This window comes from Lotus japonicus, chromosome 2 (assembly GCF_012489685.1).
Source record: "Lotus japonicus ecotype B-129 chromosome 2, LjGifu_v1.2".
NCBI classification, from domain to species: domain Eukaryota; kingdom Viridiplantae; phylum Streptophyta; class Magnoliopsida; order Fabales; family Fabaceae; genus Lotus; species Lotus japonicus.
Genome location: NC_080042.1, coordinates 5643569 through 5714773, shown reverse-complemented (window position 1 = coordinate 5714773; position 71205 = coordinate 5643569). Strand labels below are relative to the sequence as shown.

General features: G+C 38.0%; 6 protein-coding genes and 2 long non-coding RNA genes across 14 annotated transcripts; 2 read left to right on the top strand and 6 right to left on the bottom strand.

Annotated features, from left to right (window-relative positions):
• Positions 1-199: 199 nt before the first annotated feature.
• LOC130737456 (B3 domain-containing transcription factor VRN1-like) lies at positions 200-6129 on the bottom strand. Of its 5 annotated transcripts, XM_057589219.1 has the most exons (7): positions 5971-6129; positions 5199-5664; positions 4964-5112; positions 4608-4863; positions 4449-4526; positions 1505-1660; positions 200-608 (listed from the first exon to the last, which is right to left on the bottom strand). In XM_057589219.1, exons 1-7 carry the CDS (start codon positions 6055-6057, stop codon positions 571-573), a joined length of 1230 nt encoding a protein of 409 aa, XP_057445202.1. In that variant the 5' UTR covers positions 6058-6129; the 3' UTR covers positions 200-570. The 5 variants fall into 5 exon arrangements, with proteins under 5 accessions (XP_057445202.1, XP_057445204.1, XP_057445203.1 ...); XM_057589221.1 differs by lacking the exon at positions 1505-1660 and having other exon boundaries at positions 4484-4526; XM_057589220.1 differs by lacking the exon at positions 4449-4526.
• Positions 6130-8037: 1908 nt separating this feature from the next.
• Positions 8038-9105, top strand: LOC130737457 (uncharacterized). The gene is made up of 3 exons (XR_009018704.1): positions 8038-8216; positions 8302-8415; positions 9092-9105. It is a non-coding gene; the product is annotated as an uncharacterized LOC130737457 (long non-coding RNA).
• A 287-nt stretch (positions 9106-9392) lies between these two features.
• On the bottom strand, positions 9393-13168 carry LOC130737458 (uncharacterized). The gene is made up of 7 exons (XR_009018705.1): positions 12649-13168; positions 12080-12164; positions 11725-11787; positions 11540-11629; positions 11197-11343; positions 10988-11099; positions 9393-9901 (listed from the first exon to the last, which is right to left on the bottom strand). It is a non-coding gene; the product is annotated as an uncharacterized LOC130737458 (long non-coding RNA).
• An 11951-nt stretch (positions 13169-25119) lies between these two features.
• Positions 25120-25479, top strand: LOC130735963 (uncharacterized mitochondrial protein AtMg00860-like). Its single transcript, XM_057587829.1, has one exon. It carries the CDS (start codon positions 25120-25122, stop codon positions 25477-25479), a length of 360 nt encoding a protein of 119 aa, XP_057443812.1.
• A 3622-nt stretch (positions 25480-29101) lies between these two features.
• Positions 29102-29986, bottom strand: LOC130735962 (uncharacterized mitochondrial protein AtMg00810-like). Its single transcript, XM_057587828.1, has one exon. It carries the CDS (start codon positions 29984-29986, stop codon positions 29102-29104), a length of 885 nt encoding a protein of 294 aa, XP_057443811.1.
• Positions 29987-34722: 4736 nt separating this feature from the next.
• LOC130737455 (B3 domain-containing transcription factor VRN1-like) lies at positions 34723-39531 on the bottom strand. Of its 3 annotated transcripts, none has more exons than XM_057589216.1 (9): positions 39192-39531; positions 38999-39105; positions 38009-38265; positions 37327-37677; positions 36190-36631; positions 35991-36115; positions 35651-35879; positions 35328-35431; positions 34723-35239 (listed from the first exon to the last, which is right to left on the bottom strand). In XM_057589216.1, the coding sequence occupies exons 3-9, from the start codon at positions 38090-38092 to the stop codon at positions 34988-34990; spliced, it is 1587 nt and encodes a 528-aa protein (XP_057445199.1). In that variant the 5' UTR covers positions 38093-38265; positions 38999-39105; positions 39192-39531; the 3' UTR covers positions 34723-34987. The 3 variants fall into 3 exon arrangements, with proteins under 3 accessions (XP_057445199.1, XP_057445200.1, XP_057445201.1); XM_057589217.1 differs by having other exon boundaries at positions 38999-39073; XM_057589218.1 differs by having other exon boundaries at positions 38020-38265; positions 39192-39530.
• A 15975-nt stretch (positions 39532-55506) lies between these two features.
• On the bottom strand, positions 55507-57867 carry LOC130735960 (B3 domain-containing protein REM8-like). The gene is made up of 6 exons (XM_057587827.1): positions 57784-57867; positions 57096-57207; positions 56733-56841; positions 56318-56630; positions 55824-55902; positions 55507-55718 (listed from the first exon to the last, which is right to left on the bottom strand). Exons 1-6 carry the CDS (start codon positions 57865-57867, stop codon positions 55507-55509), a joined length of 909 nt encoding a protein of 302 aa, XP_057443810.1.
• A 367-nt stretch (positions 57868-58234) lies between these two features.
• LOC130735959 (uncharacterized mitochondrial protein AtMg00810-like) lies at positions 58235-59362 on the bottom strand. Its single transcript, XM_057587826.1, has one exon. The coding sequence runs from the start codon at positions 59360-59362 to the stop codon at positions 58235-58237; it is 1128 nt and encodes a 375-aa protein (XP_057443809.1).
• Between the last annotated feature and the right edge of the window lie 11843 nt (positions 59363-71205).

Sequence of the window (71205 nt, the reverse complement as noted above, 5' to 3'; positions counted from 1 at the left end):
TCAAGGTTATAGAAAAATAAACAAGAGATGGGGCAGAGTGCAGGCAGAACAGAATCGAAAATTTCATTCTACAAAGCAGAAAAATTTCATTCTACCAATTGTTTACAATTTACACCAAAGAAGCTTGTATTTGAGTAAGAATTTATCAAGGTTATAGAAAAATAAACAAGAGATGGGGCAGAGTGCAGGCAGAACAGAATCGAAAATTTCATTCTACAAAGCAGAAAAATTTCATTCATACAGGACTATATAACTGAGTATTTATCAATGTAGACATAATACAGCAAAGGTTAGTTTAATGTTTTTGTCCATTGTATTTAGAAGCAGTGGTACATTTTGTATGGTACTAACAGCTTCAAATATCAGTGACCTCTGAAAATGTGAACATCAAGCACCGGATCTTCCTTATTGATGAGCTCAAACACACAAGCATCTCCAACTACCAATTTACTTTTTCCAGCAAATTCGACCCAACCTTTGGACAACTTGCCTGAACCTTTTTTTGGATAACAGATCAACTTCACAGGCCACAATTTCTTTTCGTACTGTAACATTATGGTCTGCTGCATGTCATTGAAGTACTCTCTGATGAAGGGATTTGGTACACGCTGCATCAAATCATATTTTTTATCACCACAAGATCAGAGCCTAACAGCTAATCATAGTAGATAACAATAACTTTCAGGTTTGCTGCTAGCATGGTACAAAATTAAATTTCTATAAAGATATATGTAATTTTTTATGGGAATTAGGAGACTGATGAGTATTAAGGTGTCTTTGGATGATGGATATCCGTTTGTAGTGATGCAAACATACATTAGCACCAGTGGTAGAACTAGAAGTTTTATGAAGCCTAGGCAAATTTTATGATTAAGTCCCTAAACTGTCTTTCCTTATAAATTTGTCTTTTCTCTATTTTTTTTTGGGTCAAAAAAACCTACCTAGTCCAAAGAAATTTTCATTTTTTTTTCTTTGAGCCAGGGCATTGGACCTACCAAGCCCTGTGGTAGGTCCGCCCTTGATTAGCACCCAATTCAAGACAAAAAATGAAAAAAAAAACTCTTTTCATGGGATGGGATGAGATAAAAGTCTTAGGCTACGTTTGTTTTTCTGTTTGACCCATTAAATGTGCTTTTGGTTTGCATGTAACAGTGTGCCATCATGTTTGGGTAATTTGAACCCACTTTCACCTTAACCCACTTTTGCCTCAAACCCCACATTCAGCCAACTTGACACAACCCTCACTTCTACTTTCAGTTGGTACCTGGTACCGTTGAGGCATTAATTGAACACAACTCTCACTATATTATTTTATCCAAACATAAATCACATTACACTCAACTTACTTTGGCTCAAATTCTTTTTTGCAAACCTACATTCACTCAAACTCTATTTTGCAAATTGAAATCCAAACACACACTTAATATTGCATTCAACCAGTATCCAAACACAAACACAAAATACGACACACCTAGCTATTTGATTAGCTGCTTGATAAACTTACCGGTCGGTCTGTAATCCCACTCCATATCTGGCGCTAAATTGACTATGAAAAAAGGGTTGTTTGAGTTGAATTTGTTAGCTTCTTCCAGAGCAGCATTTGTCAAGGGGCGGAGGCGGGGGCTAATTAGCTTTGAAGCTCTTTTAGTTGTCTCCCCACCTGTGGTATATATGTTAATTAGCTTAAGGATGCATTATGTACAATTTTGAAAAATCTATAGTTGCATTTTCAGTTGAATGAACTTAACCATGAGTAATGTTACTCACACACCTCTCTTTTGAGGTGTGTGAGGTGGAATGATGAGAGAGATAGGAAGAAAAGAAAAAGTAAGGGAGAGAAAGTATGAGATGTGATAGATGGTAAATTGATGAGTACTTGGAGTCAGTTAGTTAGTTAAGGGTTAGCCCATAGAGTTAGTTAGTTAGTTAAGGCTTAGTCTATAAATAAGGGAGTGTGAAGAGGGTTTAGTATCTTTGGGGATCATTTGGGAATTGGGAATTAGGAGAGTGATGAGTCACTCGAATACTCATCTGTTTCTTGTACATTTTTCTGTTGAATAATATCAGGGTTTCATCAATTGGTATCAGAGCTCCGATCTTGGAGCTGTGGTAGCCAGAAAAGAGCAGAATGGAGAAGAAGATTCCAGAGTTTGATGGAAGAGAGGCTTATGGATGGCTCATCATGGTGGAGCAACACTGTGAAGACAAGGGAGTATCCGAAGAGGAGAAATTCTCAGAGGCAGAGAAGGCTTTGACAGGTGAAGCTTTCATGTGGTGGTTTTGCTGGAGAAGACGCAATCAGAAGGCAACATGGTGGGAATTTGTGGAGGCTCTGTTGAGGAAATTCGAACCAGAATTGGAACCGTACATGCCAGAACCAGTCCAAGATTCAGAGGAGGAAGAAACAACTGATTCGGTGGAAGCTAAACCCTGATGAAACCCTGATATTATTCAACAGAAAAATGTACAAGAAACAGATGAGTATTCGAGAGACTCATCACTCTCCTAATTCCCAATTCCCAAATGATCCCCAAAGATACTAAACCCTCTTCACACTCCCTTATTTATAGACTAAGCCTTAACTAACTAACTAACTCTATGGGCTAACCCTTAACTAACTAACTGACTCCAAGTACTCATCAATACTCCCCCCTAAACATCCACCTTGTCCTCAAGGTGGGGTAAAAAAACAAGCTCCTTGAAACAAAAACATAGAAAAGTAAACAGAGCAAAAAACATGCAAAATTGGGCCAAAGTTGCATTCATAGGCCCACTCGCATTCCTTGGCCAGGTTGTTATTTTTTTTTTTTTGTGTCACTTCCTGTCAGGCTCAAACTCTTTCAATGAATGGATTGGGCTTGGCCCATTCGGATTGGAGAGGGGTTCAACTGGAGCCTTCTCACTCGGGCCCACTTCCCTCACGTGCCAAGCTTGAACCTCGCAAGGAGTCAGCGGCAGATACCCAAACCCGTATCTTCCCCACTTCAGTTTTCTTTCTTCCATCGCCGTAACTGCAAGGTCCGGTGGCTTCGCCGGCGGCCGTAAGGCGGGTTCCGGCGTGCACATGAGCGAGCTTCCCTTCCTTTTCGCCACGCGAACTCCGAACTCGAAGCTACAGCCTCTCCACCCCGCTGTCTCAACCGAATCTGGAGGCTTGGCTGGAGGACGCATGGCCAGGGAGTCGGATCTGCAAGGATCGCCGGAAATGAAGCGTGAACCACCACCGCTGCGGTCTGGCGATTCAGTCTCCAGTCGATTGGAAACCATCGACGAGCATGAAACCGAGGTCTGTTTGGAGACCCCCGTCCAACCAAGGAACGTTTTCGGTGGTCGATTGGCGGTTACTGGCGTGCGAAGACATGAATCCGGCGGTTTCCGCGGCGGCCGTCTCTCCCAATCGAACCCTAAATCACTGATTTGGGGCAAAATGATTGGTTGCACCTTCTTCCTCCCATGAACGTTGCAAATCTGCAATTTCTCCATTGAAGAACCTTCCTGTAACCGCTTGATTTTGATTTCCCCTTCGGCGTCGATCTTCTCCCCTTTCGCCGTCAACAAGCAACCACTGGAACCGACCACGACGTCGGATTTACACCGTGACGCCACCACTGTTCGCTCCGCCGCCGCTGCAAAATCCGAGTCTTCTTGCGACGCTTCCGTTTCAGAATTCTCCTGCGAATGTGGCATGATCTCTGATTTCGCCAACCCTGAATTGGCCTCAGGTTTAGCTTCCACCGAATCAGTTGTTTCTTCCTCCTCTGAATCTTGGACTGGTTCTGGCATGTACGGTTCCAATTCTGGTTCGAATTTCCTCAACAGAGCCTCCACAAATTCCCACCATGTTGCCTTCTGATTGCGTCTTCTCCAGCAAAACCACCACATGAAAGCTTCACCTGTCAAAGCCTTCTCTGCCTCTGAGAATTTCTCCTCTTCGGATACTCCCTTGTCTTCACAGTGTTGCTCCACCATGATGAGCCATCCATAAGCCTCTCTTCCATCAAACTCTGGAATCTTCTTCTCCATTCTGCTCTTTTCTAGCTACCACAGCTCCAAGATCGGAGCTCTGATACCAATTGATGAAACCCTGATATTATTCAACAGAAAAATGTACAAGAAACAGATGAGTATTCGAGAGACTCATCACTCTCCTAATTCCCAATTCCCAAATGATCCCCAAAGATACTAAACCCTCTTCACACTCCCTTATTTATAGACTAAGCCTTAACTAACTAACTAACTCTATGGGCTAACCCTTAACTAACTAACTGACTCCAAGTACTCATCATAAGAGGAGAGAGATAGAAACAAAAAGAGGTGGAAATGAAGTGTTTTAAAAATGAGGTGTGTATATATCATTACTCCTTAACCATTTCATAGGGACGAGTAATAAGATAATAATTAACTACCACTTGCTCAGTGGCAAAACAACATTGATATTTAAGATTTACATTTGGTGGTAAGAACATTTTGAATTTCAGTATACCGGAATCTCCCATAGTTGATACGATTGACTCTATCTCCTTGAACTGATTCCAAGGAAGAAAATTAGAACCAATACTATGCAGATCAAATGGAATAAAACTCAAACAAAAACAAACTTGGATTACCTGGTGATTGAGACGGCGAATGCAGTTTTTCCGCAAGTGGAAAGATCAATACTTTCAATGAATGGGGTACACTCTTGTTTAGCTCAAAAAGACATACATCTCCCACCTTCAAATTATTAACTGATGCGAATTTCTTCCACCCAGCATTGAATTTACCGAGGTTAAAACTAACAGACCAAGTTCTCCCATCCAAGACTTGCAGGAGGACATCCGTTGCATTCTTCAAATATTTTTTTGCAAATAATGATGAGATATGCTGGATTTTTTTTATACAAGTCAGAAAACCTAACAAGTTATACTTCTGCACTATACAAAGCTATCTTAATGGATAAAAATTAGGTTGAACAAAATCTCACCAAGGAATATCCATCAACATAGGCAGGTTTCATGACAGTCATGAAGGAGGGAATTTTAGATTGGAAAGTTCTGGCTCTGTTCAAAGCTTCAGTGATTTTGGAAGTTAAGTCCTCCCTTTCAAGGCATTCAGTATTTCCACTGACATCATCTGAAATGTTGAACAGAATGGTTATTTTACAAAAATATGGCCTCACAATCTCAAAATGATCTATGAAATGAAAAGGATAATCCAACCTTCAATTTTGACTTGTTTAGGCAAGTTGTGCAATTCAGGCCTTTCTCCAACATCTTCACTTGTACTGGTTCTCAATTTCTTGCGTGGTTTAGGACACGACATTGGTGATTTCAGTTTAGTCTTCTTGCAAGGAGGTATCTTATCCAATATCTCAACAGAGTCATCATCAATCTGATCAGGGTTGTGCTCTTCATCTTGATTCTCATGTGAAGGATATCTTATTTCAAGGGTGCTCTTATCAAATATATGTACCCCAAAATGAGAAGAATCCTTGTATTCAAACAACACCATGTGTCCGTGATCGAGGGAGTAATATTTCGCAAAATCTTTCCAACCATTTTGAAACCAAACATCCCCATCAGTTTTACTATGACATATTTGCCATTCAGTTCCATCTGGAGGCTTGAGAAACATTGGGTTTGACATATCACCACCATATCTCTTAGTGAAATTGTTTGGAATCCTCTGCACCAAACTTTCCATGAGCATGCATATTGCATAGCAAAATTCACCAGCACAACAGAAACATGTTTTTAATTTATTAACCAATGATGCTAATGATTTCCTAGTTTCTAATCTGTAGTGTGTGGCATCAGTTTCTAACTACTAAAAAATACAAAATAATTTAGAAATTCTAACAAGGCAAGCAGTTCTAGTCCATCACATTTTAATTAGGTGTAGTAGATCAACATTTTTAAGTAAAATGACCAAAGAAAAAAAAGAAAAAGAGTCAGAAAGAACTAAAGAGGAGATGAAGAAAAGAATGCTTACAAGCTCTCCAGCTTCAATACTTGTCGTTGTGATGATCTTAAAGAAAAGGATTGGAGAGTGATTATTTGGCATGTTGCGAGTCGTCATGGATGCTGGAACTATAGAAAAGCTCTCTCTCCCTCTCTATGTCCCACGGTTTCAGATAGTGATGGTAACCAAGAAAGTGAGGAAGCTATTGCTTTCACTTTAATTGGTTGATTCATTGGCTACAGTGGAGGATGTTGGCATGAGCTGTCAAATTAGGCATAATTATAGATTTGTAGAATCTATAAAAAACAATATTTTTTCTTATCTTTGAATGCATAACAAATATTAAATCTGAACATAAATTTAGTTAAAAAAAAATAATAATAAGTGATGAGCATGATTTTGTATCAAAATAAACTTCTCATCTCTTTAATTATAGTAATTTAAGATAAAATCTTTTATATTGACCATAAATTCTTAATTCTTTTTAAATATTAATAATAGATGAGCATGATTTTGTATCAAAAAAAACTTCTCATCTCTTTAATTATAGTAATTTAAGATAAAATATTTTATATTGGCCATGAGTTCTTAATTTTATTTTGATATAGATAATAGATGAGCATGATTTTGTATCAAAATAAACTTCTCATCTCTTTAATTGTAGTAATTTAAGATAAAATCTTTTAAATTTGACCATGAGTTCTTAATTTTTTTTATTATGATGCTATAAATTGTGTACATATAATTTATTTAGGAAGTTTTTTTTTTTCTAGAAGGTTTTTCCACATGTCACCCTCATATGATTTTAATAAAAAATATACAAATTTTGTTTTTAATATTAAATCTGCATTAAAAAAATAAATATTTTTTCTTATCTTTGAATACATAACAAATATTAAATCTGAACATAAATTTGGTTTAGAAAAATAATAATAATAAGTGATGAGCATAATTTTGTATCAAAATAAACGTCTCATCTCTTTAATTATAGTAATTTAAGATAAAATCTTTTATATTGACCATGAGTTCTTAATTTTTTTAAATATTGATAATAAATGAGCATGATTTTGTATTAAAATAAACTTCTCATCTCTTTAATTAGAGTAAGTTAAGATAAAATCTTTTATATTAACTGTGAGTTCTTAATTTTTTTTAGATGTAGATAATAGGTGAGCATGATTTTGTATCAAAATAAACTTCTCATATTTTTTCAAATTCCCATTCCCATTTCCCATTTATCAGGTTCCAGACCAGAAGAGAACAACTTCAGTTTGGCGTGGTTCCAATTTTGCTGAAATGGCTGCATTCTTAGCTAGGAAATCACTTCAAGCTCTTCGTACCCGTCAGCTGGCTGTGGCTGGTCAAGGACTGCAGAGCTCCCAGAATTATGGCATGCGATTAAGTGCACACTCCTACGCAGGGCCGGCCCTGGGCCTGTGCAAGCAGGCCCACAGCCCAGGGCCTCCAAAAAGAGGGGCCCAAAAAAAAATTCCCAAAGGCTACGGTTTCTAAGCTGTTGCCTAAAATCTTTAGACAACAGTTTAGAAACCGTAGCTTTTTATGAGATCTGGGTTCTACCACACTAAGAGGGAACCGTTGCCTTTTCAGACTTCTGGCCACAGTTTTTTGACTGGGGCACCGCGCCCGTGGCCTTTTCTCCAAAAACTACCCCACTTTGCTAAATAATTTTTTTCCCACCCCTTTTTGCTAAATAAATATTTTTTTTACATTATTCAGAAGAAAAAAAATCTTAAGCTTTCCAAAAAAAAAAAGTAGTTGCATTTAAGATCTGTTCTGTACTTCTCTATTGAAGGTGTTCACAATTAATAAGAGAGAATTGCAGATACAAGTAACTTGATATTTGTTGGTCATATTTAAGAGCTTAATTAGCATTGGAACGTGAAGGTTTCCTTGAGAACTTCTACCTAATTCACTAGATAAGTGAATATGACGTTTTGTTTATGTTAGTCACATTTTTTAAGTTGTTGATGATATTTACAATTTAAATAGATAATGTTCTTTAAAAAAAATACTGTTAGGGGTCTATTTTTATTATTTGCCCAGGGCCTCCAAAATGTCGGGACCTGCCCTGCTCCTACGCTACCAAACATTGGTTCTCTAACTATAAAGATGACGAAGAAAGGGAGAAACTTGCAAGGGAAATTTCAAAGGATTGGAGTTCTGTGTTTGAACGTAGCATCAACACACTTTTTCTCACTGAACTAGTTCGAGGTCTAATGCTGACTCTGAAATACTTCTTTGAACAAAAAGTTACTGTAAGTGTCATCTAAAACTATTTGTCTGGCCAAGATTATTGCAGCTTTTTGTTAAATGCATGACCTCTTTAATGCAGATCATTAGATCAATTATCCATTTGAGAAAGGCCCTTTGAGCCCTCGTTTCCGCGGTGAACATGCACTCCGACGGTATCCAACAGGAGAGGAACGTTGCATTGCTTGCAAACTTTGTGAAGCTGTAAGGCTTTGAAGGTTTATCCAGTATTGTCTGTTTAATGCATACTAGCAATGACATATTTTTGCATATGACAACTGTATGTAGATGTTGCAAAATGTGGTTTCTAGTTGGTTAATGTAGACATAAATGTGCAGCCGCTGTTTTTGAATTCTAATAACACATTGCACAAGTGTAAGACACAAAGATTTGATAGGTTTACAAATCTGTGGCATATCATTCGTTGAACCAGGTATAGGAAAATGGACTTGCAACACTCACTAATAAAAAGAGATCTGTCCATTTTAGCCATCCGATATAGAACTGTCATTGCCTTAAAGGCTGTAATGGGTATATGTTGAATTCTTTTCTTTATAAAAAATACACTCAAGTGCCATGTAGCTGTAGGACAAACAAACAGCTAGCAGCCTAGTAGAGAGTAAGGGATAAACAGAGCTAGTAGGAGAATTCCTGGAATTTTGATAGCTACTCACTCTCAAAACATAGGCTGTTGGCAGTTCCTAAATTGTGAAATCTTGCCAGTGCAAAAAAGTATTACTTGATAAGCAAGTGATCCTAATTTTATATTAGATCTCTCATTTTCCAGAAATCTGAAAGTACCAGCTAACCCCAAATAAATGCTAGAATCTTAATAAGTAATAACTATTTTTAATTTGTCTAAATAATGCTCCATTATCAGATATGTCCTGCTCGGTGATGGGAAACTGAAATTGCTGAGAACCTGAGATCTGAAAGCCTTTATCGCTGATAATTCCCATTGATTTTTGCTTGTTCCGGCTTATCACTACAAAAAAAACGTTATTTAGTGGGGGCACTTAACGGGGGTTTTCAACCCCCGCGAGTTACTTAGCGGGGGTTTTGAAAAATCCCGAAGTTACACTCCCCACAAATTATTAACGGGGGTTTTTAGCAAACCCTGGTACCTGCATATGAATTTAGCGGGGGTTTTTAGCGGATGTTTTAAACCTCCCTTATCCATAAGCTTTTTTTAACGGGAGTTTTCAACCTCCCTTAATTGCAAGAGATTATTTACAGCTTTAAACCTCCCTTAAACCTTCCTTGACTACTAGAGTTTATTCTAGGGACATTTTTAACCTCATTAATTGTTGAGTTTACTTATTAACCATAAGATAAGCTAAAGAAGAAATAGGATAATAGAATAATATCATAAGCTAATTGTCTATATAAGCTTATCAAGACACTTCTAAAATTAATGAACATAATAATAACTGCAGTTTCACAGAACACATGAACAACAACAGAGCAATTCAAAACAAGGTGAAGTTTTATGGACCTCAGCCAATTATATCATGTTTCCAACCGTATATATCAGTACATGTTGACATAAAAAATATATATAAGCCACATGGTGGGAAAGATGATAAGAATATGTGAACATTTTGCTGCTGATACTTACAGGCTTACCAAGTCTGACAAAAGACTAATCTGATTGCTTATGAGACCTTTCAAACCTTGACTGCCCAGATCTCTGAAATAAAAATTGGAATAAGATAAACTCAAAACTTCAGGGGAGGAAAATAAAATAAATTAACCAGAAAATAACTGAAGACAATATGCATTTGTGGAACAGCAGCTGAACCCATAATCCACGACCTACCCAAGCTTTCCAAGGGAAATAGTGTCGATAAATTATTTAACTCTAAGTCCTTCTTAAAGATTTGATATAAATTATAATCCAAAGAGTACTTATTGTAGCCAAATGGGCTCTATGTCCTACAGACAACAGCTATATAAACTTAGGCCATTTGGATCTGATCTATATCTGCCAGGTGATTATTTGAACAATTCTAAGCAGTAAACAGAAGCATTCAGAACAAGTAAAGGATTTGTAAGTGGCCAGTGTCTTTGATTCTTCTAGGTTATAACAATCCCTAAGAGCATATAAGTATGCAGGAGCAACTATATACAGTAGAAGATCAAACCCAAGTGCTCATGACTTTTACAATCTGAAAGAAAAAGGTTAAGTATAATGCCCCAATCCAAAATAGCCAGTTATATAGATTAATGAAGGCATTGAATAGTGTAAATAATATTAATGAAGCAATCATCAAGGTACTCCCCAGGACTAGTTAGCCTCATTCAATCTTATCATATCTAAGAAGCTAATGCATTAAGACAAGGATCAGAAGCATTTTTGAACAATTCCTTGCTTTAGCCATACCAATCCAATAGTTCACAAAAATAATCAACATCATGTTTATAAAACGAAAATGGTCCAGTTTACATCATGCACTACCTAAACACACATCAGCTGACCAAATCATGAAACCATAGGTAGGTCATAATCTTACTCAAATACTACCTAAACTTATAAGCACTTAATTAAGTTGTTTATCGAAACGCACACATAGTCTTGAACAATGAAAAGCACTTACAAATGTGACATTGCGACTCATAAGCTAAAGCTATTAAAAAAATAAGCCCAGCAAAAATATTTCAAAACATTTTCTTGAAGTACTAAGTTTAAATTGTTCCATTCACTCACTTTCAAGGAAAAAGAAAAAAGCAGTCAGATATCAGCAAAAGAACAAAACTCATAGCAATGAATTATGACCTTCAAACTCGGAAAGTCTATGGACAGCTCTTTCGTGTAAATCGAGCTGTTTCTGACCCGAGTCAAGGGTGGAGGATTCTTTCACCAAATTCTCACATGCTAGGAAAAGTGCCTAAGAGAATTATCAAAATAAGTGAAAGTGAACTTGAAAAACAAAGAGAAACATAGAACTTAACCAATAGAAAGAAATCTGCATTACTTATACTGACCTGAAGATAGTGTTGAGAACGGATGTTAAGAGCTTTGGGCATATAGAAACGTGAGTTGAATGGTAAACACACACTAGGTAAAAGATTCTGAGCCTCTTCACTATTAAGTGTTTCTACTCTGCAGTTAGGGAGGCAAGTCTTGACATTCTAGTCACATAAAGACAGATTATAAGTAAGAAACCAAGTTCAATTACCAATATTTCTGGTATAACCCTGAAGGCTAGTGGTATGTAACATAAACTAATAATAAAACTGCATCCCCTAGTTGCATAACTGGTATATACCATTGTTAATAAGAAGACACAAACTAATAATAAGAAAGCATGAACTAAATTAGCTCAACCTTGTTCCATAATTCAACTCTTATGACAGAGAAAAAAAGATCTAAAGGATTGAATCCAACAAAATCAGCTCAACCTTGAATACTCTTAACCTGCATGCAAACCCCAGTGAAGAGAAACATTTGAAATCAACAGTGAAGAGAAAACAAGGATATGAAGAGAGGTGAAGAATGCAAAAACTTACAACCTCATAGGTTGATTTGGAAATGTGTCTTTCCACTACTTGTCACACCGTAGGCAAACACAGTTCCTACAATTATTATCATGTTAGCTTCCAAACTCAGTTAACTCCATCAGTCACTTTAAAACTAACCATTAAGCGGCAATAAATTAACCATGTACATGTGGTGTGACAAAGTAATCGAACTAAAACATTAAAGCATCTCAAACATCAATGGAGAAAGACTCATCAGTTAGCATCGAAATAAGAGAACGCCATGTTAAAAACCAAATAAATTTAAAGAAACTTAAATTAGAAACAAAATAAGAGAACCCTAAACCGACAAACCTTAATAATGGACTAGTTCAACACCAAAACTTACCTTAAAAACTCTGGGTAAAGGTGAGGTTGAAGAATCCTCATTTAGACCACCTCCAAGCTCTGTTTCTGGCTTCATTTGCCAATACCTAAGGTACTTACAAAATGTAACTAATTAGAAGAAAACCATAAAAAATGATGGTTATAAGTTATAACCCTGAAGGCTAGTGGTATGTAACATAAACTAATAATAAAACTGCATCCCCTAGTTGCAAAACTGGTATATACCATTGTTAATAAGAAGACACAAACTAATAATAAGAAAGCATGAACTAAATCAGCTCAAACTAGTTCTACCTTCACCACTTAAGAGGACAATCCCAATGGCCATCAGCAGAGGATGAAGAGTTTGCAGTTAAAATACACAAGAAAAATGAGGCAAACAATTTCACTCCACATATTTACGAACAATGGAAAATCTAAATCATCCAATACAATGTTATCAAACAAGAGAGGTTCCCATCAACTTCAAAGTAAGGACTCTTCCAGTATTCAAATAACTACTACAAAAAGAGGTTGCATGGGGCACAAGTAAATCAATTAGAGCAATGAAGCATGAAATTGTACACTCACACACATTTAGATCGAGAGTACCATGTCTACACTGACTGATTTTCCATCCTGAGCCAAAATCTTAGTGCAATCTTACAAAACAAAAAGTTAGAGGAATTAGCAATGAGGATGAAGAAGAAACATTATTCAAATCAAACAAATTCAGCAGTTAAATTCACAACAATCAATAGTAAGAAGAAACAATAAGAAGCAGAGTGGGCGCAGAAATAGGAATTGAAAGGGGAATTAGGGTTTGATGGAACACTCAATCGTGCTCGTATAGTGGAATCGAGAAACGGCGAGTTCCTTCGATCTGTGGGGCCTAGATCACCGCTGCGACATAGGTTTCTAGTGGGCAACGAGGCATGTTCATCGGGGAAGGGAACAGTGTGGCCGCAGCCGCCACAAACGCCGTCGCCGCAACCGTCGGAGGAAGAAGAGTGAGGGCAAAGAGAAGGGAAGAGAGAGCGAGGGTGAGAAATATTGGAGGGAAACTGGTTCGCAAGAGTGAGAAAGAGGAATGCTTCGTGGCACTGTAAGCCTTTTTTGCGGTAGTGCAATGAAAATTTTGCGGGGGTTATTAAAACCCCCTTAACTAATAAAAATTGATGACATTTGCGGGGGTTATTAAAACCCCCGCTAAATAACCCCCACTAAATAACGCTTTTTTTGTAGTGTATTGAGTACTGATAAATAAAATGATCAGCGAATGATCTTCATGTTTGTTAAAAAATTATAGTAATTTAAGATAAAATCTTTTATTGTATACATATAATTTATTTATAGTAATTTAAGACAATTTTTTTATAGATTGACCACGATGTCAATTTTTTTATAAGAGTGCTATAAATTGTGTCAAGCACATAAGTGTGCAATACACAGTGTGAGGAAGAAAAAAAATGGGTCATACCAAAAGAGGGAGAAGAGACTTAGGTATTTATCTTCTATTGAGAAATGTTTTTCAACAGATGACCGTCTATCACCCTATTTAATTTCTTATCCTATTTAATACATGATTGTATATATTTTTTTCTCTCCTAACATGAAGAAAAAAGTTTTCTTCGTTGCTCATCTATTCCCCATTCACATGCAATGACCAAATGTTTGTTCCTTATATACCTTCTTCTTGACAATTGAGATTTTTTTTTCTTCTTTTTTCTAATGCACAATGTTTTATATATTTTTTTTTAATCAATCTTCTTCAATAATGTCTTTGATTCAAATGTTTGTTATCTCTGATCTTATACCACATGCAACGGTATAGTTAGAGTTGTTTGGTTGGTTTGTTTTTTCATCAATGTTGATTTGACGATATATGATCCTGTTTTGGGTTTATTGTCTTTCGGTTCGCTCTTTTTTCACGTATGTTATTCTTTACATATATTTTAAATCATAAAATTAATATATTCACAATTACTATTGATTAAAAATCTAAAATTAAAATGAATAATTTAAATTATTTTTAAAATATATCTAAAATTACAAGAAATAATAAATAATTCGAAATATAAAAAAAAAAAATTTAAATCACTTTTAGTTTAATTACAAGTATATTAAATGCATAAAATGCATTTTGATTTCTTTTCCAAAAAAATTCAAATCAAAGAAATATTTCCTATTATAGATACCAATAAATAATAAGAAAAAATATGTCTTATAATTGAAATTTCAATACCTAAAATTAATGAATAGACTTAATCATGTTTTTTAAATTTAATTTAAATTAACAAATCCAAAACATATTTATTTTTTTAAAATAATATTTTGATTGTAAAATATTTATGATGCGCAAATAAATATTATCATATCAAATAAAAAAATATTTTATAAAATTTTATGCATCATTAGTTTTCAAAATAAAAATTTCAGCAGCATTAATTTTTTTAATTTTATTTGTTACAAACCTATACAAATCAAAATATAATTCCTATTTTTATAACCAAAAAAATAAAATTCCTATTTTAGACCCAAAAGATTATTAACAATATTTGCATATAAGGACTCCATTAAATACGTAAAGTCAATACAATTAAAATTTATATTAATGACTACTACTTACCTATTTAATTTTTGATATAAAATTTAGGGTTAATCATCAATTTGGTCCCTGTTTTTGTATGGTTAATCATCAAAATGTGAATAACAACCGATTCAAATAACATGCTACATCAAGCTTTTTCTTTGAAAAATAACTGCTTTCCCCCTCATAATTCAAATCCTTTCATTAATTAAATTAATAAGTTATAAATAGTAGTTTTTTAAACTAATTGCAAATCTTAAATTTTGAAATAGATAAATACAAATTTGACAAATCAATTATTAAATTTAATGTGACAATAAATTTCAATAATTGTTGTGAAAAATAAAATAGTTTTTGGTGTAAGACGGGTATCTTGTTCGAGCTTGAAACATCTACATCATGGTGGAGGTAACTCTCCCATGAGACCTTACTTAAGGGGATTTTTTTTGAAAGGTGCTTGAAGGGAATCAAGCATGTAACACTTGAACCAACCACCCGTTGGTGAAAAATAAAATAGTTTAAATACTTTTAATGACACTATAAATTAATAAATATGATAAAGAGAAAAAATTAAATATTTAGTTTCTCTATAAATCTACATTTAAAATACTCAGATTATATAAAGAAAAAATGAAGCATTAGTAATATAAATATGAATTTATATTAAAAAAATTAATTAAACCATTATGTTCAACACATCGATAATTCAAATTAATTTTTCCCATTAAAAATTAGAAATTATTTATAGTTTGGGCTGAGGATCCTAATGCTAAAATATATAATCGATTAATAATGAATTTTAATGTTCACTAGCGTTTTTACCCCGTGCGTTGCACGGCGAATATTGATCTCATTATTTAAGCATGATTAATGAATTAGGCTTAATAGCTCTTTTGGTCCCTCACTTATCACAATTTTTCACTTTTGGTCCCTTTAGGAAAAAATTTAGCAAAATTAGTCCCTCATATTTACACACTTTTGCAGTTTTCGTCTAAATAAGGATCATTTTTGCAAACAAATAAGCAATGTGGAGGACCAAAAGTGCTAATTTTTTTATTGGGAACCAAAAGTGCAAAACTGTGATAAGTGAGGGACCAAAAAAGCTATTAAGCCTTGAATTAAGATATGAAAAATTGAAAAATGAGCATTCAACCAAACAAAATCACAATGAGTATTACACAACTTGCAAAATTTGACAAAAACTTTATATACATTTAACCCTAAATATTTTTAAAATTATAAAAAATATACTTAAATTAGATTAAAAATTGTTCCCAATAAAAGCTAGGAGCCATAAGGGAAGGATGGGAATGAAGAGTTAGCAAAAATTATTAGTTTTAACATGAACTATTTCTTGTGTAGAATGTTTTTCCCCGTCGAACTTTTTTACCATGTAATCTAATCATAAGTATATAATACTCATTTAAGAAAAATGTTTTAAAATTTAACTGAAAATTTGGCCTCAATTACTATTATTTAGTACTCATTTTAAATTTCAAACTCAAATCTCAATTTTTTTTTACAATTTTTAAAAAAGGAAATTCATTAACTTAAATTGAATATTAACTCATTAATCAATGAGATCATTCTATAAATTATATTTATTTCTTAAAAAATTAAAAGAAACCTAATTAATTATTATGAATGAATTTACAAATGATTTAGGGTGGAAAGAAAAGCGTATTATGTGTGTCTGAGCAAAATAATTTAAAATCCGAGTGAAAAATTGGATCAAATTACTTTTATTTAGTACCCATTTTAAATTTCAAACTCAAATCGCAAAATTATTTTTTACAATTTTAAAAATAATAAATTAATTAAATAAAATTAAATATTCACTCCTTAATCTATGAGATCATTCCATAGATTTTATTATGAAAGGAAAAATCAGAATCTACTCATTAAAACGGAACTGACTCTTTTTTTCATCATTCCACTCTGAAATTTCATGTTGCCCAATTAGAATGTTTTTTTTTCTAAATTGATTATTCATTTCCTTTTTACTTAAAAAACGGATTTGCCTTATTTATACTCATAACTAACTAAATCTGATTTTGCTTAAGAAAGTTGATTATGTACTGCACTCATTAAATTCAATATTTATTTTCTTTTTTCATTAAAACTAAAGGATTAAGCGTTTACATTTTTTTTAATATCACACCATAAATTTTGACGCAAGTACTATTATTCACAACCAATTTTCAATTTCAAATTTCAAACTCAAATTTCAATATTAAATTGAATATCCACACCATAATCTATGGAATTATTCTAAATTTTGTATTTATTACATAAAAAAGTTAAAGTAACTCCATTAATTATTATTAAAGGAGAAATCAAATTTATTCACTAAAACAGAATTGACATTTTTTAATTTATTTTACCTTGAAATTAAATGTATCCCAATCAAAATGATTATTTTTAAAATTGATTATTCATTTCCTTTTCATTAAATAAACGGATTTCTCTTATTTATATTGATCACAAACTAAATCTGATTTTGCATAAGAAAGTTAATATCTACCCATTATATTTATTATTGATTTGCTTATTTTGTTAAAAAAAAGTATCAAGTGTTTTAAAATCTGACTGAAAATTAGGCTCCAATTACTATTATTTAGTACTCAATTAAAATTTCAAACTCAAATCTCAATTTTTGTTTACATTTTATAAAAAAAGAACTCCATTAACTTAAATATAATATTATGACCTAAAAAATTCTATATGACCTAAAAAATATAATATTCACACCATAATCTAAACGCAAAACAGTAAATAACTCAAAGTGCACAAATAAATAAATAAATTACAACATAAAACGACAATCTTTGCTAAGTTGGAAGAAGACGCATCAGCCTTTAATCTAGAAGTAGTTGTCATGAACGGATCTGAACTATCCTGAAATAAGAGTAAAAATTGAAATTCACAATACATAATTATCTATAGTGATAGCATGTGCATATATAATAGTATTTAATTTTATTTTAACTTACATCACTTAATACTAATTATGTAAGCCGCAACTGTTCAACACTGTCATCATCAACCAAAATCTGTGAACACCAAAAGAAAAAGAGTATAACCAAATTGTAACATGCTAAACATTAAATCAAGCAGCAAGGTCAGTAGATGAAGATTCATGCCTAAAATATAAAGATGTATATGCTTTCCTGAGTTATATGTTTCAATATACTTTGCTCAAAATAAATGTGAATCAAAAAATTCATAAGGCTTACCTCTCCTTCCTCGTATCTCTTCTTTGGTTTTTAATTGTAGAACAAAACTCAACCAAGCCACTCTGGAAAAACAAACAAAAAATTTCACCAAAATCTAACAGAAAGTAGGAAGAGGGCAAAAACCTCACATGTTGTATTCACTCTTGAAGAATCTTCCATATAAGCTCACCATCCCCAATTCCAATTCGCAATAAAAGTCCCACGGTGATGAGGCCTATGAAATTACAGAAGGAAAAGTAAAAAAGCATCACTCCAATCAAAATCATTTCAATAAATCACACACGCTGCAGATCATTTCATAATGTTCATAGAAATGTAACTATACCCTTATGATATGGCAAGAAACTGGTTGAATCAGAAGCAATACCTGAACTTTTTTTGCTTTTTCAACATTTGCTTCTCAATTTCCCAGTCATCACAATAATAGTTATTTCAAAGCTCTTAGATTATGGTTAAATAATGGAATGATAGAGGAGAAGAATTACATAAGAGAGTTTATATAGATGAAAACAATTAGGGTTTATGTTGTTTGCATGTGAAAAAAGGAAGGAGAATATTGTTCCAAAAAGAATATTCAAAATTTGAATTTATAGGTTGTCAAAATTTTAAAATTTGAATCTTGGTTTCAAAAACGCACTTTTTGAAAGGTTAGCAAAATCAGTTTTAATCACATAAAAAAAAGCAAAATACGTATAACAAAAGTGAGAAAGTTTTCGTTTTTAAGCCTTATGTATGAATAAGAATATTAAACATCTATTAATGTGATTTTGAATGATTATTCCATAGGTAGTCAATGATGGGTGATGACTTTTGTTACAGCATTAATGGAGAGTTTAAAAAAAATTAAACAACAATTAATAATATTTTGAATGACTATTCCATAAGTAGTTAATGATGGTGATGACTTTTGATTCAGCATAAATGGACAGTTAAAAAAAATTAATCAACAATTAATGAGATTTTTTATGATTATTCAATAGATTGTCAATGATGGGCCACAAAACCAAAATTAAGGAGAAATTGTCTCACCATAAATTTGTCAGAATGATTTAGAGCTTGACACTTGTCAGCTAATGAGGGAGGGTGGATAAGAGTGAACCTGGGAGTGCCAACTCATCTAAGTGGGTCTCACAAAGTTCTTCTTTTCTATAGTATATAGATTCAACAAGATAAAAAATCCATTTAAGGCATGAATATGTTTTTTGAAAGTTAAGGCATGGATATTAATTCAACAAATTAGAATCAGGTTATTAATAGGTTTTAAATAGCAATTTTTCAATTTATAGGTTATAAATATCCGTTTTTTTAACTAATTATTTTTTTTATTTTTTATTTTTATTATTTTTTTTATTTTTATTATTTTTTTTTCCTTTTGATCTACATGAGAGGATTGTTCTCATGGCTCCTTTATATATCAATACAATTACTTGTTCTCGAAAAAAAAAAAATTTGAGATTTGGTGAGTTCTGGGTGGTAATTGAATGAAGATGGAGGCGATACGTGGGATTGACCAATCTATTTTCATAACTTATGAACAATTCACTTTTATAAAAAAATTAATTATATTTATTTTTTCATCATGTTGTGTTATACTATAAATTCAAATTGTCCCCGATGGTTAGCTCAAGTGGTAAGAGCCATGAGACATAAGGGTTGGGTGATATGAAGAGTTAATGGTCCATGATTCGAACCATGAGAGAGACTAATTTACTAACATTACTAAAAGACATTTTCTTATAAAACAAACTATAAACTCAAACTAAAATATATAATTTTTAAAAAATTTCCGCATTACTTGAAAGATGAAATTAATTTAAAATTTTGAGTTTTCAATTAAAAAAATTGTGCCAACACTACTTTTATAAACATGAATGATATAATACTTGTTATTCCCTTTTTTTGTAAAAAAATTAATTTTTAGGAAGCATAATTGTTATTCCCTTTTAAGAGCAAGCTATTAATTAGCTATTATTTTCTTATTTCGTATTTTTTTCTTAATCTATTAACTGTTAATAATCTCACAAAAACTATTAAAAAATGATAAATATATTTGAAAAAAAAAATTAATTTATTTCAAAATATTACATATTTAAAATTAGTCACCACTTGGACATAATATGAAATCGAATTTTATATTTAAATTCATAATTGAAATTCAAATTGGAATAATAGAAGAATTAGATTTTGTTTAATTTCAAATTTTAGTCCTTACTAATAAATAAGCATTTATTTTAATTTTATAACTTTGGGTCCTTAATATCTAGACGGTTACAACCAACTAAATTGTCGGGTCCTTAATCCTGATTGATCTTCCTACCCTTTCTAGAATAGACTTTCGACACCTTAGGCCCAGCTGGCCCTTGTTGTGCTAATGGGCCTTGCACTGGATCACAAGTCCTAATAAAATATCATAGTCCTTGGCATCAGTGATTGCAATTTTTGTCTCTCACACCCATCATTTGGACAACTACCTTCCCTCAAGGAGCTTGTTATCAAAAGGATGAAAATGGTGAAGACAGTTGGTCCTGAGTTCTACTGCAGCAATGCAAGCTCCTCTTCATGTCGACCATTTCTAGTTTTGGAGAGTCTCGAATTTGAAGACATGTCCGAGTGGGAGGAGTGGCTGCCATTTCAAGATGTAGGTAGCAACTTTCCTCTTCCTTGTCTTAAGCGTTTGTGTTTAAGCAAGTGCTCTAAGTTAAGAGGAAACTTGCCCAATTGTCTACCTTCATTGTCAGAGGTTCATATCTCACAGTGTAAACAATTAAAGGCAGTACCATCTGATCTTCAGTGGAATACATCAATTGAAGTAGTTCATATTATAGAAGGAGGAGGCTTATTATCTTTGGTTGAAAAGTTTTCTTTTTATGAACTATCAATTGAAAAGTGTGGCAGCTTGCAGTGTTTGCCTAGGATGATCCACCGGACCTAGACCAAGATCTCCATTACGCCGTACGATATATCGATCCGAAGAACTTACTTTCAGTTGTAAGTCATCCATTCTGCCGAAAGACCAAGGAAAGAAAGAAGAATGCACCAAAATGCACATCCAGCCGAAGCCAATAGCAATCAGCACTCCGATCATGGTCTGAGAGGAAATGGTAAAAATGGTTTCGGAGAGGGAAGGTACCACTTAAGAGCCTGGTGCAAATGGCTTTCTTTTTTCATGATATACCAATCAGAATGGAGGACCCTACCTACGTACATGATTGATAGAAGAACTACTTAGGGGGTCGGTCAACTTGCTTTCATCAACCCCGGCTCGGTATCGGTAGTCTCAATCTTTCCCTGCCTGCCCTAGTATGAGTTGAGAGTATAAGAGGGAGTCTTATTCTACTCTAGGCTCACTCCACCCCCTGTGTTGTCTTATTTCAGGAGGGACTAGATTGTTAAGAAATCCCTGACTCTGTCTTTGGGCTAAAGCCTATAGTTCTCTCCTCACTAACGCATACCTTCTTTCTTTTCTATCTTTCTTCTCGCCGACTAAGGCGATGCGCTCTTAAGCCGTTTCAGGAAGGGAAGCGTTCCCCTCTCTTTCGTTGGTTAAGTGCTGGATGGGGAATGCATCGGTCAGCTATGTCCCTGGACCTCCTGGCTTCCCTGTCACGTCCTAACGTAATCAGAGAAGAACTGCCCAAGCACCACCTTGTGATCATAAAGATGAATATCCAATACAATCACAGGAAATAGTACCTGAAAAAATACTCATTGAGTCAATGTTTTCAAACTCATTGAGTCTCAATTTGGCAAAGCCATTATACAGTTTTAATATGATAATTCCAAGGAGTTGTTTTTATCTGACTTTATGCAAAACAAAGAATGATTCATTATGTTTCTTGTTTACAAAGTCCTGAGCAGAACCCATTTGTTGAAAGGAAGTACCAACCCTTGCACTTGTCAATAGATTCCTCATTCGTTCCCCCACTTAATTTGACAAAAGAAAGCTCAAACCTCTTCCACTTATAAGCCAAAGACTTAAACGCCATTTCTATAACAACTCAATTAACACACCCACCCTGCATTTTAACGATGCAAACTTCGCTCATTTAGGCAGATATAAGTATAATACTAAGGTATAAGTATAATACTCCTAAACTTTGAGTATATAAGTTCAAACACACAAACTTCTCCACCTACAAGTTTACTTTCTTTTGCAAATAGTATCCAACCTTTAGACAACTTGTATATCCAAGCTAAGATTTCTATGTTAGTGGCTGTTTTATTACTAGTGGGGCAAATAATGACTAGTGGAGTCATTTAGATGTTAGTGAGAAATAATTCTTGGGGGAATATGTAGCTTCCTCAACACTTAGGGTCATTGTTTCTTGTATTCAAGGGTTCAAGTGGATCACCAAACGTGATTCTCAGCTTAATTTCTTGGGGTGTGTATAATTCAATTGATTGTGTTAGGCACACTGACCAGGTGTCAAGCGCACAGGAGCACTTGATACATTACAAGGGAGCGGGCCTAAAGATATGGAGGGTATATTCTAGAAGGGTTAGGAAAGGGAATACTATGTAACTGCTTAACAGAATAGAGAGAGGGGTTGATTGTACTAACCACATAATATAAGGAGAGTGAATGAGAGGTAGAGAGGTATCTTGGATTATTCATAGCTGTAATGATGAGTAGGAAGCTCTAGCTTCCTATAGGAGCCTTGCTCTGGGCAGAATCTAGGATCCATTCCTTCTCTGTAAACTTTCTATTGACATAAATAAGCAATCATAGTTATTTCTATTTAAGCCAATTACCTTTTCTGCATACATTGTTAGCTTGGTACCTAACAATTTGGTCCGACCTGCCGGATCCGGAAACGGAGCCAGTGGATGCCACCCAGAAAATCCAAATAGTCGACGAACCACATAGAAGCAAAAATCGATGCGCTGGAGTCGGAGCTTGCAGAGGTGCGATCATCTCTAGCAGCAGTCACCACCGCAGTCAAGGATCTACCAACGTCGTTGGTAGCTTTGATGGAACGATCAATGGGGAAATCAGTCCACGTTGAAGAGACGAGTGTCAATCCCGACACCGGAGGTAGCTCTAGCGTACGAACGGGATCAGTGGAGCAGGTGACAAATCTGAACCAGATCTCAGGAGTGGAGCGGCGAGCTCACCAGCTGCACAGTGAGGCGCTGACGGAGTTCCGTCAATCGGTGAAGAAAGTAGAGCTCCCGATTTTTTACGGCAAGGACCCCGCGGGTTGGATATCTCGAGCTGAGATATACTTTCGAGTCCAGGAAACATCTCCAGAGGTCAAGGTGAGCTTAGCACAGTTGAGCATGGATGGACCAACAATCCATTTCTTCAATGCTCTTCTGGAAGCAGAGGAATCTGTGACATGGGAGCGGTTCCGAGAGGCGTTACTGGAGCGATACGGTGGCCACGGTGTTGGCGACGTGTATGAGCAACTCACCGAGCTGCGACAGAGGGGAACGGTGGAAGAATACATCATCGGATTCGAATATCTCACCGCTCAGATCCCTAAACTACCTGATAAGCAATTTTAGGGATATTTCCTCCATGGCTTGAAGGAGGAGCTACGAGGGAAGGTTCGCAGCCTGGCAGCGATGGGTGGAGTGAGTCGAGCAAAGTTGTTGGCGGTGACTAGGGCCGTCGAGAAGGAGGTGAAGGGTGATAGCGGGTCGGGCTATTCAAGAAGTAACCGGTTTGGGAATTCGGGTTTCAAGGCCGGGTCGGGTGGAGCGAGACGCCCGGGTGGAGCAGATTGGGTCTGGGTCAAAGATGCTAAAGACCCAGGGCCCACTAATAAGGCCGTTTCTAATGGCCCAAAGGTGGAAGCAAAAAACCAACCAGAAAGACGGGTTGGGCCTCGTGAAAGAGGGTTTTCCCACCTAACCTACCCACAACTACTTGAGCGACGGCAGAAAGGGCAGTGATTTAAATTTGGAGGGCCTTACCACCCCTTACATCAATGCCCAGACAAACAATTGAGGGTCCTCACTGTAGAAGAAGGAGATGAGGAAAACGAGAACGGAAATGTCTTAGCCATGGAAGTTGAGGAACAAGATGAAGGAGACCAAGGTGAGATGAGTATGATGAATTTCTATAATGTGGCAAACACTTCTCAGGAGCAGCAAACAATGAAGTTACATGGCACCATTCGTGGAGTGCCGGTGCTAGTTCTGGTTGACAGTGGGGCAACCCACAACTTCATCGACCTCAAACTTGTGCAACGCATGAATTGAGAGGTTGAAGATACACCACGTATGACCATTAAATTGGGGGATGGGTTTCAAACCCACGCCAGAGGTCGCTGTAGGAGCATCGAGCTGGAAATCGGGAATTACTCCCTCACTTGCACCCCTCATTTGTTTGAGCTAGGAGGTCCTGACATGGTTTTGGGGATCGAATGGCTGAAAACATTAGGGGACACTATTGCTAATTGGCAATCACATTCCATGAGTTTCTGGGATGGAGGTCGGTGGATCAAGTTGCAAGGTTTGAGCGCAAGCAGAGAATCCATGGTAGCATTGTAGCAGATTCTCCGGCGGGATAAGGGAGGAGAAACCGGGGTCCTCTGCCTCTTGGATCCGTTGAAGAATGACAAGCGTGAAGAGGACAGCCTCACTTCTGACCAACAAGCAGGTTTAACTAGGCTACTTGAGAAGTACCAAGATGTTTTCATGGCAAAGGTAGGATTGCCACCAAGCAGAGGCAGGGAGCACTGCATCAACATCAAAGAGGGTCAAGGTCCGGTTAATGTAAGGCCATACCGCTACCCACATCACCACAAAAATGAGATCGAAAAACAGGTCAAGCAAATGCTAGCGGATGGGATCATACGCCAAAGTACCTGTGCGTTTTCAAGTCCGGTGATTCTAGTAAAGAAGAAGGATCAAACATGGCGGATGTGCGTTGACTATCGAGCCCTTAACAAGGTAACGGTTCCGGACAAGTTCCTTATACCAGTCATAGAAGAACTCCTTGATGAATTACACGATGCCCAATTATTTTTAAAACTGGACCTGAAATCCGGTTATCATCAAGTACAGGTACAAGATGAAGACGTCCACAAAACCGCTTTCCGCACCCACGAAGGTCATTATGAATTCATGGTTATGCCTTTTGGGCTCATGAACGCTCCTTCAACATTTCAGAGTCTGATGAATGACATTTTCCGTCCCTTGTTGCGAAGAGGAGTTCTCATTTTCTTTGATGACATATTAGTGTAAAACTCCGATTGGGACTCTCACCTGATTCAGTTAGAAACGGTTATGCAAGTGCTTCACACACAAGGGTTGACAGCAAACAAAAAGAAGTGCAGCTTTGCGAAGCAAACGGTTGAGTACTTGGGCCATTTGATCTCTAAAAGTGGAGTGGCAGTCGATCCCAACAGGGTAGTCAGTGTGATGCAATGGCCAACTCCTACCAATGTGAAAGGAGTACGGGGATTCCTGGGCCTCACCGGGTATTACAGAAAGTTTATCCGCGACTATGGCAAATTAGCAAGACCTTTAACAGATTTAACCAAAAAAGATGCCTTCCAGTGGGGACTTGAAGCAGAACAAGCATTTGACACACTTAAGGAGAAGCTGAACACGGGGCTCTTCCAAACTTTGACAAGGAATTCTTAGTGGAGTGCGACGCATCAGGCAGTGGAATTGGAGCTATCCTTATGCAAGGCAAGAATCTGATAGCTTACTATAGTAAGGCTCTTGGGGTGCGAAATCTGGCAAAATCAGCGTATGAAAAAGAATTGATGGCAGTCGCACTTGCCATTCAACACTGGCGACCTTATCTATTGGGACAGAAGTTCTTAGTTTCTACAGATCAAAAGAGCTTTAAGGAATTGCTCCATCAAAAAATTGTCACGGGAGGTCAACAAAATTGGTCCGCCAAACTTCTGGGGTACAACTTTGATATTGTTTACAAACCAGGGAAGCTAAACAAAGGGGTTGATGCCCTATCACGTATCAATGAAGGCGGGGAATTGAGAACTCTGGCTTCCTATCCAGTGTGGGATGAGAAACTCCTAGTCGCAGAGGAAATTCGTGGAGACACTAAGCTCCAATCGATCATAGCAGCTGTCATCAACGACCCCTCTTCACATCCTGGTTTCAGCATCCGACAGGGAATCCTTTTCTACAACTCACGGTTGGTACTTTCTCAGACTTCATCTCTGATTCCCTGCATGTTACAAGAATATCATACTACGCCGCAAGGAGGGCGTTCTGGGTTTCTGCGCACTTATCGACGTGTGGCAGAGAATTTGTATTGGATTGGGATGAAGGAGCCGATTCAAGAGTTTGTGCGTCGTTGTGATACCTGCCAACGTCACAAATATTTAGCCTCTTCTCCCGCTGGCCTACTACAACTGCTGCCAATTCCAAAGAGGGTGTGGGAGGATATCTCTCTTGACTTCATCACCGGGCTCCCCAAATCTAAGGGCTTCGAAGCCATCTTAGTTGTAGTGGATCTCTTATCTAAGTATTGCCACTTCATGTCTCTGAAACATCCTTACACAACTCGTAGTATTGCTGAACTCTTCGCCAGAGAGATCATTCATTTGCACGGAATCCCTTCATCCATTGTAAGTGATCGAGACCCCATCTTTATGAGCCACTTCTAGAAGGAGATTTTTCGCTTACAAGGAACCCAACTCAAGATGAGTTCTGCTTACCATCCTGAGTCCGATGGTCAAACAGAGGTGGTAAATAGATTCCTTGAAACTTACCTCCGTTGTTTCTCTGCTGATCAACCAAAGAACTGGGCAAGTTGGTTGCATTGGGCGGAGTTTTGGTTCAATACAACCTTTCATTCCGCGTCTAATCAGACCCCTTTTGAGGTGGTTTATGGCCGGAAACCTCCAGTACTTACTCGTTGGGGCCTTGGAGAGACTCGCGTGGAAGCGGTACAAAGGGAATTGATGGATAGGGATGAAGCACTTAGGCAATTGAGGAGCCAATTGTCGCGGGCACAAGATAGAATGCGAGCTCAAGCGAATGCTAAGCGCGTGGAGAAGTCCTTTGCAATCGGTGAGTGGGTTTTTGTTAAGCTGCGAGCTCAGCGCCAACATTCTGTAGTAACCCACGTGCACCCAAAACTGGCAGCTCGCTACTATGGACCCTATCCCATCTTGGCTAGGGTGGGTGCAGTCGCTTATCGTTTGAAATTACCTGAGTCTTCGCGTGTTCACCCCGTGTTTCATGTGTCCTTGCTCAAGAGAGCAATTGGGGACTATGATGAGCAGGTTGAGCTACCTGACAATCTGGAGGGGGAACATGTTGACACTGTACAACCTCAAGATCTGTTGGCTACTCGCGTGATTGTTGATCAGGGGATATACATACCTTAACTACTGGTTCAGTGGCAAGGCAAAACTGTAGAGGAAGCAACTTGGGAGGATGTGGTGACCATTAAGAGTCAATTTCCACATTTTAACCTTGAGGACAAGGTAGCTGCTCTAGGAGGGGGTATTGTTAGGCACACTGACCAGGTGTCAAGCACACAGGAGCACTTGATACATTACAAGGGAGCGGGCCCAAAGATATGGAGGGTATATTCTAGAAGGGTTAGGAAAGGGAATACTATGTAACTGCTTAACAGAATAGAGAGACGGGTTGATTGTACTAACCACAGAATATAAGGAGAGTGAATGAGAGGTAGAGAGGTATCTTGGATTATTCATAGCTGTAATGATGAGTAGGAAGCTCTAGCTTCCTATAGGAGCCTTGCTCTGGGCAGAATCTAGGATCCATTCCTTCTCGATCTGTAAACTTTCTATTGACATCAATAAGCAATCATAGTTATTTCTATTTCAGCCAATTACCTTTTCTGCATACATTGTTAGCTTGGTACCTAACAGATTGTGAGTTCAAGGGTACTTCACCCTATTGGCTTCATATCAATGTTCGTGCCTAAACTGATATTGCATGAGAGGCAACCTTGGTTTTCAAGTTTCAAGCCACGATTAAAAGCAGCATCTGTAAATCATCATGAAACAGAAAACGTAAAACAAGGCTTTACCAGTCACTCAGCTCATTGCAGCACTGTGTCATGCTGGTTTTGGTCACTAAAAATCAAGTTCCTCATATACTAAATAGTAACACATAGCGATGATAGGTGTAAAGTTTCAGTTTCATTCTAATATTGATCAACTCCCGAATCCCAACCTAAGAGCTTAAAACATCTGATGTCTCATTATATACCAACACAACTTTCTACAGATAGTACAATATTTGACTGCAAAAAGAACATAATGATCCCACTAACAAAATGCACTTGGATACTAGTTAAGAAACATAATTATTCCCTGAAAAGTCTAACATTCATTTACTAGTAACTTCAGTACAGTCATAATAAGCAATTTGGAGTCTCAGGAATAAATATGCCTCCAACAATAATCAAAAGAGCTGGCACTGCAGCAAGGCCAAGAGATAGCCTCCATCTCCTTGATTTAATCTTCTATGTACCTAATTGATCATGGTTTCTGTGAAAATCCCAAATTTGATGATGTTTGCTGCTTGAAACATCATGTTCAGAAACAACCTTCAAAAAAATCACTAGGAGTAGTTAGTAATCTCTCAACCTTAAAGTATAACTGTATTATCTTCTAACTCATACTCAAACATACTCTATTGGACCATTGACCGTTTCCATCACATCACTACTTTTTTTCCTATAAAGTTTTATTAACTTACGTTAACACTCACAAAGTGTTGGCACTCACTTTCAAAGTCACTTTGATACTCTTGGTTTAATTTAAACAGGAAACACAGTAGGTAGCTCCTTTTATATATGAACCAAATGTTTACAATTTACACTAAAGAAGCTTGTACTTGCTAAGAATTTATCAAAGTTTGTAGAAAAATTCTACATGATTTCCAAATCGAATGCCAACACGAAGCATAATCCGACCTATGACAAGCATTCGAAGTTCGGCGACTGCCACATTCAGAGCTGATCGAATGAGAAAGCTAATACTATCAACTAGCAATGTATTAAGAAGATGCCACCAGGGGTACAATCAAACCAGCAATGCATGAAGAAGAGGTAAATGCTCTAGGACCTGGTTGATGAACTGGAAGTAATTCCTCTTTGTAAGAGAATAGTATGATTTGAATGGGTGCCATTCTCATTGATAGCAATAGGGTATAAATACAAAACTGAATATACAAAAGTCAAACTATTTCCTATTTTGCCTAGCTTAATTACAGGAATACAATCAATATAATTGCAGGAATAAATCATATTCTATCACACCCCCGCAGTCGAAGCGGGAGGTTCCCGGACGCTGAGACTGGTCCGAAAATCATCAAAAAGAACCCGGGGAAGGCCTTTGGTGAAGATATCAGCGATCTGATGGCGGGAAGGGACATGAAGAACTCGAGCCTGGCCGCGTGCGACCTTTTCCCAAACAAAGTGGATATCCATCTCAATATGTTTGGTACGCTGATGCTGCACAGGATTTCCAGAGAGATATATAGCACTAACATTATCGCAGTACACCAAAGTAGCCTGGAAAAGAGGAAAGTGAAGCTCCAGCAGGAGATTGCGGAGCCAACAAGATTCCGAAACAACATTAGCAACACCTCTGTACTCAGCCTCTGCACTGGAACAAGAGAGAGTAGGCTGACGCTTGGACGACCAAGAGATGAGGTTGTCACCAAGAAAAACACAATAACCAGAAGTGGAGCGTCTGGTGTCAGGACATCCACCCCAATCAGCATCAGTATAAGAAATAAGCTTCTCAATAGGGGTCGGATATAGGTGCAAACCAAAGTGCAAGGTTCCCTGAACATAGCGCAGAATGCGCTTTAGTGCCAACATGTGCTCAGTGCAAGGAGCATGCATGTGAAGACAAACCTGCTGAACAGCATATGAAATGTCAGGACGAGTGAAGGTGAGATACTGGAGAGCACCTGCAAGACTACGGTACATAGTGGGATCCTCATATGGAGTGCTGGAGGATGTACTGAGCTTCTGCTTGGTGTCAACCGGAGTAGCAGAAGGGTTGCACGAAGTCATGCCGGCACGTGCAATAATATCTCGAGCATAGGTGCTCTGACTGAGGAATAAGCCACCTGCATGTCTAGTCACGGCAATCCCGAGAAAATAACTCAATGGACCGAGATCCTTCATAGCAAATTCAGAGGAAAGGAGTGCCATAATGGATTTGCGAAGGTCATGGGATGAGGTGGTGAGAATGATGTCCTCAACATAAAGAGGATGTATGCCATGTCAGAGCCACGCCGGTAGATGAAAAAGGAGTGATCTGAAGTACTATGCTGGAACCCAATGGTAGAAACATAGTCGGCAAAGCGCTGGTACCAGGCACGAGGCGCCTGCTTCAGACCATAAAGAGATTTCCTCAGTCGACAAACATGATCAGGATGATGAGGATCACGGAAACCCAATGGCTGGTGCATGTAGACAGTTTCGTGCAAATCACCATGGAGGAATCCATTCTGAACATCCAACTGATGAATGGGCCAAGATTTGGAGAGAGCAATGGTGAGAACAATGCGAATAGTCGCTGGCTTCACCACGGGGCTGAATGTCTCATCACAATCCACACCTGCAATTTGAGACCTGCCATCACCTACAAGACGAGCTTTGTAACGCTCAAAACAGCCATTAGATTTCTTTTTATGCCTAAAAATCCACATGCAGCGAATGACATTAGCATCACAGGGTCGAGGAACCAAATCCCACGTATTATTCCTAATTAGAGCATTAAATTCAGACTGCATTGCGGATTTCCAATTAGGGTCGGACAAGGCAAGTTTAGGATTTTTGGGTAGAGGGGAGATGGTCGGATCATCAATGGAAACAGAAAGGTTGAAAAGCTTTCGGGGTTTGTAAATACCTTGCATGCTACGTGTGGCCATGGTCCGAGTAGGAGGAGCGGGTGGGACCGGTGGTGTAGGTGGCTGAGAGGTATCGGGATGATCCGAAGGGGGAGATATAGAGGGGGAGGTTGTAGAGGTCGAAGAACCCGTCAAAAGAGGATGCGGATGGGTCGGTGGTGTGGCTTGGGGTTCAGGAGTAGGAGGTGTAGTGGTCCACTGATGAATAAGAGAGGGATGTGGATCATCAGTGAAGCAGTCATAGGTCAAGGTGGATGAGGGAGACATGTGTTTGAAGGGAAACTGAGTTTCATCAAAAAGGACATGCCGAGAGATAATACCTTTCTGTGCGACAAATCAAAACACTTATAACCTCTGTGATTAAGGGGATACCCTAAGAAGACACACGGAGTCGAGCGCGGTTGCAGTTTGTTAATACTCATGGATGGATGCAAGGGATAACAAAGACAACCGAAGATACGAAGGTGTGTGTAGGTAGGATCACGATGATACAGAAGTTGAGTGGGAGATTGATTTGACAACGCTTTTCGGGGAAGGATATTAAGGAGATAAGTGGCCATGTGAAGTGCATGATGCCAAAAGGAGGGAGGAACATATGAATGCGCGAGAAGAGTGCGAATCATGTTGTTAATAGTGCGTATTTTGCGTTCTGCTTTGCCATTTTGAGAAGAGGTGTGAGGGCAAGAGAAACGGAAAATAAGACCATTAGCAGCACAATAGCGATGGAACAACGCATTATCATATTCACGCCCATTATCACATTGAAAAGATTTAACTTTTTGCGAAAACTGTGTTTGAATTTGATTAGTGAGAGAGGTGAACATTTCAAAAACTTGAGATTTGTTACCTAAGGGAAACGTCCACAGAAAATCAGTGTAATCATCCAGAAATAAAACATAATAACGATGGCCAGAAGAACTTAAAACAGGTGATGTCCAAAGATCACTATGTAAAATATCAAAAGGCATCAAAGTAGCATTAGTGGATGAAACAAAAGGCAACTTAACATGTTTGCCAAAAACACACGAAGCACAAATAGTTTTAGAAGTCAAATGTTCACATGCAATGAACTTATTCCTATGAAGAGACTGTAAAGCAGAAGCACTAGGATGACCAAGGCGATCGTGCCAAAAACCAGAAGCAAGACCAGCAAAATGAGTGGGATTAGTGACGGGATAGAGATCGCCGACACTATCACATCTCAGAAGAGGGATCCCCGTCTTGAAATCAGCGACCGAGAAGCCAAGAGGATCAAAGGAAACAGAAACGTTATTGTCAGTAGTGAGTTGTCGCACAGAAATCAAATTCTTAATAATATTAGGTGTGTGCAAGACATGGTTAAGGTGAAGAGATTTGTGGTGGTTTGAGGTGGGTATGGTTGTGTGACCGGAGCCCTGAATTGGAATACCCTTACCACTACCAACAATCAGTTTCTGATTTAAATGACTCAAATTAGAATAAGACGAGAGATTACCTTGTGATGCCGCTGAGTGAGACGAGGCGCCAGTATCCATGTACCAAGTGCTGTCGGGAGGAGTGAGAGTCATGGTGTGCATGGCAGCCGCAATGTTAGTGGGTGCTGGGGAAGCACTAGCAGTGTATGCCTGCGGACGAGCACCGATGATGCCTGGCTGGCGCGGAGGACCGGTGGGGCGAGTCCACTGAGAGGTGGGATAAGGACATGGCGGCATAGCCCAAGGAGGAGGAGCCCAACTCCATGGAGTCCAAGATGGAAACTGAGGTGGCTGCCAGGGTGGGTTGGGAGCTGCAGTAGAGGAGCCGGATGAGCCATTGGACCTGGATCCCCCGCGCTGATCACGTCCACTAGAGCGACCCTGATTGCCGCGATTGCGACCAAATCCAGAACGATTGTTTGAGCGACCAGTTCCAGAACGGTTGGAGCGCTGCTGAGAGGAGTCATCAGAGGCCCTCGGGGACGAAGTATGCATAGCAGTGTGAGTGGTAGTGCTCTGCATTTTCGCCAGACCAGCCTCCTCAAGAGTGAGCATGGAGCGAGCATGAGAGAATGTGGGCAAGGGGATGCTTTGACGAATCAGTGTAGCAACACCGCGAAAGGGCTCAGTCAAACCAGAAACCAACTGGAGAACCAAACGATGATTGGTGACAGGAGCACCAACATTCCTCAGCTGATTAGATAGGTGTTTGAGGCGCTGACAGTAGGCAGAAACATTGGGAAAATCATCCATGCGAGTAGAGGAGAAATCCTGCTCGAGAGCAACAGCACGGGAGTTCTGGTTATCCTCAAAAATAGCAGTCAAACGATTCCATGTTTCCATAGCAGTGGAGCCTTTCTCCATGATTGTAGCAAGCAGATCAAAGGAAATGGTGGAGTAGATCCACTTAAGGACAGTAGAGTCAAGAGTTTGCCATTGTTCATAAGCCGGATCAGTCATAGCAGGACGATCCTTCCCAGGTTGGGGAATGATGTGGTGAATAACACGGGTGGCCCTAGCATGGGTCGCAAACAATTCAGCCCACATAGCATAATGATCCTTTTCTAACTCCAGGATAAAAGGGATGCTATTTTTGATATTGTTGACAGCGAGAGCAGGGTGGAACTCCGGTTTGCTTGAGGAAGGAGTTGGGGCAGCAACCACGGATGTTGTGGGTGTCTCATGATCCGATCCGGTGGAAGACATGGCTGCAAAACTCGAAAAAACAATTAAACAAGAGTGAAAGGTGAGTGAACCGGAAGGAGATAACCGGTCTGGGTGAACCAAGGGCCGTTGTTGGACCGTGAATATGGAACCCGCGTGACTGGGCTGTCACGGGTTTGAAAAAAAATTGCAGGAGGAAAGACCCGAATGAGAGGAAGCGGGTCTGGCTTGCTTGAGCGGCTCCTGGCGATGGGAACGGCGGCCAGAGGAGGAGGCGACGGCGCTGGGGCGTGCTGGAGGCAGAGACGCACTTGTGTGAGGAGGAGAAGAGGAGTGTTGCGTCTCTTACGGTTGCTGGGCACGGAGGAGCAGCGGCTGGTCCAAACAGTGGCGAGCACAGACGGTGGCAGTGACACACGCTGGTGGAGGAGCACTAGCGTGGGAGATGGACAGCAACGTAGAGGCAGCGCAAGGAACGGCGCGGCGCGGCACGGCGCGGCACGGCGCGGCACGGCGAGGAGCGGTGCGGCGTGAGAAGGAAAGGAAGCACAGATGTGCTTGGCCGGCAGCGGTGTGACCCAAGGGAGGAAGAAGGAGGCCGGCAGGGAAAAACAGAAGCGGAAGCAGTAGGGATCAGTTAGGTCGTGATACCATGTAAGAGAATAGTATGATTTGAATGGGTGCCATTCTCATTGATAGCAATAGGGTATAAATACAAAACTGAATATACAAAAGTCAAACTATTTCCTATTTTGCCTAGCTTAATTACAGGAATACAATCAATATAATTGCAGGAATAAATCATATTCTATCACTCTTGTTAACCATTACACATGTGTTAGTGAAGTTAATTTTCTGATAAACTACTGTAAAGATTATATTTAATTACACAACATTTTTCTTGAAATATTTTAATGTCAGGTTATTCTTTTACCATAACCGCTAGGCACTAGAGATTTTATAAATAAAAACTGGCATGACCAGGTAATTTTACTGTACTAATGAGATGATAAGGGAGGAAGAAGGTAATTTTACTGTACTAATGAGATGATAAGGGAGGAAGAAGGAGGCCGGCAGGGAAAAACAGAAGCGGAAGCAGTAGGGATCAGTTAGGTCGTGATACCATGTAAGAGAATAGTATGATTTGAATGGGTGCCATTCTCATTGATAGCAATAGGGTATAAATACAAAACTGAATATACAAAAGTCAAACTATTTCCTATTTTGCCTAGCTTAATTACAGGAATACAATCAATATAATTGCAGGAATAAATCATATTATATCACTCTTGTTAACCATTACACATGTGTTAGTGAAGTTAATTTTCTGATAAACTACTGTAAAGATTATATTTAATTACACAACATTTTTCTTGAAATATTTTAATGTCAGGTTATTCTTTTACCATAACCGCTAGGCACTAGAGATTTTATAAATAAAAACTGGCATGACCAGGTAATTTTACTGTACTAATGAGATGATATTTTGGAATTGCATCTTAGAGTCAGGGAAGGGGGATTTAAACACTTCAGATTAGAAAATAAACAAGAGGTAGAATGGAAAGTTTCATTCTACAAAGCAGGATGCACTTTTTCATACAGGACTAACTTAGTATTTGGGACACACAAACATCAGTGACCAAGAGCTCCATATATCAGTGACGTTTCAAGATATGAACTTCAAGCTCTGGATTTTCCTCCTCCTTGTTGATGAGTTCAAACACACAAACATCTCCACCTACAAGTTTACTTTCTCTTGCAAATTGTATCCAACCTTTAGACAACTTGCCTGAACCATATTCTGGATAATATATAAACTCCACAGGCCACAAATTTTCTTCAATCCTTAAATTTATGGTTTGTTTCTTCTCATTCAAGTACTCTCTGATGAAGGAAACGGGTACAGGCTGAACCAAATAATGAGAGATATGAGAAATAATGTGATGCGGGAAAAAAGATAGAGAAAAAAGAGTTTTGCAGCTTAAAAATCGTTACCGGTCTGTAGCCAAGTTTAATGACCGGCTTTAAACTGACAGTGAAAGAGGGATTCTTTGGGGTGTATTTCCAAGCTTCCCTCTGTGCAGTACTTGGCTCCCCACCTGTGGTATATATGGTAACAGAACCACTCAGCTCAGGGATGCACAATTTTGAAAAATCCATATTTGCATTATTACTTGAATAAACTTTACCATTTCAAAGGGAGGAGTAATAAGACAATAATTACTGATTGCGAGGGAGAAAATCACAACCATCAATTACTATGAAGATCAAATCAAATACTACAATAAAACTTTGAGATAAAGACAAAGTTAGATTACCTTGTGCAACTGGGAAGATCAATACTTTCAATGAAAGGGGTTCCCTTTTGGTCAGCTCAAAAACACAAATATTCCCCACTTTCAAATTGTTATCTCTTGCAAATTTCTTCCACCCACTACTAAATTTGAAGAGATTATAATGAACCTTCCAAGTTCTCCCATCCAACCTCTCAAGGCGGATATCCCTTTTCTTCTTTAAATATTGTCTAGCAAATTGTGATGGGATACTCTGGATTTATAATTTTTACAAGTTAGAAAATCTAGTATTTGAGCTCAAAGAAAAAAAAAAGATAATACAAAACTATCTTAACAGATAAAAGTGAAACAATCAAAAGCTCACCAAGGAATGTCTTTCAATACTGTAACGTTGCAGCTTAACCATGAAGGTGGCACCTTTAGATTTATTCAAAGCATCATTGATTGTAGAAGTTAACTGCTCTCCTTCAAGGCATTCAGTGCTTCTTCCTACATCATTTGAAACATTGAACAAAAAGGTTATGTTATGAAAACATGGCCTAAAAATCTAAGCTTGATATTACCTTCAACTTGGACTTTTTTACACTTTCTCAATTCAGGGCTTTTTCCAACACCTTTGCTTTTACCGGTTCTCAATTTCTGGCGTGGTTGAGAAAGTGACATTGGTGGTTTTGGTTTAGTCTTCTTGGGCGGCAGTATCTCATCACCAATCTGATCAGGGTTGTGCTCTTCACCTTGATTCTCATTTGAAGGATATTCTATTTCAAGGGTGCTCTTATCAAATATGTGTACCCCAAAATCAGAAGCATCCTTGAATTCAAACAATACCAAATGCCCATGATCAAGGGAGTAATATTTCACAAACTCTTTCCAACCCTTTTGGAACCAAAAATATGAATCATGTTTGCTCCAGTGTACCTCCCAACTAATGTTATCAGGGGCCTTGAGAAATACTGGGTTTGACATGCCACCACTGTATTTCTTCATGAAACCATTTGGAAGAATCTGCATAGAACTATATGTTAGCTTGCATCATGAATAAACTCAAAAAGAAAGAAAAAAAAATCCTTAAAATTTCTTCATTTTTGCAAACAAATTATAAATGGCCCACAACAAGACAGTTATACAGTTACAAGTTTAGGAAGGAACAAACTTGGTAGAGCTAATGGCACACACAACCATGCTACATTTGTCTGTGACAGAAAGTACTCAAAATAAATTACTAGATATAAGTATCCTAATGATGGTGTCCCCATGAAACAAAAGAGCAGTTCATGAACATGAAGGCAAGGAAGTGGTTGGAATCATGGTCATCCAGAACTTTCCATACTATGGCCTGCTCATACGACACAGGTCGATTTATACTGGATACACATATTCCTGCTGGCAGATATGCAAATCCCTGCTGTATTTTCTTTTTTTAAATAATGATACTAAGGATTTCCTGCTATTTCCTATAATAAAATTAGGGTCACTTCTTATATAGTGATCACTGAGATAGATAGACTCATCGGGAAGAGCAATTATGTTGCAAAAAGACACATCAAATCAAGAAGAAAAAACTAATTTGGGATGTGTATACTCCTCAACTACTTATCATGTGCAGTGTCTGTGACATTAGTATCTATCTCACAGTAAAAATTTCAAAGAAGAAAGAAAATGCACAAAAAGAAAGAGGAGATGAAGAAAAGAATGCTTACAAGCTCTCCAGCTTCAAGACATGGTGGTGTGATGATCCTAAAGAAATGGGTTGCTGAGTTCGGAATTTGCTTGTTACTGAGTGGATGGTATTTTATTTCAAGGGTGTTCTTGTCAAATATACGCACCTCAAACTTAGAAGGACCCTTGAATTCAAATAAAACCAAGTGCCAAACCATGTGCCCTTGATCAAGGGAGTAAAGTTTCACAAATTCCTCCCAAACATTTTGTAACCAAATATCTGAATCTTGTTTACTCCAGTTTATCTTCCAGCTAATATTATCAAGAGGCTTGAGAAATACTGGATTTGACATTTCACCATTGTATTTCCTAGTGAAAGCATTTGGAAGTTTCTGCACAAAACAACTTACTATAAGCATGCATATTATTAAATCAAGAAGAGCCTCGTCCCAAAATTCAAAACCAGAAAACAACACAGTGAGCTACACCCAGAATTTCTAACACCAAATTTCATCTCCAAATCTCACAAAAACATTTTCAAGACAAAATGGTGTACTCAAACTAAACCCCAGCCTACTACTCATCCCTGCACGACTCAATCACCTCACTCTGAAATACCCTTCTCCCTTTCAGCTTCAAAAAGGATCTTTGCTCTCAACAGAGAAAATAGAAAATTGCACATAAACAAACAAAGGAAGAGGAGATGAATAAAATAATTCTTACAAGATTTCCACCTTCAATACTTGTTGTGGTGATGATCTTAAAGAATCGGATTGGAGAGTTCTTATCTTGCTTGTTGGATGCCATGGATGTTGGGACTATAGAACTAGAAGCTCTCTCTCTTTCAGTCTCAGACAAGGATTTTAACCAAGAGAATCAGATGGGTAAGACTTGAGATGGGAAAACTTCACTCTTTCAATGAAATCTTGTCTGGTTTGAACTCTTTCAATGACAGTTACTTTGCAAATGCAGCTAGCTAGCTGTGATCAGAAACATGAAAACATGAAGAGGATTTTGGATGAGACAGAATCAACTTTGTTACATTTAGTCATTCACATAATCAAGAGTCATTTTCATGTAATCAGAGAGAGGACTAATAATGTTCAGAAATGTTTGCATGAAGATGGCAAAAAGGTTGGAGTTGCATGAAAGTGGCAAAAAAAGGAGAAATTGAAAGAAAGTAACTTCAGCTCTTACTCTCACCAGTGTAATTTTTCAAACGAAGAGCACAAACTAATAAAGAGAGTAATTGCAAAAAACACTTTCATTGTCTCAAACATATATAAATTTTTTATTTTAGTAATTAACTACACATGTACTATGTATGTACAAACGCACTTACATTGTAACAAATAAATACATGTCTTTCTCTGTTACCAACAAACACAAAACTGAATCCAACATTATCACCAAACAGAAATCAATTTAAATAGTTTAAGATATTCACCTAACCATAAAAATAACATCATCCAAAAAATTCTAATTACAATATTGTAAACTAAATACTAAACAAAAACTGAAAATAACACAAATAATTAAAAAAAATTAAAAATTAGGGGATGGCTATTAGTGCATTCTTGAACTGTTCCAAAACTTGTGAAGGGAAAAAAATTGTAACTTGCATCAGGAATGATGTGGGAAAAAAAATTATCCACAAAAATATTGTTCTATTAACAAAATGTAACTTAAACTAAAAAAGATATATATACTAACCCATATCAGTTCTTTAGATGTTTCCTACCATCCCTTTCAATTCCCTCTTCTGAATGTCATATACCAGCCAATATTCTGTTCACAAGGCCCACAAAAATCTTGGTTACCTGTAGAGTGGAAAGAGCACTTGGCTGTCTCAAAAAGAGAAAATTGGAGAAGATGAAGTTGTAGAGAGGAAGAGGAGATTGGTTACCTGCAGAGTGGAGGAGGAGTAGTGCTTCTTGTTTGAGAGCCTGCTGTGATCCTCTCGAGGCTTTGCTTTTGTTCAGAGAAGGTACTAGACACGTTTGGAGAGTTTGTGTGCTCTTCTTACACGGTCTTTGCCTGCTGTGCAAATCTGGCCTTTCCCTGCTTTTTCTCTTTTAAGAAGAGTCAATATTAATATAATGAAAGCTTCCTTGTCTCTTGTTGCAGGACAGATAATAAGTCTGCATTGAACTACTATTATGAATGTTGTCAAAATGAAATTCAAGTCTCTTTCATGAATGCACGTACTGCAACAAAACAGAGTTCCATCTCTCTCAATTTCCTCTTCCATGCTCTCTTCTTTTACTTTGTCTTTCACACCTTTCTTACACATCTGCAAATTGCTCTATTTAGACCATCCACAATGGATGGTTGAATTGATTGTGTAATGTTTGTTGAAGGGGTTTAGTGGTTGTTGAAGTTGGTTGAAAGGGAAGAGAGAGAAAAAAATTGTTGAAGATTTTCAACAAAATTAAAGAGCCTGCGGTGTGCCACGAGGCGCGAGGCCAGTGGCCACCGCAGGCGTGTGTAGAACACGCGCAGACAAGGCGCGCTGCAGGAAAGAGAATTTTTTTTTCCTCCTGCCACGTGGCTTCCTCTGATTGGTTGCTCCAGATTTCGTTTTTCCTTATCTTTTGAACTCAATTATTTCATCAAAAAAAATATTTTCTGAAAAAAAAAATTATACCAAAATTCATGATTTTTTTTTCTCTATAAATAGAGACTTGGTTCGTTTGATTTGGACACAGAAAAAAAAACCAAGTTTTTTCACTCTCTTATTATCTCTCCCACCATCTTATTTATCTATCTATTAGCATTTGTATTGAAATGGATCCCAACAATCACCATTTCAACACCCAGAATTCTTCAAACAACCTATTTTACAACCAAAATCACAACAACTATGAAGATCCAAATCAAATTTCTTACCAACGTCCTCAAAATCCAAACTATTATCAAGTCCCACATCAAATCTCCAACCAACGTCCTCAAAATCCAAACTATTATCAAGTCCCACATCAAATCTCCAACCAACGTCCTTGAAATCCAAACTATTATCCAGATCCAAATCAATATTCGTACCAACCTCCTCAAAACATACAAAATTTTAACCAGTCATCAATTGTTCCAAACTCTCATCCATCTTATGGATCTGTGAGATATTCATCTCAAACACCCCAGTCTAATGGTTATATGCCAGTGGTTCCTGAAAATTTTCCGAGTGTTGATGTACCGGAATTTCCGGAATTTTCAACACAAGTCAATCTTGGTGGCGGTTCAGCTGATAATGAAGTCAATGAAATCACTCCTAAGAGCAAAAAAGCCCATTCACCCGCATGGAACACTGCACAAAATCTAGTGCTAATTAGTGGGTGGATTAATTGTGGAACAAACAGTGTTGTCGGAAGAAACCAGAAAGGAGAAACATTTTGGAGAGATATTGCTGAGTATTGTAATGAGCATTGCTCATTCGATCCTCCGCGCGATTGGGTTACCTGCCGAAACCGTTGGAATTATATGAACACAAGACTGGGTAAATGGATTGGCGCTTATGATAGCGCTAAGCGTGAGCACCGAAGCGGTTGGTCGGAGGATGATGTTATCGCAAGAGCGCAGGAATTATTCGCAAGTGGGAAGATTGGTCAATTTACTTTGATGGAAGAATGACGCGTTCTCCGTGATCAACCACGTTTTTGTAGTCAGGTAGGAGGAAATAGTGGCTCGAGAAGTAGTGGATCTAAGAGATCACACGACAGTGATGCAAGTGGCTCAAACTCTATAGGATCAATTCCTCGTCCAATGGGTAGGGAGGCAGCTAAAAAAAAGAGTAAAAAGAAAATTAGAGAAGATGCCGACGAGGAGGTGGACAAAGAGTGGGATTCTTATATCCAATTCAAGGAGAAAGAGCTTGAACGATTGGACAAGATAGCATCGGTGCAAGCAGAGACTAACGAATTGATTAAAGAGAAGACTAATGCGATGAAAGAGAAGACTAATGCTAAGAAAATTAGTATGTATCTAAAGCTAACTTCGGAAGAGCATCTCAATGACCGTAAGAAAGAGTTGTTAGAGCAGTTGTCCAAAGAGCTATTTGGAAATTAATTTCAAGCGAGTCTTTGTCTGTATTCGGTCAAACTTGTCAGTGGTGTGAAGTCTGTAGTGTTTGCTTTAATGTTTGCTTTAATAATTTTCAAGTGGTGACAGCTATGTAATGTTTGCTTTAATGTATGGGTAACTGTGTTTGAATATGTACCACTCAATTCGAATCTTGTCCTTTTCCGATAATTAACTCTGGTTGATAACTTATTTCAAATCCACCAGTGGTGTCAAGTCTGTAGTGTTTGCTTTAATAATTTGCCAGTGGTGTCAAGTCAGTAGTGTTTGGCTTTAATAATTCTCGGGTAACTGTGTTTGAATATGTACCACTCAATTCGAATCTTGTCCTTTTCCGATAATTAACTCTGGTTGATAACTTATTTTAAATCCACCAGTGGTGTCAAGTCTGTAGTGTTTGCTTTAATAATTTTCCCGTGGTGTCAAGTCAGTAGTGTTTGGCTTTAATAATTCTCGGGTAACTGTGTTTGAATATGTACCACTCAATTCGAATCTTGTCCCTTTCCGATAATTAACTCTGGTTGATAACTTATTTCAAATCCGGCACTCAACCACCATTCAATGTACCTACTTATATGGACTCATAGATCCATTGATGTACCAATATCCCAAATCTCTTCCAATCTACTTCAAATTTCACAAAAAATGGATTCATCTAATTGTCCTTTTGATCTTGCAGCATACATTCAAAATAGTCAAATTGAAGAAGCTTATGTACTCAACCGATTTAGAGAGCGTCGAAGAAAAATTCGAGAAGATACTGCACCTCGTAGTAGAAAATATCTCGGTAGAGATCATACAACGACAAACCAGAGGCTAATTGACGACTACTTTGCCAATGAGCCTACATATGATGATGCAATGTTTCGTCGTCGGTACCGGATGCAAAAACATCTTTTCCTTCGAATCGTTGATGACCTTTCAAGTAGTGATAACTACTTCACCCAACGCGTTGATGCAGCCAATAAACAAGGTATATCACCCTTAGCAAAATGTACCACAACAATGCGAATGTTAGCATATGGTGTGGCAGCAGATGCGGTCGATGAGTACATCAAAATTGGAGGTACTACAGCATTAAAGTGTTTACGTAGATTCTGTAAAGGAATCATACGATTGTATGAGCAACAGTACCTGAGAGCACCAACCCAAGAAGACCTGCAAAGAATACTACATGCTAATGACATGCGGGGGTTCCCAGGCATGATCGGGAGTATTGACTGCATGCACTGGGAGTGGAAAAATTGTCCTAAAGCATGGGAATGTCAATTTACTAGAGGGGATAAGGGAACTACAACAGTTATTCTTGAAGCAGTTGCAACTTATGACCTATGGATCTGGCATGCCTTTTTTGGATGTCCTGGAACGTTGAACGACATAAACGTTCTAGATCGGTCACCAGTGTTTGATGACGTGGAACAGGGAAAAGCTCCAGCTGTGAATTTCTTTGTGAATCAACGTCCCTATAATATGGCATACTATCTAGCCGATGGTATCTATCCTTCTTATCCAACTTTCGTCAAAACGATTAGACTTCCTCAAAGTGAACCCGATAAGTTATTTGCAAAAGTTCAGGAGGGATGTCGGAAGGACATCGAACGTGCATTTAGAGTTCTTCAAGCTCGTTTTAAAATCATCCGTGAACCAGCTCGCTTGTGGGACATAGATGACTTGAGTATCATTATGAGGTCATGCATCATATTACATAATATGATTGTCGAGGATGAACGAGATTCATATGCTCAACGTTGGACCGATTTTGAGCAATCTGGGGAAGGTGGATCTATTACACAGCAACCATACTCGATCGAGGTTTTACCCGCTTTTGCAAATCATGTGCGTGCTAGATCCGAGTTGCGTGATTCAAATGTTCATCATGAACTGCAAGCAGATCTAGTGAAGCACATTTGGGCAAAGTTTGGAATGTCTCAGGATTGAAGATGATTTGTATCGTACTAATTACGTTATTTGTGTGTTGTGTGCTTAGTTTTTCCTTGTCTTGCATTTTAAGATATTGTGTGCTTAGTTTGTTGTCTTGCATTTTATTTTAAGAAAATAAAATAAATTCTTGTATGCTTAGTTTGTTGTCTTGCATTTTAAGTTAAGAAAAAAAATATAGTCTATATTTAAAAAAAAAAATTGTTAAGTGTTTATTGTTTTAATTTAATTTAAATCAATAATTGTAATTTTATGTAATTATAAAAACAAAAATATAAAATTAAATAAAAATGTGAAATAAAAAAGTGGTGGGGTAGGGTGAGTGGTGAGTGGTGGGGTAGGGTGTTGAGAGTTAAGTAAAACCATTGGAGTGGGTAATTGTTGAGAGTTTGTTGAAATGGAGATAGAAGATGATGTGGAGTGTTGGGAAGAGAAAAAGTGGGGTAGGAAAGGGTTAAACAAAACATTTTTTGTTTAACCATTGTATATGGTCTTAGTTCGTATCACCCATCACGTGATATAGGCACCTCTTTTCTTTTTGCAGCTCGTTGACCCATTTTCACTTTTGCCATTTTTTTTTATTTTTTTTGTGTTTGTTTAAAGGAGATAATGATAATAATAATGGAAAAAGAATTATTATATACATCTATATTCACATGAACTAAAGCGAATAGAGAATGAGATGATTTTTAGTGTGACGCCCGGGGCCGACGAGGGCGGGGAGTGATCGCCGGTGCTGAGGCACGGACAAGGAGCGACTCCTGGCAGGCTTCTAGGCGGAGGGGCACATGAATGAACCGATCTCACACCCGAACAAGAGGTATTCCGAGACTGTATAGGGATGGACTATACAGTTGAGGAGGGCATAAAAGATTTGATTGGTACTACTCATGACAACAAGTTGCAACTTCTTTTCGGGAGCCCAACTGATAAGAACTCCATGGTTAAGTGTGCTTGCCTTGGAGCAATATCGTGATGGGTGACCTCCTGGGAAGTTTTCCCGGGAAGTGCGCGAGTGAGGACAAAGCGCACTGAAAAGACTCGTGTTGTTACCGTGAGACCAGTCGTCAAGTCAGGATGTTACATTTAGATTGTTTGGTTGCAAAGAAAGTGAAAATAAAGTGAAAGAAAAAATAAAGATATATGGGTAAAATGACATAAATATATGCTTATAAAAAATGACATCCATATCATTAATTAAAACTACAATATAAGAGTCCCCTTTTAACCACAATCACTCCCCTCGCACAACCAACTCTCTCCACCATTACTCCTCACCACCAACCCCATTACTCTCCACCACCAACCCCATTACTCCCTCTCCATTCCTCCCTCCCTACACCATAAATATACTTACATCTTCCATTACTCCTCACTCCACCATAAATATACTTACATCTTCCATTACTCCTCACTCCACCATCACTCTTCTTCTCCTTCCCTTGTTGCAAATGAACATTTTCCCTTGCAAACGCTGAACCAACCCAACTGCCGGCTCTCGTCCTCTCATTCCTGACACCGCTGGCCCCATCCAAGTCGCCTTTGCCCATTGCAGATCCACCACCGATGGACCCCTCCTTCCATCTCAAGAATTTGTCTTGCGCGTCCTCCAAGATGACACCGATCCTGATTTCCACTCCAATTGGATTTCAGCCCTGCAATTAGGCGGATCTGCAACTTCTCTGGGCGCAATCACTCACAATCTCAATGCTGAAAAGGTAGATCACGTCGTCGCTGTTATCAAATCCTGCACTCCCAATGGGTTCGGAGCTGCGACAGTTACCCTCAAAGTATTTTTTTCTTCCTCCTTTTGTAACCATATATCGTGTTTTCATGTTATTCACTTACATTCATCTGAGTTTGAATTTCAAGATCCTACGGGCACTGTCGGTGCTAGTATCCATCGCAAGGTCTTCACTGAAAGCGAATTTGCGAAGGACATAACTGTTGGATCTGTTCCGCTTCTCCAAAAGGTTTATCTCTAAAGACTTGATCTGTTTTGCTTCTCCAAAAGGTTTAACTCGAAAGACTTGAACATTATTCCCAATTTTTTGGACAACTTTGGTGTGCGTGGAATCTCACTTTATAGAATTCTTCGCTATTCTTGCATGTTGTTGTGTTTTATCTTGCAAACTCTACTTGTTATCCGAATATAACATTGCACAACATAGTCAAGGTATTTTCAAAGGACTGTGGACTCCATTAGGACAAGTGTTGCCTGCAAGCTCAGGGACATCACAGAAGATTGACATCGACTTCGAAGACGACTTCGCATACATCACAAAAGATTGATAATACATAGTTGTAATTGCGTATTGTGTCAGATTCTATTTTTTGGCTTATTTATGTTATTTTATAACCCTCTGGTAAGTGCATAATTGATGCACTTTATGTGTGTCTTTCTAAGCTTCATTATATACACTTTTGTGCTTAATTTTTATGACTTAGCCATGTTTTAACCATTTGTTCTTATTTGCTTTATTCATGGAAAAATGCTTAATTCTACACTTTTAGTTTCTGTGACTGTTTTGCTAGAAGAGGTTTAATCTGGATCTACAAATACTCAAATAGGGCGAATAATATATCGTTGGAAAGCTAACTCAAAGCCTACATCTTTCATGTTCAGAAAGAGTCGCAAATCAGCCTCTAACGGGGTCATTATTTCTTTGCAAAATTTTTGTCTCGAATCCTGCGATCCGGAACAGTCTACACTAAAATGATCATATCTTGGGCTACAGACATCCGAATTATGATCCGATTAAAGGACCACAAAGCTGACTTAAAGGGATACAACTCTAATGTTTACCTCAATAGAATATTCATATGTTTTGTGGGACCCACGAACACCTGAGTGTTAAGCAGCTTACTCTTTTCTGTTGGCCCGATTTTGTGATGATTTAGATAACAAAGATTGTTACTTGGAGGACAAGTCTATTTATTAGTATAAATAAGTGAGGTTTAGACTTTTGTTAGACTACCTCACCACCTAACCTCACTTCACCACCACCTCCTATCTCTCCCTCTTTTCTGGTATGAGTTTGTCACGACCCAAAATCCTAAGCCGTGACCGGCGCACAGACTATCACCTTAGCCTGGCAAGCCTATTAACCAAAACCCACTTTCCAAAATGATTTTCCAAAATTATACATGTTTACTATTATTTACAAAAAAGAATCTTTCTTGTAATATCAATATCTCCAAAATAATAAAATATATCAATTGAAGTTTATCATAACTAGAACTCCAAGAATACACAAATTCCAAATCTAGCACTAAAGTGCTAATTCTTAAATTAAAACAATAAATAATAACTCAAACTGAATTTCCCCAAGACTCCCCTATAGCTGCAGAATAGCAAAGAGCAACAAAGACACAAATATGACCACCTGCCAAATGAGGCCTATAAACGAATGAGCCGAATGATCTGAACCTGACAACAGTCTGCTACTTAGTTTCCTGAGAATCTGTGGAGGGAAAATAATGAATGGGGTAAGTCACAAAGACTTAGTGAGCAATCAACAACCGCCACGAACAGGAAGGCGAAACATTAGAGGCATGATTTTTTCGCTCTCAACTCAGTTTAGATAATCACTATCACCAACAATATTTGTTCAAACCATTTCAATGCTAAAAGTACTGAAACTCAAAAAGATCATAAATAATCATGTCAAATAGATAAGTTAAAATCATGTCAATAAATGAAGACATTTAAAATCTGAAATTTAATGTAATAGGGTCACACGTGTAGAACCGTGAGGCGGCTCCATCTCGCTGATAGCCCTCTCCTCCTAAGGGATGACCTCTCTGATAGGGGCGGCTCCATCTAGCGGATAACCCTTTCCTTTCTCAAGTCACATCGTGTCATCGGGGGAAGCTACATCTCGTTGATAGCCCTTTCCTCTTAAGGATTATCTTATCCAAGAGGCGGCTCCATGTAACGGATAGCCCTCTCCACCCGAAATCATGTCATATCTCATCAATCTCATCGGGGGAAGCTACATCTCGTTGATAGCCCTTTCCATGCACTGACGGCTCCATCTAACGGATAGCCCTCTCCTCCCGGAATCAAACTAGCTAGGTGCACCTAGGTCGTTACCTCCGCTAACGGCTACGGGGTTCTATCAAGGATCCCCAAAAAAACAGTTCCTCAAACCATATCAAGTCTCATCAACAGTCTCAAAATCAGTTTTCGAATGCTCATCATAGCTTTTCAAAATAACATTTTCAACATCAACTTTTCAATGCTCATCAAAGCGTTTCAAGTTCACAATCTCAATTTCACATAATTTCAAAATTAAACCAATGTCATTCTCTTCTCATATCAATTCATAAAACATGCTCAAACTCAACTTCATAAAATCAGCTTTCAAAGTTCAAGAATGATAGTCAAACATATAAAAACATGTTTCCCCAATTTAGATAAATAGGCAATATGATAAAGTAATTAAATCAGTTATAAGACTGTTAAAAATATGTCATAGCAGTTGAAAACCACTCACAGTTACGAAGAACCAACACGATTGCTCTCTACAACAGCGCGACAACCAAACGAACGACTAACCGGCAGATCTGAACACCAAAAATCAACTTCAAACCATCAGCAACAATTATCTTATGTCGTACTTCCCGTGAGCAACTATGAAATCCCCAATTATGTACCCAAACCCCTTAAAAATATCCTACTCAAGTCTAACATATACTATAATATCATTCTTTAAATTTATAAGTGATAGATATACCTCAATGAAATAGGAAGAACAATTCTGCAGGAGTGGATATTCTTCTCCTTCCTTAGAGCACAAACCCTAACCCTCAAAATTATCCCAAAAGCACTTCCACTTAAAATATTCCATCATGGGTGTCTATTGGTATCGGGAAATTGGTGTGGAACTTGCAGTGAAAAAGAACAAAAGATGAACAAGAATTTGTGGGAGATAATCAATTGCTTGCTCTCTGACGCAGAGCCAAAACGAGAGAGAGAATATAAGGTTTAGATAGAAAAGTAGTGGGTAGATGGGGTAGTATTACGTGGTTTTGTTTTAAGAATTAGGGAATTGTTTTTTTTTTTCATTAAGAACTAGTGTTTTTTACCCGCGCGTTGCACGGAGAATTTGTCTATTGTATTTGATACATCGATCAATATTTTAAACTATAATAATTTTAAGATACTAAGAATGTAAGAACAATCATAATAAAGATGCAGATATTTAAAGAGCATAAATTTAGACACTCAATTCTAGTGTTTTGTAAGCATACATTGAATTAACTAATATAAAATTTTTGAAAAACAAAGGAGTTAATATGCCAAAATCTTTAAGTTTTGTATATGTAAGGTATAACTGAATTTTGTTTGCGAAGATGTATACTTGACATATAGGGTGTTGTTTTTGTGGTTTAGATATGTAACTATACATAAATATATAATTATTGTTTAAATTATTAAAATTACACTTAAGTTATAGGAAAATGAAATTATATTTTTTTTAACTCGTACAAATTTTCATTTTTCATGTGAAATGTTCCTCCCTGTGACATCTCGTAACTCTAATATGTTAGCACTAATAAATTTAGGTCATAAATTTATAGTACATATGTATTTGATCTTCAAGTTCTTGTTTGAATTGTCAAGAGCCTCTCTTGGTGGCTCAAGGAGGGGACCTTCAAGACCCTTTAAAATAAAAGCAAATCCATTGGTCAATGTTGAAAAATGGCAAAGTTTCCTCTTTGGTGAAGAATCCACCAAATTCTTATTGGCCGGACCAATTTTCCCCAATGCTTCAAAGATTGAGACATACCTCCTAGAGTTTGAAATAAGGTGGTTAGTTAAGCTTAAATATCACCCAAAAGCAAACCTAGAGTCTGATATTTGAAAAAACTGAAATATCACTTTTCACAGGGCATGGCCTCAAATAAACCATTTCTCAAAAGTTGTTATAAAACAAAACCTTAAATCTCAATCAAAGCTTGAATGAAATATTCACACTCAGATCGAATACATCCAATAATTTTTTTTCCACAACTAACTACGACAGATGATTCATACAATTGAATAAAACTATAACTCCCCATGGGTATTTTTTTTACCGAGTAATTTCAACAAAAATGAATGTAGACTATAGAGTTTATATTGATTTATGAATTTAAATTCCATTTAAAAAATTATTAAGAAATATTTATCTTTGTAGAAAATCTGTTGGTTCTTATAACCTTCTAAATTTATGCTTCATCTTATATTGGCAATCTCTGTCTAGTAAGCACCAAATATAAGCATATATTTAAAATTAACTAAATTCATTCTCAAACAAAATCCAAAATGGAAGCACCGACTATTGGATTATTGGTACAAAGGAATCTAATGGAAGCATGTATACATTGCTCGTATTGTTCCTACAATTTTAAAAATCTTTGAGAGCACCCTGTGTGAAGGAAACCTCATAACATTTCCCTGCCATGTATCTCATTCACAACAACCTGTATACAACAGAACCAATAATGGTAAGCATGGAGATTCTAACATGCTGATATAGAAATAAGTTAAAAAGTTTTTTTAAATGATGCACTATTTTGATATTTCCAGTTGAATTGATATGTTTTCGAGGACAGCTAATTCTGCCTAAGGAAAAACTTTCATAATTGCCATGAAAATTTAAAGGTACCTATCATAATGAGATCCTACTTGTGGTTAGTTGGTTTTTAGATCGATTAAAGCTATGTCAACCAAGTTAATGTGGTAGATTACTATCAATGATAGTTGAAGTTGAATTTTTTTGATAGATTGCTAACAATATAAATGAAAATTTTCACAAACTTCAAAACTTTTGGACTGCAACTTCCAACTGTGCTTCTTGGGACAGATTCAAATATTCTCTTAGCGGCAGTTAGAGCATAGGGGGACTTACTTCGTTTGGAGATGCATCAGCCACATGAAAATTTTCATTCAGCTCAAAAATCGATACTTCAAGGCTCAAGTGTGTGGCTATCACCATCATGAGCAAAGTTCATTAGCAAATTCAAAAAAACTGGGTGACCAAATGTAACACCATCATAACGAACACTTGTCACACAATGTCACAACGAATGTCCATATTTTTTTCCTGTAGAAAAGAGATAAGAAATCAATGCTCTGCAATCAGGAGGGAGACAAATCACCATTCAATCAGAAATGTGAAGAAAGTCAAGTTATGACAGATCCACCAAGTAACATTTGTAGGGAATCGGGGTAACATGTAGTGCATAATCTGAAACTGATATTACATCATTACTAACAATGATAATTCGTCCTCAAATATTTTCAGGTTGGCATGGAAAATTGGTATCTTTACATACAAATAAAGAATCAAAACATTTGCTTTAAATCATAAGTATAAAGACTTACCTTGCCTACATACTCACAAACTGTAATTGAAGCTCTCATAATAGAATATTGTTGCGAGGATAGTTCATGGGAAGTACAGATTAGGGCAGTTGCAACAATAGTATCATGGACATGGCTAAAAATACCTGATCTCAAGATGTAAGATGAATCCAATTAATTGGGGTCCAACTCAAAAAAAAAAAAATACATGATGAAAAATTCACTGAAGTAATTCAAACCTAATAAGAAAATAAACTACAAAATCACTTATAGATGAGGAAGTTTTCTTATCCCTCATCAAATCCAAAAATCTCAATAACAAGCAACTCAAGTGAGAAACATAGAGTACATAAATCAAATAAAAATTTAAATTTCACATAAAATTAAATAAAGTAGATTCACATAAAGGAGACTCACATGATTAAAACAATATCTCCAGCTTCAAAAGTCGACCCTCTTCAAAAATCCATCAAATACTACTCGTCATGGGTACGATTTAGCTTAGTTGTTGAATCAGACATTCAAATAGTATAATTAGGGCTTGAAATATTGATCAAATGAAAGTTTCAATACATAAATTATTGACTCAACATTTAATAGAAACATAAAATTAACAAAAAAAAAAGGAACCATAATTTGTGCTATCACGTTCAAATAGTATAATCATAATTCATCATAGAAGCATGGAGAACCTTGGGCGACTTGAGACTTACAAAAGGGAAAACAAAAGAGCATATAAGAATCAGATTTAGAGAATAAAATAGACTTGGATGATAAAAATCATTCTAACAAATATATCAAAAGAGGATGAGGAAAATAATCTAATTACTCAACAACATTTATGTCAAACACTTACACAATTATCAACTTATACAATTATCAACACCACATGAAGCAAGTTGCATACTTGAGTGATCTTCCTCATTTTTTCTCCATGCCAACCGGTTCACAGTAGAGACATATAGGGGAGGAGATGGCTGATGCAGTATTAGTAAGGAGTAATCTAGGTAAATCTTAGATAATTAAGACAAATCTTTTAAAATTTTATTATTTTATGAAAAAAATTCTCAGATTTAAAATTACCTTTGAAAAATCGGTTTCAAGATGTGTTATGGAAATAAATTTTAGGTGTAGATAAAGTTTATTTTTAGAGTATTAATTAAATTAAATTTTATGTTATTTTTATTGAATTTTCGGATTTTTATTTAATTAAGGATTTTATAAGTTTTTATTGTGATTTGGTAGTTTTTATTAATTAATTTTTATTGAATTTTTAGTTTTTTATTTAATCTACGTCAACAAATCTTTTAAAATTTTAATATTTTATGAAAAAAGTTTCTCAGATTTAAAATTACCTTTGAAAAATCGGTTTCAAGATGTGTTATGGAAATAAATTTTAGGTGTAGAAAAAGTTTATTTTTAGAGTCTTAATTAAATTAAATTTTATGTTACTTTTATTGAATTTTCAGATTTTTATTTAATTAAGGATTTTATAAGTTTTTATTGTGATTTGGTAGTTTTTATTAATTAATTTTTATAATATTTTTATTTAATTTTTAGTTTTTATTTAATCTACATAAATATTATATAATTAGGGTAATTTTAATATTTTATGAAAAAATTTCTTAGATTTAAAATTACCTTTAAAAAATCGGTTTCAAGATTTGTTATGGAAATAAATTTTAGGTACATTATATGCTCTAATTTAATCTAATATAATAATTTAACAAATCTAATTTAACAATATGACGTTTTGTTTGGTTTCAAAAAAAATTGACGTTTTATTTGATAGCTCCTTTTCAATTTTCTATTTATATAATTATTAATGTTTCCCACCAATCTGTATCAATTTTTTTCTTCTTGTTTATTTTATTATAAACATCCAATTATAAGGTTATTATGACCCAACGTGATTTTCATGTTTCTGGTATTCTATCTTTCAAAGATTGTTTATTTTATTATAAACATCAACTCTTAATGGTATTATCAGGCCACGTGAGATAAAAAAATATAATAAATTTTTTGGATGATTTGGTTTGAAATCAAAATAGGTCAAGATTGATAAAAATCTAGCAAATCACAATAAAAACTCATAAAATCCGGAATTAATTAAAAATCTGAAAATTCAATAAAAATACCATAAAAAATAATTAATACTCTAAAAATAAATAATAATGTAAATTCAGATAAAATACAGAAATAAACAACATAAATCCTAATCAAATCTAAAATTTAAAAATGTATTAAATAAAAATAGATAAAAACTATCAAAATCTAGCAAATCACAATAAAAACTCATAAAATCCGGAATTAATTAAAAATCCGAAAATTCAATAAAAATACCATAAAAATTAATTAATACTCTAAAAATAAATCAAAAATAAATTAAGATAAAATCAAGAAATAAAAAACCTAAATCCTAATCAAATCTAAAATTTAAAAATGTATTTTTTTATTAAGGAGAAATAAGGTAAGGAAAAATCAGGGCACATGTGGCAAGTGGGGCCAAGGAGAAAGAGCTTACATGTAAAATATTAGGTGAGAATTAATCTGGGAGCGACACGTCATTAACTTTGCCTGTGAGAGCGACACGTCATGCTAGAAGTTGTTCTTTTCTAATATATATTGATATTGATATTGATGGGGTGGGGTTACGGTGGGTTTTTTAAAGGTTAGATTTTTTGTTTTTCTTTTTTTTTTTAATCTTCTATTCTCTGTTTTTTTTTTCTCCCCACTTTTATATTAAAACGGATCATTTCAGAGTTGCTAAACTCCCTAGTTAGTCTTTGGATTTTTAATATTATTGTGTTTGCAAACTTAAGGTTATGTTCTTCATGCAAATTCGTTCTTATTAATCCTCTTCATCTCTATTTCTGATCTAAGGTTTGCTTAGTTCCATAGCTTTGGAAATAAGAGTTGATGCCTGTTCGCTTAGTTCATATTAGTTCGTAACTGTTTCTTAATTGCTTAGTTTATGAAACAGTGAATTAATTTCCGCTTAGTTAATTAGTTCTCACGAATTAGAAAATTAATAAGGAAGAATTAATCTTTTGTAACCAATGAAGGTTTGTTGCACTTGAATGTTATAATTCGATGACTAACACTTTCCCTCTTCTGAATCTAATATATTTATTTATTGCTTTGTTATCTTGCAACCAAATCAATCAAAACCTCTTTTTATTAGTTTTTGTTTTACTCTAATATCAATTAATAATTCATCAAGTCCTTATGAGAACGATCCTGGTGTTCACCTGAAGTTATTTTTTCTGGATTAATATTTCTATTTTATTGGATTTATGTTTTGGTTACAAAACTTAGGAATTTAAGTTTCCTAAGTACTTAAGAATATAACTTTCCGGAGTACTTAGGAATTTAAGTTTCCGAAGCACTTCAGAATCCTAAACTTCGAAGGTTATTTCTAGCATTTTTTTAAAATACCTGGTGCCAAATCCCTTTCTTGGGTGCCAAATTCAATTCCCTAGATAGTATATACAGTAGAATTTACTAAATAAAATAAAGATACCACAAACCTAACTAGAGAACACCGATAAAATCCATATATAATATCTACACAACAAAATACCAAATATTTAGTCAACTTATTTAAACACCAAAAAGCATTACAATTCTGATAAACTATGTTCAGGACTTACATATTATAAGGATTAAGCACTACATTGCCCATTTCATTTCCTATATCATCCTCATATAAAATATATATTTACTTGCCTTGACATTAGGCAGGGCCGACCCAACATTAACGGAGGCCTAAAGAAAATTTTAAAGTGAGGCATTTTTACCTAAAAAAATATTTATTTATTACAATTTTTGGGGCATTTTTACTTTTTTTTCTCAGTAAAAAAAATTAGAGGGCTTTTCTACTTAGTAAAAAAAAATTTTTTTGAAAGCCTAAAACCCTTGCTTATGTGGCTTGGCCCTTGGGCGACCCTTCGGCCGGCCCTGACATTAGGCTTTGAAAATATGAACATGAAGCACATGAGCCTTGTTTATGAGTTCAAAGACACAAACATCTCCTACCACCAATTTACTTTCGCTTGCAAACCGGGCCCAACCTTTCGACAACTTGCCCGAACCTTGTTTTGGATAAGGATACAACTCAACAGGCCACAGTTCATTTTGATCAAATCGCAACAACAAGTGCTTCTTGTTATTTAAGTGCTTTCTCACAAAGGCACTAGGTACATCCTGATGTAGCAACTTATATTTAGATCAGAGCGAAACACTTCATTAAGTTACAACAATAACTGCTTGCTTGCTGCCACAATCATGATATAAATTTAAGATTTCATAAGGGCAAATGTAATTTTTTTTGAATCAAAGAGGGGTGATTAAACTCAAAGAATCAAACAAGGAACTACACTACTACAAATCTCAGGAAAGATATATACTCTTTTCTCTTTCATGGCAACCGGAAGATTAAAGAAATTTAGATCTTCCTGTGTCATATGTATTAGAAATTGGGAGGCCTATACTCAACCACAAAAGCTAGCTCAAGAGTTAAGGTTTGCACTATCCTTATAAAGCTTATCTTGGCTCTATCTCTAGCCAATGTGGGACTTCTAACACACCCCCTCACGTCCAGGATTGAACAGACTGGAACGTGGGATTAACAACGGGTGGCCCAATAATGGGAGGTCTCCACAACAAATGGATCTAGGATAGGCTCTGATACCATATTAGAAATTGGGAGGCCTATACTCAACCACAAAAGCTAGCTCAAGAGTTAAGGTTTGCACTATCCTTATAAAGCTTATCTTGGCTCTATCTCTAGCCAATGTGAGACTTCTAACAATATGAATATTTAATTATTTTTATATAAAATCTTGAAATTTTTTTAGATCGACACAGAATTGAATGTGACAATATTAATAGTATGTGACATGAGAGAGGATCCCTTCTCATTCTCTTCTTTCAGCACCTCTTTAATTTGTTGCTTAATAAACCTTACCTGTCTGTAATCCCTCCAGTTATTTGGCTTTATTTTGACTGTGAAATAGGGGTTTTCTGGGGTGAATTCATTAGCTCTTTTCTGAGTTGCCTTCCTACCTGTGATATGGAAACAAAACTACATGGTTTAAGGATGCACTCAACAAAACTTAGAAACTACTAACTCAACAAAACAACATCGCTGGCTTATAAGAAAAAAAAAACAGTATTGCTGTTTGAGATTTAACCTCTCCGAGTAATAGTACGTAGTTTCATTTTCTGCATCTATGATTATGATAGGGGACTGCATGAACAGTACTCGTGAACAGTAGCAGTTAGGAAGTCAATATTTAATTTATTAGTTGGGTAATTTTATGATTAGTGCAGTTAGGTAACTGCTATGGTTTGAATTTAAATAATATAGAAGTGGTTATAAATAGGAGTTGTATCTTCTGTTAGGATTATTCAAAAGTTGTGTGTTATGGTGGGAGAGGTCTAGACTCTCAAATTCCAGAATTAGGAGAGGCTGACTCTCGAAAACCAGTGCTTGTACAATTATTCTATAATATAATTATGTTCTTATCATATTCTTGCAGGGTCTAAGCCATTAACTCCATTTCCTTGAACTGAATCTGAGGTACAAAACTACAACCTTTACCTTAATGACCAAATCAAACAGAGTAATAATACTATAAGAAATACCAACATGGGTTAATTACCTTGTGGTGGAGGGGAATGAGGTTGATGTGATTCTCCCCCAGGTGGAAAGATTGATACTTTGAAAGAAAGAGGTTGTTTTTGGTCAATTCAAAAACACAAACATCCCCAACTTTCAAGTTATTGTCTGATGCAAATTTCTTCCATCCAGCACTAATTGTCCCTCTTCGAAGAAGATATTTAACATGCCAGGTCCTCCCATCGATGACATAAAGGATCATATCCCTTTGCTTGTTCTTCAAATGAATTCTTGCAAATTCTGGTGGAACTAACTGGATTTCATGACAAGTTAGAAGATATAGTGAAGATATATTTCTGCTTCAAACAAAAAGATACAAAAACAGTCACAGTGGACAAAAATGAAGTTAATCAAAAGCTCACTATGTAATAATTGACATAGGCAGGTTTCATGACAACTTTGAAAGAGGGTTTCTAGATGTGATGGTTCTGGCTTTGTTTGCAGCTTTAGTAATTTTAGAAGTTAACTCCATCCTTTTTAGGCATTCAAGGGAACCACCCAAATTCCCTGAAAAATTGAACAGCGTGGGTATGTTATTAAAAAATAACTTCAATCTCTCAAATGGGATCATGAAATTACAAATCATGAAAAACATACCATTCAATTTTTTACTAGTAGGTGCAAATGTTTATTTGTCAAATTCTTCCCCTTGAGATTGATGATGACCTTTAACATGCTGAGGCAACTTTGTCAATTTGGATCTTCTCCCAACATCTCCACTGAAGCAAATTCTTTCCAACCCTTTTCAAACCAAATATAACCATCTTCATGTTTATTCCAATGTATCTTCCGTTCTTTGTCATCTGGAGGCTTGAGAAACACTGGGTTTGACACATCACCACCATGTTCCCTGGTAAAACCATTTGGAAGCTTCTGCATAGAACTTACTGTTAGCATGCATGATAAAATTCACAGGCATACCAGAGAAATTCAATTTTTTTACTCAAATGTTCTGATAATGACTTTGTTCTATTTCATGATCACCCCAAATGCATGAAAGGAAGGTACTTTTTGTATACTTGGGGACATGCATGATGACCCAGAAGTGCTTCTTGCAGACAATTGGTCTTATATCATTTTTTTGGAAAAAGGCAAAATGAATTAGAAGCTAGCACAAGGAGTGTTCGAACTTCGAACCAAAACATTACAAGGTGAGAAAAAAGTAACTACAGATCAAAGGCAAACAGAACACCACTGTATGCTAAATCTGTGAAATGCAAAAGAAATTAAATGACTATACTATTGCTGTAGGATTGTTCAGCACAATAGACATGAAATCTAACAGCCCCTCACTACATAGGAATAAAATTCCACCCCCAATATTACTAGTTTATGCCCTGCAGTTCCAAGGATCTCAAGATTTCCAGCATATAATCACTCAGAGGATCCAACTATGCAGCAAGGAAAAAAAAAAGAATATCGCACACCACATATACTAAGAATGTTTACCAGCTTTCCAGCTTCAATACTTGTTGTTGTGATAATCTTAAAGAAAAACATTGCAGGGTGCTTATCTCGCATGTTGCAAGTCATGGATATTGGGAACAAAGTGATTTTGTGACTAAGATAATGAGATGATGGAGAACTGAGCTAGTATCTTACTTGATTTTGTTAGCTCACAGTGAAAGAAACAACTCAGAAGATGAAAGAAGATAATTGCAGAATGAAATTTCTCTACTTTATTCATTCATTGCTGTAGTATTTATAGTGCCACAAACACTTGCTACAAACATTACACACACACGGTTACAATTACACAGATACAACACTAACTGCCATTGCACTTGGCAACTTGCCAATGCAAATGGCATCTTCTAATTAAGTCCATTAGACCCAACTAACTATTAGGCCCAACTAACCATTATACAATTTGAATTGATTCTCAACACTCTCCCTTAATTCAAATGTCAGCAATAGAGACAACATCACATTCCTGTCTCAATTTTTCAAATTGGTCCCCTTTCACTGCCTTAGTCAGCAAGTCAGCAACTTGATCAAGAGTTCCACAATGAACAAGCTTCAGTCTTCCTTTCTCAACCTGTTCTCTAATAAAATGGAATCTTGTTTCAATGTGTTTGCTCCTTCCGTGAGCCACTGGATTCTTGGCAAGGTTAATGGTTGATTTGTTGTCAATCCTCAAGCATACTGAACCCTCTAACTGTACTCCAAGCTCAGTGAGTAAAGCACTCAGCCAGGCAGCTTGACATGCTGCATAACAACCAGCTATGTATTCAGCTTCACATGAGGAGAGTGCAACCACTGGCTGCTTCTTCGAGACCCAAGAGATTGGAGCTCCCTGAAACATAAACAAGTAACCAGTGGTACTTCTTCTATCCAACTTGTCACCACACCAGTCCGAATCAGAGAAACCATACAAATCAACATTACCTTGTCCTCCATACATAGGGAACCAGATCCCCAAATCACTGGTACCTTTAACATATCTCAGTACCCTCTTGGCAGCAAGTAAGTGAGATTTCTGAGGCTCACTCATGAACCTGCTCAAAACTCCAACTGCATAGCAAATGTCTGGCCTGCTGTTACACAAATACCTCAAAGATCCAACCAACTGCTTGTACTCAGTTGCATCAACCCTCTCTTCAACAGTTGAATCAAACTTCTGAATCACTTCAGCTGGTGTCCTTGAAGGATTACAATCAGACATTTTGAACCTTCCCAGAACTTCTCTCACATACTTCCCTTGATGCAGCAACACACCTTTATCAGTGTAATGAAATTGCATTCCTAGAAAGTAAGCTACCTTTCCCAAGTCAGTCATTTCAAACTCTGACTTGAGAAGCACCTTCAACTTGTCTATGTCATGAATGGAATCTCCTGTAATCAGAAGATCATCGACATACAAGCATACCAATAGAAGATTCTTGCCTTCACAATGCTTAACATACAGGCCATATTCAACTGAACACTTCTTGAAAGAATGTTCTACAAAGAAAGCATCTATCTTTTTATTCCAAGCTCTTGGAGCTTGTTTAAGTCCATAAAGAGCTTTATCTAACCTGTAAACCATGTCCTCCTTCCCTTTAATCTCAAAGCCAGGAGGTTGTGAGACATATACTTCCTCTTGCAGTGGTCCATTTAGGAAGGCTGACTTCACATCAAGGTGATACAAGGACCATCCTCTCCCACAAGCTAAAGCAACCACAAGCCTGATTGTCTCATGCCTTGCCACTGGTGCAAAGACCTCAAAGTAGTCAATTCCAGGTTTCTACAAAAACCCCTTTGCAACAAGTCTAGCTTTGTGCTTTATTACTTCACCCTATGGAGACAATTTAACTTTGAAGACCCACTTGACATCTATAGGCTTTTTACCAGTAGGCAAATTGACTAACTTCCATGTATTGTTCTTCTCAATAGCTCTGAGTTCATCAGTCATAGCATCATGCCAAACTTGTTCCTTCAGGGCTTCTTTGTAGCCAATAGGTTCAGAATCTACTAGCATTGCATACTGAATCAACTCTCCTTCTTCGGTGACTGCATTGTCAGTTGCAATTTCAAAGTCATGGAACCTAGTAGGAAGTTTCTTCTGTCTCACAGGTCTAGTAGCAAGCTGTACATTCTGCAGATTGCTTGAACCAGAACCTTGACCATCAAACAAGTCAGGTGGTTCATTGTCTGACCCACTATCCATATCAGAATCAGCTTCTGGTTGATAATTGGCATTCGGTTGACCACCTTGCTGATCATCATTAGCTTCATTAGGAACTGGATCATGAGTAACATCATGATCTTCAAATTCTTGAATGTGAACTGGTAAAATCTGATCTGAATCACCACCTTTTTGCCAGTTCCATTCCTCATTTTCACAGACCAAAACATCTCTATTAACAAGCAATATCTGAGTCATTGGACTATACAATCTGTAAGCCCCAGTAGCATGATAACCCATCAATATCACTGGCTCACTTTTATCTTGCAACTTGGTTCTTTTAGCATCAGGAACATGTTTGTAGGCTAATGAACCAAATACCCTTAAGTGTCCTACACTTGGTTTGATGCCAGACCATACTTCCTCTGGTACCTTGCCATTTAAACTCTTAGTAGGACACCTATTCAGTACATAGGCTGCAGTACACACTGCTTCTCCCCAGAAACTTGAAGGAAGATGTTTTTGTTTCAGCATGCTTCTAGCCATTTCAACCAGACTTCTGTTTCTTCGCTCTGCAAGGCCATTATGTTGAGGTGTGTAAGGGGCTGTTATTTCATGAAGAATCCCTTGCTCCTCACAAAATTTTGCAAACTCTCTTGAGGTGTATTCCCCCCCACCATCAGTTCTGAGTTTCTTCAAGTACTTATCACTCTGTTTTTCTGCTTCAGCTTTGAATCTTTTGAAGACAGGAAAAGCTTCACTTTTAAGCTTGATGAGATATAACCAGATCCTTCTACTGAACTCATCTATAAAGGTAATGAAATACTTGCTACCCCCTAGTGAAAAAACCTCAAATGGTCCACAAATGTCTGAAGAAACCACATCTAAAACATGCTGAGCTCTCAACTGAATACTCTTTACAAATGGCAAGCGAGTTTGTTTCCCAGCTAGACACACAGAACAAACTCTATCTGGTACATGAAGCTTAGGAATACCATAAACCAGACTTTTGGACCTCAAATCACTTAAACTTCTGAAGTTCAAATGTCCATACCTTTGATGCCAGAGATACGCCTCCTGATTTGTAGAAGTTGTCAAGAGACATTGAGGAGCTGAAGTGGTTATGTTAGCCTTGAAGGTCCTGTTCTTGGATAGAACTGACTTGAGCACAAACTTCCCCTTCGGATCAAACAATCTCAGCCCCCTTTTGTCTATTGTCACTGAGAAACCCTTTTCTACTAGCTGGCCAACACTAATCAGATTACACTTCAGATTTGGAACATAGAAAACCTCTTTCACAAGTGCAGGTCTGCCACCTGGTGTTACGAGAGAAATTGTTCCCTTTCCTTCAGCAGTAAGTTTACTATGGTCTGCTAAACTGACTTGTGTCTTCTTGGTGGCATCAAAGTCACTAAGCCATTCTCTTTGGCCTGTCATGTGGTTGGAGCACCCTGTGTCCAAGTACCAAACATCTGAAGTTTGTTCACCCTTATTGGTTGTAATCATCATCACAAGTGGTTCAGTATCTGAATCACCCTGTGCAAGATGTGCTTCTTCATCAGTTTTCTTGGATTGTTGCTTCTTCCCAGGACCCCCTTTACCACTATTGCATTCAGAAGCAAAGTGACCAAATTTCTCACAATTAAAGCATTGAATCTTGCTCTTATCAAATTTCTTCTTGATTTTTTCATGACCAGAACCTTTCTTGTTGTCTAATTTATCATCTTCACCACCTTGATCCTTTGATGAGGAATCTTCTTTGCCACGGAATTTTTGTTTACCCTTTTTCCACTTCTTTTTCCTTTCTTCAAAAGAGGAATTCTTCTTGGATTGAATGAACAAAGCACGTTCAAGTTCATCATCAGCTTTCCTGTCAGAAATTATGAGTTCCCTGGCTTCTAAGGTTCCTTGAAGATCTTCTAATCTCATGGTAGTGAGATCCTTTGTCTCCTCTAAAGTAGTGACTATGATATCAAATTTAGAAGGTAAAGTGCGAAGTACCTTCTCTACCAAACGAATTTCTGGCAGTTCATCACCACAGTTCTTCATTTGATTGGCCAAAACCACCAATCTTGTGAAATACTAAGCCACTGACTCATTCTTCATCATGTGCAGTGTCTCATATTGCCTTCGTAGAACCTGAAGCCGCACCTTCTTCACTTTATCATCACCACCATAGTACTTTTTCAGCAGATCCCAGGCTTCTTTAGACGTCACTGATTCAGAAATCTTCTCATAGATTTTAGAATCAACACATTGATGAATGTAGAGCAGTGCTTTCTGATCTTGCTTCTTTCTCTCCTTGAAGGCTGCCCGTTGTTCTGGTGTAGGATCCGCCTCCAATGGAGTGTAGCCATTATCAACATATTTAGCCACATCCTGAACATTGAAGATAACACGCATCTTCTTGCTCCATTGATCCCAGCTTTTGCCATCAAAGACTGGTAGATTTGTCAGAAGATTGCTGTTACTAGCCATTCTTCACACCAACGAGGAACCCACAATCACAGAAATTGAAGAGCCCAATTGAAGCACCACACGCACCCAATTGAAGCATCGAACACAGCCAAACGAAGCACCGCACGCACCCAATTGCAACACCGCACGCAGAACCTTCCTCACAAAGCCTCGGCTTAAGGAAGAGGAAGCAAGGACTCACAGAAATTGGGAAATTGTGAAATTTCCCCTTTCAAACCCTAGATCGTAAAAGCTCTTGATACCACTCTGTTAGCTCACAGTGAAAGAAACAACTCAGAAGATGAAAGAAGATAATTGCAGAATGAAATTTCTCTACTTTATTCATTCATTGCTGTAGTATTTATAGTGCCACAAACACTTGCTACAAACATTACACACACACGGTTACAATTACACAGATACAACACTAACTGCCATTGCACTTGGCAACTTGCCAATGCTAATGGTATCTTCTAATTAAGCCCATTAGACCCAACTAACTATTAGGCCCAACTAACCATTATACAATTTGAATTGATTCTCAACAGATTTGGCTATCACTAAATAAAACATGACCTTGGTTTTCAACTTGTCAAGGCCTGCGTGTGACACTTGGGATCGCTATTCAGAAATTCGATTGAGGCACATCTCACGAGTGTGGCCTGTACACACGTGGTGGAAAATAATTATATTTATCATATCGGCTTTGAGACAGAGTTAAGAATGAAACCCCCATCTTTTAAGTCTCATTTGATACCTCATATTAAACATAAGATTATATGATACATATACATTTAATAATTGTTTGGTGTTAAAAATTGTGTTGTATAGATTTATCCAGTGTTCTGAAAACCGGACCGGACCGGTCAGTTCGACCGGTTCAACCGGGAACCGCACCATTAGACGGTTCGGTCCGGGGTAATAATCGGAGGGTGAGAGGACCGGTGTAAAACCGGTGGAACCGGTCAAGAACCGGAAAAACCGATGAAAACCGGCGGTCAGAGGTCTAACCGGTTCAGGTAGAAGAAGCTTTTTTTTTCTAGAGTTGTTCACGTTCTCTGAAAATGAGAAAGTGAAATCTTACCATTCTGAAAAAAAAAACAAAAACCAAACGTGTACTATGCAAGCTTTCAACCATGTCGCAACTCTATATGCAATAAGTCTCTATTTTTTTTCCTCTGTGTTCTCTCTATCGGTTTAGGACTGAAAATAGAACATGATGAGAAGAAAGTTGCGCAGTGTTGTGTGGCTGTGATGGAAACACTAGAAATTAGAAAAGATAGATATTAGGGTTTCTTTTTGGGCTGGTTACATAGCTTTACAACTTGGTTACATATCCAATTGGGCTGCAAAGTGAGTAGGCCATTGATTAAAAACAAACGTGATCCCACTATTGAATAAAGCATTTGTTTTTTTCTTTCTTTGCTAACAAAATTTAATGGGCTGGTTATAAAATGTGACGTGTATTCAATATAGTATTAGAAAATGTGTATATTTTTTTAGTGTGCATAGCATTAATTGTAATAGTATTTAATATATTAATTGTATAAATATTGTTAAAATATTATTTTATTAATATCGGTTCAACTCCGGTTGGACCCCGGTTCAACCTTTAAACCTTAAACCAGTGTCTTGACCGGTTTAATGACCGGTCCGGTTTTCAGAACATTGGATTTATCAATCCTCAATACCCTCTTATATATATATATATTAAAATGATGGTTTTATATTATCCACCCTATAAATGATGGATGGACTGGGCGAGACCCTAGGGTCCCTCGCCCAGGGGCGCCAGCCCAGGGCGGCGTGCAAGCTAGGAAATTAGGCCTTCTTCCGGGAGGCCCAACTGACCCATTAAGAGAAGTTAGGGGCGCCAAGCCCAATCCCCAAATCTATAAATAAGGGACGGTTACCAATTCTAAGGGACTCTTAGCTCATTTCAGAAATAACAAGATTGAAATTCAGTTACTCTCTCTAAGCGGTTACGCTCTTACTCTCTCTAGATTCTCACATCACGATCCCTTCACTCTAGGTACCGTACCTCATCTCTATGTTCTTGGATAGAACATTTGGCGCCGTCTGTGGGGATTGGTAGATTTCGATTCCCGGACTACGTGGATTGTGATTTGGTCGAGAGAAATCTAATTTTCTGTGCAATTTTACTTCGATTTTTGGATTTTCGGTTAAAATCTAGTCATCTGACGGAACTTGATGGAGTCACGTCGCCGACGGCGCAACGAGGAGCTGGAGCAGAGGCACAGTTTCCCACCGCGTCGCGTAAGAAGCAGGTTGCACCGCGAAGAGGCGCACCGTGCACGAGGTGGTGACGCCAGATAGAAAAACGATTGTTTACAGGAGGAATTAGAGCACTATCGCCTCAAGTAGTGGGGTGAAGAAGTGAGGGAAGCTGAGGTCGTCGCGAAGTTCGAGCCGTTCTCAGCGGCGGTGAGAGAGGTGGCCATACCGGATGACATGAGGAGCCTTGTGTTGGCAGCGTGCAGCGGGCAAACTGATCCAAAGGATCATTTGCTTTATTTCAATATGAAGATGGCAATAATCGCAACTTCCGATGCGGTGAAGTGCAGGATGTTCCCATCTACATTTAAGGGCGCGGCGATGGCTTGGTTTATGACTTTGCCAAGGGGATCCATAGCAAAGTTCCGCGACTTCTCGTCGCAATTCCTTATTCAGTTCTCTGCAAGCAAGATCGAGCCGGTAACAATTGAAGATTTGTATGACGTTCGACAGATGGAGCGAGAAACTTTGAAGCGAGAACTTTGAAGCGGTACAGTAATGCGTCCATGAGAATTGAGGAGTCGGAGCCTCAGGCAAGCGCGCGCGCTTTCAAAAATGGATTGCTGCCGGGAAAGCTTAACAGCAAGCTGAGTCGGAAACCAGCGCACTCGATGACAGAGGCTCGTTCCCAAGCGAGTGCCTACATCCTAGAAGAGGAGGACGACGCATTCAAGAGGAAACGTGTAAAGGCGGAAAAAGTGAGCGGCCGAAGGAATGTGTCGCTGGCGGGAAAACGGATACGGAGAAAGGAAGCAAATAGTACACGAAAGGACAAGGAGGTCGTGCAATTTGTTGAGAAATTCGAAGGGAAGCAACCCTATTCGAGAAAGGAGGACGTTGAGAATTGGCAAAGTTGCTCCAAGAGGTGGAGGTGACGCAAGCAGTCGAGAGTGGCAAAAACGGAATTGATTCATGGCGAGGGGAGGAAGGTCGGACAAAGTGGTGCGAATATCACCACTTGGAAGGCCATGACACCAGTGACTGTTTCACGTTGAAAGGAAAAGTCGGAAGGCTGATCATAGCGAGGCGATCACGAGCAACAGACCGCGAATCAGACAAGGACCAATAGGGTGGCCGACGGCGAGCGCCAACAGCAGGCAGGAAGAGGACAAAGGTGGCAAGCAAGAAAGGAGCTGAAGAAACTTTCAACAGCGATGTCAAGTCGTAAGTTGAAACGATCAACACAATCGCATGGGGCTTTAGCGAGGGCGGCAGCACGTCGACGGCGAGACGAAAGCATGAGAAGGCGGTAGCATCAGTACAAGAGTATCCGGCCCCATTTGGTTGTCAACACCCGGATATAGTGTTATCGTCGGCAGATTTTGAGGGGATTGAGACGCACAAAGACGATCCAGTGGTGGTTATGGTAAGAATCAATGGCTTTAATGTGCAAAGAGTGCTTCTGGACCAGGGCATATCCGCGGATATCATTTACGGAGAAGCATTTGATCAGTTGAGATTAACATACAAGGATTTGAAGCCTTACACGGGGATCCTGGTAGGTTTCTCGAGGAAGCAGGTCAGGGTGCGCGGCTACGTGGATTTGTTTACGGTCTTTGGGGTTGGAGAAAACGCTGAGCTTCTGCGCATAAGGTATTTGGTCTTGAAAGGTTGTGGCGGCATACAACGTCATCATAGGACAGAACACGTTGAATCGCCTTTGCGCAGTGATATCAACGGCTCACCTGGCGGTAAAGTACCCACTGATTTGCGGCAAAGTAGGGAAAATCGCAGTAGATCAGCGAGGGGCAAGGGAATGCTACAACAACTTCCTTAGTTTGTATGGTAAGAAGGGAGTTAATGATGGGCACAAGTGTCATGAAATTGAAGTCTCTGAGGGCGGACGGGAACAACCAGCTGCACAGGACCAGAGCACCGCGAGCAGGCGGGAGCAGCAGATCAGTGAAAGCGTAAAAATGTCAGGAAAAGATCGAAGTCAGGACAGAGAAAGCCGAGAGATAGGGCGGAATGAACAATCTACTTGCACCATTGATAAGAGGCGTTGGGAGAATTGGGATATGGACGCATCCAGTAGGGGCGTGCTAGCAATTGAGCCCAGGCTTACAGCCGAGCAGGAGGGGCGCCTGGATAGGTTGGTAGAGGACAACGTGGACCTCTTTAGCTGGGAACAAGAGGAGGAAACGCTCCGGAGATTGTCCACATTCAACAAGCCAGTACAGTTGGCGAGAAGGAAGGTGAAAAGGGCGGAGCTACAGGGGGCAAGCAGGGAAGTTGGTCTGACTCAGGGTAATTGGATGACGGAGGAAGAAGGGAACTAGTCACAGTGCCGTCAGGATAAGAGAAGGAATAATATGAAGTGCGAGAACCCAGCGGAGGCCGCGGGTATGAGGCCAACAAATGCGGACCGACGCGTCGGGCGAGAGAATGAGCTAGGAAAGCCTCCCTTTAACTATAGGGTCGTCGAGCAGGGCGACGGGCCGAAGGATGGGGTGTTAGGTGTGGTGCTTTGATCAAGGGAGCCAGCGACAGAGCAAGGGCGCAGCGAGGAGACTGAAGAACTAGGACAAAAATAAAGATGCATTCTTTTTCTCCACCACGGGAGTTTTTTAACGAGGCATCCCTCGAATGTAAAATCTTTTTACAAATAAAATATACAAGGATATTCTCAGCAATACTCCTAACCCTCAACTGAATTGAGACGGCAGCCTGGTGGGAAGAATTCCCTGAAGGTGGCGATCCCAACACGACCTTGATGTCTGGGGATCGCTCCAGAAAGTCCGGCGCTGACCGTAGCCACCCGTTGGCGACGTGTGCGGATAAGCTTCTTATCCCAAGAACCTCCCCGAAATATGGGCGAGTAAATTCTCCCCGAAACGCGGGCGAGCATTTTTAACTAGGCCAAGCCTTGGGCAACCCTCATGGCCATTGGGTCCCGAGCAAGCATAAGTCCCCGCCTAATAAGGCTGGTAGGGCCACACCTGATCTTACGGGAAAAGTGTGTGAACAAAGTCTCGGTCAAAGACTGAGCAAAAGTCCTAGATATGCCCAACACACTCTCAAGGATATTCACGCGAAACTCATATTCAAGCACTAGAGACATGTGTGAAATGGCGACGTAACGTAAGGCGAGACACATAACGGGTTGCCAGACTCGCTTATTCATTCATTCACTCATTCATTCATTTATCCATTCACTATGTATTTGCTCGTTCATTCATTAAATCATGCACTCATAAAGAAAAGTCATTTATTCATTGCAATTTTGAGTAAATTAAAAAGGAGGGTTTCTCCTCATCTCATGGTATCGGTCGAGCATTCCCGCCATCTGCCTATCTAAGATGCGCCTCTGAAATATCAGTTGCGCCATCTCATTCTTGCACTCTTCTTGCGGTTCCTCCGTGTCGTTTGCTCGGAGCTCCAATTCCATTTCCCACCCACTTATCATCATGGTGAGTTCAACCTCCTCTCGGAAGAGACCTCCCAAATCTTCCACATACTCCAAGAAGATGCAGAGAGATGCCTCCAGAATTGCATCAAGCTCCATTGCCAACAACCGACAGATCAGATGCCTTATGTTCTCCGTTGTCGTTCTCTGATAGTATAATGCAGCATACAGGTTCTGCTCAAACGCGCTCTCCCTCAATTCACTCAGAATTCTCTCCATTATCCTTGCTATGAGTGTTTCTTCTCAAAGTATGCTTTCTCTTCTCAGAAAACCTTCTATTTATATTCGTGAAACGTTTGCTTGCATTTATCACTGAAACACCTTCCAAGACACTGTTACCAAGATCATCTTTGAATGTCTTAAATTCACTTGGCCGGTGGTAAACGATGATCCTCTGTTGGGATTGAGGAATGAGGTGTTTCAAGAATGAAGGTCAGGAATTTGCAGATTGGTTGACCTGCACGTTCGCAGTCCACATGATGGGCATGTTACGTATGGCTTACACGAGCCAGATCACCAAGACTCATGATGGGCATGGCTTCAGTGGGGGGCGAAGGCCCGAACTCTATTGCGGCTGACTTACGCAGTTAAAAAAAGAACAAGAAAAGAGTAGAGCGAAAAAAAGGAAAGCATGACGAAGCAAAACACAAAGGGAGCTCGAAATTTTCATTACAAGAGGACAGAAAAATAGATTGTTGTTGCATGGTTTATTTAAAGACTATTAATGTTTTTTGTCTTGCTCTATGTCTTCTTCGTTCAGGAAACGCTCGGCGACAAAGCCGGGAGGGTCGTCAAGACCACCCAATTCGGCGGGAGTCATGTAAGACCTGGATTTGCAGAACAAGTTAATTTCCGACTCACGCGTAGAATTAGTGTAAGCGTGACAGGAGTTTGATGTTTGAGAAAGATTAATGAAGAATAAAGTTCAGGAATTGCTTGAGGAATGTTGCGTAGTCGCTGTAGGAATTAGTGCGAGTTGTCTGCACACCTGCCTTATGGCGAGCGTGTCCAGAATAGGCTAATTTCGCTTTTAGAGCAACGTTTTACGTGAGATTTCGAATCCTTGGAAAATTTAAAGATTCTCTTTATTTTTCCTTCGACCAGCGTTTCATTTCGGAACCCTGGACTGTACGGACGATAGTATTCACTTTTCGGAAGTCCGACGACGCAAATTTCTTTGCTTGGAAACCCTAAATTCAAGCGCTGGATGAAGACTTTTTCTATTCGGGACTTCTAACGAAGTTTCCGTCCGCGTTGCCAGATTTGTTTCGACGTTTCCAATCTTTCTTCAGAAGGAAGTTTTGTCGTCTGACCATCACAGCAAAAAGTAGTTTTTCGGGACAGATTAACTTACACCGCTTTTGGGATTTTAGATATCGTTTTCCCCAAAAGTTAGAGATTTGTTTTGAGTTCTGGAAATCTGTCGCAAGAAACTCTCTTAGAATTCATCGGTGAACGTGATGCAAAAATCGGAATCGCGAAATTTTCATTTTCCCGCGATTTCACCTGCCTATAAATAGCTCAAAAATTCAAAAATATCCTCATTTTCATCCTCCAAGGCCGCGAGTTTGAAGGGGAGTGAGGGAGAAGAATTTTTCGCCAAAACTCGACCGATCTTCGTGCAGTTCGTCCCTACTTCAAGGTACCGAGGTAACTAGCTTGATTCTTACCTCTGATCACTGTTTCTACTGCGTTTCTTTAGTCGTTTCTGTGCTCAAAGTTTTGAGCTTTTTGTAAAACTGTCCGTTTTTCCTGATTTCTCGCTTGGGTTATCTTCCCTACGTGCCCAAGAGTCTAAAACCTCCGTCAGTATTCGCCGATTGTGATCGAGTTGTCAAGGATCTGAAAAACTGATTCAAAACCCTTTTTGTCGCACATTTCGAAACTTTACTGTCGAAAAGTCGTAATCTGACTTCGTGCCTTTCGGATTTGTTGTCACGGATATCGTTAGGATCATTGCTGTCAAATTTGTTTTCCGAACTGATAACTTTGAGGTTTTTAGCTTTTATTTTGGACCAAAACGCCCCTGAACAGCCGTATTTTGATCCGATCGTCCGAAAATTGTTGCGACAGTTTCTTTGCCTTAGTTTTGTCCTAAAACTACCTTGTAAACAGATTTGATCGAAGAAAAAGAGCAGGAGCTCTTTTTCCTCTTTGGCCGAGAGCTTGTAGTGATGGGGGGGAGTTTTCGTTTTCGAAAACTTGTCTTTTCGTACTCGAATGTCATATTCTGAAGCTTGAATGCTTTGTCTATCGTTTATGAGTTGTATTGCGATCGAACTAATCGATTTTGTTTGGATTCTGCTTTGTTTTTCTCCGAGGTTCAGTTGAAGGAACTTTGGGAGTTTCAGAGCAATCGTGTGAAGGGAACTTTAACCACGAGACTGGAGCAGCTCGAGGTTAGGGCAACTTACTATTAGCTATGAATGCATGATAGGCGTCGATGAATTCGACTTATGCTTTGCTATGATGTTGATTATGTTGATGAACTGATGTTATGATGTTTTACATAACTGATGATGTTGAGATGTTGTTGGATTGTGCGTTTTGACGCGACTTCGGAGTGGAGATTCATTGATCTGGTGATCTTTGATATTTCGGGTTGGATGAACAACCCTAGGCAAGTTCAAACGTGGGGTTGAGACTTAGCCATTCGTTGGTATTCGTTGAAATACTTAGACTTTCCCCGGGAAACTTCTTTTGGAGGGTTTTTGGAAAAATTAGGATGATTAGAATTTCGAAAACTAGAGACTTCGGAAGACTTAGACTTTGAGAAATAAACTCATAACTTGACTAATCCAATTCGAAACGTTTTTACTAAACGAATAATCATAGGAGAAAATAATTGCGAAAGAAGGGGAAAAGTCGACTTTTGTTGTGGGTTTTGGAATTGGGGAAGCCACTGAGGTGAGCTACGGTGATGATTGAAAGTCACCGAGTACTCTAGTACTCTTGGGCGTGTTGTTCGAGTTGTGTTGTATTGACCGACACTAACTCTGGGTTTTGGGTGTTGGGGTTGTGTTGTATTGACCGACACTAACTCCGAGTCGTGTTGTATTGACCGACACTGACTCTGGCTTTGATTTTGGGTTTTGCTGTGGGAGTT

Coding starts and splice junctions, on each gene's coding strand:
- LOC130735962 (XM_057587828.1), bottom strand. CDS start 29,986: ATGAAGGATCTCGGTCCATTGAGTTATTTTCTCGGGATTGCCGTGACT.
- LOC130737455 (XM_057589216.1), bottom strand. CDS start 38,092: ATGGCATCCAACAAGCAAGATAAGAACTCTCCAATCCGATTCTTTAAG. Junction 36,632..37,326: donor GTCTTGAAGCTGGAGAGCTT/GTAAGCATTCTT, acceptor AGTTCTATGCAG/ATTCTTCCAAATGGTTTCAT. Junction 35,880..35,990: donor GTATTGAAAGACATTCCTTG/GTGAGCTTTTGA, acceptor TTATAAATCCAG/AGTATCCCATCACAATTTGC.
- LOC130735959 (XM_057587826.1), bottom strand. CDS start 59,362: ATGGTTTACAGGTTAGATAAAGCTCTTTATGGACTTAAACAAGCTCCA.
- LOC130735963 (XM_057587829.1), top strand. CDS start 25,120: ATGCAAGTGCTTCACACACAAGGGTTGACAGCAAACAAAAAGAAGTGC.
- LOC130735960 (XM_057587827.1), bottom strand. CDS start 57,867: ATGACTTGCAACATGCGAGATAAGCACCCTGCAATGTTTTTCTTTAAG. Junction 57,208..57,783: donor GTATTGAAGCTGGAAAGCTG/GTAAACATTCTT, acceptor AGTTCTATGCAG/AAGCTTCCAAATGGTTTTAC. Junction 56,842..57,095: donor TTGGAATAAACATGAAGATG/GTTATATTTGGT, acceptor TCAATTTTTCAG/GGAATTTGGGTGGTTCCCTT.
- LOC130737456 (XM_057589219.1), bottom strand. CDS start 6,057: ATGACGACTCGCAACATGCCAAATAATCACTCTCCAATCCTTTTCTTT. Junction 4,864..4,963: donor ATGTTGATGGATATTCCTTG/GTGAGATTTTGT, acceptor AAAAAAATCCAG/CATATCTCATCATTATTTGC. Junction 4,527..4,607: donor TTCGCCGTCTCAATCACCAG/GTAATCCAAGTT, acceptor CCTTGGAATCAG/TTCAAGGAGATAGAGTCAAT.